The sequence below is a fragment of the Corythoichthys intestinalis genome, chromosome 3 (genome assembly GCF_030265065.1).
Source record: "Corythoichthys intestinalis isolate RoL2023-P3 chromosome 3, ASM3026506v1, whole genome shotgun sequence".
Lineage (NCBI taxonomy): Eukaryota > Metazoa > Chordata > Actinopteri > Syngnathiformes > Syngnathidae > Corythoichthys > Corythoichthys intestinalis.
The window spans coordinates 20049004-20121092 of record NC_080397.1 but is presented as its reverse complement, the minus strand read 5'-3'; positions in this window follow the sequence as shown (position 1 = coordinate 20121092).

The window sequence follows — 72089 nt, the reverse complement described above, 5'->3', positions numbered from 1 at the left end:
CCCCACCGTGATATGCTGTCAACCTGTTAAATGCCTAATGTGTCCCTTGTGGTCTTGAAGCTAGGATTCAGTGCTGCAGCCTGGGTTTTACTCCCGGTCAAGAAGTTAGTATATTTATTCAATATCTGACCATGTTGGGTGACAGATTAGATTTCCTCAACATTGATCTTGCTGCTTGACATCTGTTGTTATCAAGCAACACCTAAGTTACAATTCTAGTTTCATTCCTCACAGTCCGCAAGTGAAATGAATTTTCTCAGTGGATAATGGATATCAAAACATTTTTCTGAAAACACTTTAAAAATATTTTGCAAAGCACTTTGAAATCAAATAAAATCCAACTCTCATTCTGATCTGTTGAAAGTTTTTCTTCAGATAGGCAAGTGGGAAACTTCTGAAAATAATTATTAATGATCAGATGTCAAGTATCATGTTGAAAATTCATTAATTGAAGTATCCAACGTGCCAATGGTGGTCTAGTGGCTAGGGTATAGAACTCTCACAGCCGCGAACTGGGTTCGACTACTGGTCAGGAACTTAGTAACAAGGTGAGAAAACAGTGGTAGTCCATCTGATTACCTCTTTGATAGTCTCTGGGCTTGTCATTGTGTTTACCACTCTATTTTAAATTAAAAACTAAGGATTTATCAATATAATTGTGAGCTGTTGCAAAATACTAAACATTTTTGTGCTCGGTGTTCTTCATTACATACATGGTATTTACATGTATGTAATTGTGGAACAAATCTGACACCTTATAGCCCTTGTTGGAGGTGAAGTCACCATGTTTGCATTTGTGTGGGTGCACCCGTACGTGGGTGTGTATAGGGATGTGTGTGTGTGTGTATGTATAGTTTTATAGGATGTCCTGCACTACTTATGTGCAGAAAGTGTAGCGTATGTAATACTGTATGTGTCATGCTCAAACTCATAATGTTTAGTCCTTTATATCTGCCCAAGTGACTCCTTGTCTGTGTGTGTGTTGCCCATTCATTACTGACTGATGCTGTGGGCTTCAGCAGTGATCCCTATGGCAAAGACTCTCCATTAGTCTCTGTCACAGAATGTCTGAAGCTGCACATCTCTGCAGCCGAGAGTGGGCTGACACTTCATCATGTGTGCATAGTCTCCAAAGGAGGCCAATTAAATGCCACAGGGCTTATCCTATGATCCTCTGACCACACCATTTAGCAGAGGGATGATATAGGATATGAGACTGTGTACGGAGGGAAAATTACTATGTACTGTATATAATTAGGAGAAAGTCATGCATGAAAATTTGTGCAAATAGTAGATTACATTTGATCAGAGAAGCTTGCATAAAGGTCAAATATAACAGACACAATGCTCTGCACTATTCATGATGTTGGTGTGATGCTATGAAATGTGACGTGAAAGAGTTAAGATGTGATTGCTTGGGCTAATGTAGTTTCGAGATTGTTGTATTTTTTCCATTGAATGTCTAGCAATTCCGAAATGTTATTTAGACTCTAAAACAACTTGGCTTATGCATTAGTTTATCCATTGCTCACTACTACAGTTATTTGACATTTTGTTTAACGTTATGAGCCATCACTGATAGTGAGACACTCACGAAAATGTATTGCACTGGAGCCCAGTGTAACAACCAAACACAGTTTAACTTGTGTTTCGGTTTGAAGACTGCGGTGGAGCTGGAAGCTATCCCAGATTCACATCTATGGACAATTTCAACCTAACATGCATGTTTTTGAAATGTGAAACCCAAGTACATGGAAAAACCCTACACAAACACGCGGACAACATGAAAACTCCAAACAGTTGTGATTCAAGCGCAGAACCACAATGAGGCAGACATGCTAACCATTATTTCACGGTCCTTTCTGCACTATCATTGTTTCGTAAAAAATGTTAAATAAAATAAAAATACATTTTTTCAATACAACTTGTTCAGTAAAAAAAGGTATACATCGATAATTATGTTACCTATTAGAGGGCCACAAGTCTCAGAAAAATGGCATAAAATTGTGAATAATTGATGGCTTTTTCTCTTCAAAGCACTGGAAGAAACCTGCCTTTCTCTCTTTCCCATTTTTCACTCCTAACCTTTTTCTTTTCTTACCTTATCTTGTGCATTTGCCACTTAACAGCGGAGAAAACCAGGCCAGAGTGGTTCGCTGCCCACTGGCCGTCTGACTGCCCTGAACCCTGTCACCTCTCTGTGCTTGTTTTCTCTTTTTGGGGTTATCGGGTGAATATTCACTTTGAATTTAAAGAAGTAATTTGCATGTTGTCCACAGAGAGCCACTCAGGAAATATTGAGGATAGTTTCTAACAATAATGTTAGCACAGCGAGTTGAGAGCATTGGAAGTTGAGCAATCTTACAGTCATAAATGGAATATATTCTGCTGAGGTGCCCTTTGGCGAGTTTGAATGTCTTGAAATATACGCGTCGGGATAGCAAAGTGGCCTATGACCGTAAATGGTTGGCAGCTGGAGTAAATGTAGGTTGGTTGACAATCAGACAGGCCGAATGCACTTTGAGGCATAGATGACAAGAGTGATGATCAGGAGTTGTGCAGCTACACACATACTGTATTTCCAACCTGAATCTGAAATGTTGATAAAAAGAGAACTAAAAAAAACAAGGAGGAAAATAATAATTATGAAGTAAAATAAGAATAAAAGAGTATTCAACAAATAACTGTAATTACATTTTATTTTTCAAAAACAAATGTTTAAGAACTGTAATTACAGCAAAAATATTTTTGGGTTTCATTTTGTGTTGATTTTTTTTTTTTTTTTCCTAATTTGTTTTTATGACAGCTGTGAGGCCTACTATAGCTTCAAACAGTGTTTTGGGTAATCTAGTGCACGTGCTCTGTAACACTTATAGAAATTATGCCAACTGTCAGCACCTATTAGGGTTCAATTACACGCATGTTATGTGGTTTATTTAATATTTGTTGCCACAACAGCCAAGCGCCGTGACAAGATCCGTGCCGTGCATGGATCACTGTATGCTTTTCCGTAGGGATGTCTCCATGTGGATTCTCCATTTTTAAAGGGAATTGGGGCAGTCAGATTCAATAACTGCTTCAGCATGTCTACCGAATTTCCAATACTCATTTGACTTTCCAGCAATGCATTAATCTAGATTTGTCCTCAGCATGAAAATAGTACCCTTGTTAGTGCTTTGCAGCACTCCAACGTGATTAAGTCACACCAGCAAAGTAGCAGCTGTGGCTAAGATGTGCCTTGTTAACCATGACGTGCCTTCAGTTAAAGAGGCAATGGAAATCATCAATCTGCTATGGCACTCTTAAGTGTGGAATAGCCACACTTAAATATTTATTTTTACCTCAAATCACACACAATCATAATATTCTATTTCGTCATGCATGCACACCTGGTTAGGTTCTGTTACCTACTCTAGACATTATGGAAACAGGGTAGTAATGAATAATGAAGAATTGGAGGAGATAAAAGATACAGTTCAATAAAACTAATACTATTAGGGAAAAACTAACACACCTTTGCGGAAAACTAGCAAATTGAAATTCTCGTGAAATTCAGCAACACGAAAAATGACTGCCAAAAGTCACGTGACTTTGCCATCAATGCCCTTCTATAAAGGCAAATGGCGCTGTTCACTATTCAAAGGCCACGAGGACGAGATCACGTTAAAACTAGAAGTGCACTTTAGGCGTTTCTTTCTGTTACATGCGACACTTGGGCAGGGTTAAGGTTAGGTAAAGCCATGTCTCCGTGCAAATAACGGCTCCATCTTACATATAGCAGGCATACGACTGGAGTGCACCTCTGCCTGAAGGTCGCAGGACAATGACACCAAATACACATTAAAAGTGGTAATGGAATGGCTAAATCAGGCTAGAATTAAGATTTTAGAATGACCTTCATTTTAGATGTCCTAATTTAAACCCCATTGAGAACATGTGGACAATGGTGAGGAACCAAGTCCATGTCAGAAAGCCAACAAATTTACTGTAACTGATCCAATTCCGTCATGAGGATAAATTGGTCAAAGATTCAACCTGGAGCTTGCTGGTGGGGATCAAAAGTGCTAGATTGAAGTTAAAATGGTCAAAAGTCATGTAACCAAACATTAGCATTGTCGTATGCTTATTGGGCCAAGCAGATTTGGTCACTTTTTCTGTTAATCCAAAATAAAATGGTAAAATTACCAAACTTCATGAAAGTTTTCGTGACAAAGAAGGATAGGCGGAGTTCGACTTTTGAGGCGCGGGGGGGTCACAACATGTCAATGACCCCAAAAAGAAGTGTCAGCCATAATATTAACTTACAAGAATATTGATAATAATAAATTGAAAATGAACGTTTTTTTTGTTTGTTTCCCATCATTCTTGAGGGGAATTCTAAATCAGGGTGCTTAGGACAGCTAAACTTTTCACCAAGATCGTCATCCATTGAATATGGTACGCCCGCCGGTGCCATGCCAATGTAATTACCCCCGTCAAAAATTGTATCCCCTGGGCGGAGCCACTGCGCTGCACTGATTTGCTTGATTTCCGTGTTTTGGTGATGTAGTTATCTACTAGGTTTTAAAACATTTTTTTCTGTCGTATAACATAAAATATTACGTACTGAACCTAAAAAAGGCAATGTTTTACTGTTTTACTCGTAGGATGACCTATAACTGTTATTACTGTAATTCAACTCCAGTATGGAGTTTCTCCAGTTTAATAAACCTCGATGTCCATAAATTTCTGGCTTCAATTAATTGTTTAAGTCGACATCACTCATAACTAATGTGTGTGTGTGTGTGTGGGGGGGGGTACGCTCCCGCGGCCAGGGGATACAATTTTTGACGGGGGGGGGGTAACTACATTTGGAAGACACCAGTGGTGGCTTTGTTGTACAATTAGCGTTTTTAGTGGGGCAATTTGAAACTCTGCTTACCATTTTGGCGGTGCTATCTGGCATTTTATGGTCCACATTTTCAATCCTTGGTTCTTGCCCAAGAGTTGTTGTCGCTATTGAAAGCTTAGGTTTGAAAAAAATTCATATGTCCATCTTGCCTCTTCGGTCCTCAAGTGATTTTGGCTAAGCAAAGCAAATGACCACTTAAGAAGCGAGTCACATGATCTGTTGAAAAATAATTTTGACCCATTATATAAATATCTTTTTTTTTTGTACATTTCAATTATTTTTGTTGTTTGTTTTATTGCTTTACAACTTTTATAGACAATATTTTACCGGAAAACTCTTAATTTTAAAATCATATATAGGAAAGTCAATTACATGCAATGACACTTTAAGACCACCAGGGGCCCCCCCTTAAATTTCACGTATGCAACGAAATATCTGTTCCAATCCCTCTATTAGAGAAATTCTGAGTTATAGAAATCACTGGAAGCTGGAGAGTCATTACATTTTGTTCTTTACGAGTGTATTTTAGATTTTTGATCACAACTGTATATGTTTCTGTTTGCTGAAAGTTATTCAATTTTGTTCAATTATTCTTCAAGAGGCAGTTTGGCGGGAAACACAAATGAGTACAGTTTTACAGTAAACAAAAGCAAGACACGACTTACCTCTCTAAAGTGATTTGATTACAAATTACATGCCAAACAGAAAAGAGGCAGGGGCTGCATAAACAGTGTGTCTGAAAAAGAGCTTTGGCTAAAATAAATAATTGGGAATGATAAAGTAAGCAGCAATTTTTTTACCATCATGTGACTTCATGTATTAATATGCATTGTACTGAGCTTCCATTTGCATGTGACATACAGTTGAACTCTCAGTGGAGGAAGTGGTGGGTCTTTGATAATTCCATAGTGTATGCTGTGACCCTGAGGCCCAGTTTGAATTACAGTCACAGCGCAGGGAAGTAAAGATAATATTAATGAGATGGGAATGGGGTTAAAATTGCAGCTTTTTAACCTTGGGGTGACTTCATGTCACGAGGATGGATGATGTCATGACAAAGTGTGATTTACTGGAACATTAGGCCATTCCAAATAGTGTTGTAGATTGCACAATAGATTTTTTTTCATTATGCAAGTTGGCTTTTATTATTATTAACAGGTGAGTGTAAGGATGACATGCATTTATGTGGCAGTGTTTTGGCAGGGCATTATGTATTTAAAAAATATATACAGTATATGGCGGAAAACACAGACAAGACTGAAAAAGCCGTTTCTGCTCTTGCACCCCTCTTTAAAAGAAATTGCTGTCTTTTAGGCCAAAACAACTGTTGTGTTTAATAGTACAATATGTCTATATGCTGCCATAGCAGATTCATGGCGCATTAAGCCCCCAAACTATTTTCAATTTGTCCCTTTTACCCTGGAAACCCCCATTTACAGACGTCGCTTTTGTTTCAACCCAGCCATAAAACGAAGGTAATTAATTATATTTATCATTCAAAATTTCTGTCATTTGTAGCTTAGAATCATTAATTGATGTCTACGATTTCGTTTAAAAAAAAATAACGACTTTAAAAATTATTCACTCGTGTATTTTAAACTTAAACAAATTACGTCACAATGAAAAAAATGGCGTCTGTAAAAAAGTCACAAATATCTACCTCATAACTATCATTTAATTGTTTTATTTTTTTTTTTTTGTTACTGTCACATTTCCCCCGATATTTTAGATGATAAATAATCGATCCAAACAAAGAAAAAGAAAAAAACAACATTTAAAAGGGTAAATACATGAGCTCTGCATCGCGACCCTTGTTATATTGTCATGTTTCACCCATAAAATACCCCAAAAATCCAGCTGCGGCCATTCACAGCTGTGTCTTGACACTCGGTGATACATGCTACATGGAGTTTTTGGATCAAAACAAGATAAGTACGCGATAATATCTCGTTAAAGTCATGGCGTCTGTAATTCTGCTCTCACCTCCATATAGGGTTTTGCTGTTTAATTTTTTTTTTTTTTTTTTGTTAAATGACCTCCTGTTTAAAATTTTTCTTCCCCCAGAAAATGGAGATTTTAAGCTTTCCAATGATGTATCACACATGCACACAGGACAATTTTGAAATTTGGCAAATTGGGGGTCTCAGAGCGGAACTATAAGTCACCTGAGTGTTTTCCGCCATATATTCCTGGTAATTTCTAGTCCTTCTCTTTTATTATATTGTTCAACATTGTGATTATACACTGATGAGGTCCCTCTGTGCTGTAGACTTTTTAATACTTTATATACACTATAAGCTTATGTACCAAATGTTCCGTCGACTAAATCAAGGACAATTACTGGTTATTTGTTTACTTCTTTTGTTCTAGTTAATCACTAACGGTTATAACTAATACATTTTGAGAGAAGTATTCATGTTCATGAAGTGAAAATGCAATCTGTACTCTTTTAATCTAATTTTTTTTCTTTTATCCAAGATGGTAGTGATCATGAACAACCGGAGGGCCAAGGGGTCACATTTGTTAGTTAATGACATTGTGACTCTTTTATTTTATTTTTTTATGCGTTCGGTGTTACTATGACTAGCTGTAAATGCAGTCATTGTAACACTTTCTTGTGTGTGTGGTGTAGATATACTGTAATTGTGTCACACATAAGTGTTGGGTGTACTCAGCAATTGTGCTAGAGGAGGGGAAGTGTATTTAACTTCAGTGGACCTAAAGATATAGTCACTCATCCAACCCCTCTACTGGACTTTCGGTGTTGATAAATGAGCTCAAGATCAGTTCAAATAGCCTTGTGTGACTGCAGCACAAGCTCATTATAAAAAGTTGCGTGTGATCAATGGCTGCATGCTGTCTCAACAAGAGACAGAATTTCCCTGCAGATAAAGTAGCTCATGCGAAGTCCGTGCTGCATTAAAGAATTCCTACATACATACAGAAAAGGATGCAGCGGATATTGCATGCTATTTGAATAAATCATATGAATTATGCACTCAAACTTGCTCCTAATGACAAATATGATCTTGTGCACCTTCTTTGATTGGTTTCTACAGTATTTGAAATGAAGTTGCCCTTTCATTGTACAACTTAACTTGTCAAAAAGTTTTATTTGAACCGACAGGAAGAACCGTATTGAGTTGTGATGCTTTTTCTTGCCGCTCCCTTACCATGACACAATGAATTTCAATTAGAAATCCTCACTGTGAGTCTGTGAAGTCGGCGGAAAGTAAAAAAGTCCGTGGAGGATTTGGCATTTAAAAAATGTCAATTTCCCTAAAGAAAAACTAACAAGACATCTCTGTTTTGAAGAGAGCAACTCAATATATTCAGCTTCGCTGTGAATCTCCAAGCTCTGAGGCCAAGCTAAACTCACACGAAAATGTCATCTTCTCAAATTAGTTTTAAATTCAAGTTTATTATGAATATAGGGAACCAATCAGCATCCTTAAAAGACGCATGGACACGCCAACGCCAGACAGCATGTATTTCAGTATGCATAGTAGCAATTTATTGGAACAGGATAAAATGGAAAGTTTTTCATAGAGGGAAGTTGTTTTCTCAGTGAAAAAAATATTGATCCATTCTCAAATTTTGCCTTTTTTTTTTTTTTTGCCTTGTTTCTCCGCTATGTTCAAGATTATCATAACATGAGCAATAAATCACAAAAAACTAACCCGTGTAAACATAAAAAGCAGATTTTGCTGATTTTATTTATTAGGTGAAAAAAACACTACATGTAGTCCCCGGATTACAACGTACCCGATTTATATGATTTTGACTTTACGATGCCGGAGTCTCGTCCGCCATTTTGTGTCCAGTGATTTATCTGTAAAGCCTCTTTCAGACTTATATCCCGTTAACTTCCCGTGTAATGTGAAACGGGATTTACCCGTGTCATTGCTTTTACACATTAGGAGATATACCGGGAACTACTCGTGTTGGACACTTCCATTGTCAGTGCCAGGAGGGCTGGATTTTATAACCTGAACATTACACCATTTTTGGTCGGCATTGGCAACAGAATAAAACACACATTTCCAAAGATGGACGATGGACTTTCTCTTCCTTGGCTTTAAGATCCAGTAGCAATTTAATTTAGTTTTGTTTTTAGCTTAAATTGGCTATTTTTCCAGTTTGTCATGTTGGTAATTGTGATGTAATGTTTGTTTACAGATTTTCGTTTACTGTGAAGAAAGTGGATGTGACGATCGGCCCACCATGATATTTACATCATCAGCCTTTGAGTTGTGACCCGGGAATTAATCAGCTGCCTTCAACATGCCGCGTCCAGGTTAAATCCGTACTGTATCCACCTCCATGTCAGTCGACCCTGGAAATTGCTTTCAGACATAAGGGCTACCCGTTTAAATTCCGGGACTTAACCCAAGTTCAGAGTATCTCTGAAAGGGGCTTAAATGTAATACCTCTCAGCTTTGATGAATATGAGTTATAATACATGTTTTTGGATATTTATTTTGAGATTTAGGGGGTATTTAGGGGTATATGAAGGCTTAATTCCGCCTTATGTGAACATTTGGGTTACGTTGCAAGCTTGGGAACGGAACTCGTTCGTAACCCAGGGACTACCTGTATTAACCAATCTGGCCTTACGTGTAAAAATGACTGCCATTTAAACAGACAAGTTGGGCATTCCACAGCAGCAACAGCTGAAATCAAGCATTTTCATTAACTGCCAATAATTCTTGCACATCTGTCGAATGTCTTCCTTCCCAAATTATTTTATTTCTGCTTCAGTGTGGGGATTTTGAGCCTTTACTGGCCTTTAAAAAGGTAATTACACATACTGTATGTACTTTGCATATGTCAAACAAAAACCTTTGTATTGCTTTATGACAGAGATTCGGAAGTTTATGTGTATTTATAGTTTAGAAGAAGAGGACTTCAGTTTGAATTCCTGAACTTATGACCGAACATTGTCCATCAGGATTTTGAGATAAAGATCTGAACCATTGGTTCCACGAAACACGACACATTGTCCAATCCTGTAGTAACCCCAGACTTCTTTTTTTTTTTTTTTTTTTAAATGCTATGGTGCATTTAAGTGAGCTGTAAGTCAACATACATTTACAGTATGTCTGGGAACTGGGTGGCATTTTTGCAGAGTGGAATACTGACCTTTATTGACGTGAAAGAGGCCTCCATTTTTATAGATGTTGTCCTTGGTTTCTTTGAGACCAGCAGGATGAGTCGTGGGTTTTTTGGGTTCATTTTTGTAGGGCAACCCCTCCAGGAAAGGTTCACTACTCTTTTATTTTATAACAATCCATGGATAATTGCTCCCTCTATGGTTCACTGGAATTCTAAAGCTTTACAAAACAAATTTTAACAGTTCCAAAAGAATAGATATAAACATTTTGGGACTGGACAGGTCCAGTGTTAATCAGGGTGGTAAGTGAAAGTAATACACTTTATCAAAAAAAAAAAAAAAAAGACGAGTAATTGTTGCCTCTGGATTTAACAAAATGATGAATTAGATTTTCACATGGAAAGGTACATCAAGGCAAGTTGGGGTGGGTTTTGTATAGAATAATATTTAGAATAAGAAAAAATATGTTGCTGAGTGGTTAGCATGTCCACCTTACAGTTCTGAGGTCAAGGGTTCAATCCTGGGCTGTTGCCTTCCTGTGCGAAGTTTGCATGTTCTCCACATGCCTGCATGAATTTACTCCAGTTTCCTCCCACATCCCAAAAACATGCATGGTAAACTAATTGAACACTAAAACTTTTCCTTGGTATGACGGCGTGAGGAAATTGTTGTTTGTCTCCTTGTGCCCTACCATTGTCTGGTAACCCATTCGGGGTGTACCCCACCTACTGTTCATAATTCCACACCAGCCTCGTGGGGAAAGGCGCCTCAGAAGATGAATGAATGAATTAGAAAAAATATATCTACAAATATATGTTTTGAACAACTTTCCTAACTTGGCAGCGGCGTCACATTCAGTGTAGCAAGGTTTGATACTTGGCATACATTGGCTTCAGAAACAAAAAGTAAAAATGAAATGAATGAATAAATGTTTTTTCTTCCTTGTTTAAAATTATTTATTGATTTACCAACTGCTTGTTCGGCCGTGAACATGGATTCACGTCACTGATGCTACCTACTAGCTACCGAAAGCAAAGTGAACTATGTCCTCTTAACAAGAATGTAATTTTACTGCTTTATATAGAGATTATTCTTGAAAATCTTTTGACCTTACATCAACAACATTGCCTCATCACTAGAAGAAGAATCAATGGATAAAAATGTGGACGCGACATTTGTAAATCCGTTTTGCCGAACTTTAAATATCAAGCTACCCATAGTACACATCGCTGCTGAAAAAAAAAAAAATCTGTTGGATTTGCATAAAAAAGTATGGACATTGGTTGCAAACAACAAAATGATGTTTAGCCAACATGAACATTGCACATAACAAATTCATGTTCCACCATAATCAATATTTCCTTTATATGATTTTATCATGTAGATATCTGTAATTTGTTCATATTTAGCAAACAATTAAATTGTTTTAATAGCACAATTATTTCATTGAAGTATACATATAATTAATAAACATATTAAATTTCAGTTCAATTTTATGTTCATAAAAGCATATTCTGCCAATACTTTCTGGAAGAACTGCAGTAATTATTACAATTAATCAAACACAGGATGCAGAACACAAATTAAAGGCTCAATCTTTTAATTTTGATTCAATGACTAATATACTGTATTTTCGGTCCATAAGTGGCAGTTTTTTCATCCTTTGGCTGGGGGTGTGATTTATAATCTGGAGCGATTTATGTGTGGAATTATTAACACATTATTATATCATTTCACATGTTATTTTGGTGTTTTGGAGTGACACTGATGGTTTGGTAAACTTGTTAGCATGTTCTTTATGCTATAGTTATCCGAATAACTCTTAATAGCTATTTTAAGTTAACATGCCGGCCACGTTCACATTTTGCTAGTCATGCATCATGTAACATTATCATACTGTACACTCATTCAGCATGTTGTTCTCTATTGTATTTGTATTTTAAATTGCCTTTCAAGATGACATATATCTGTTCTATGTGTTGGATTTTATCAAGTGTATTTCCCAAAAATGCGACTTATACTCCGGTGCGACTTATATGGGTTTTTTTTTCCTCTTCATTGCGCATTGGGCTGGTGCGACTTATATTCAGGTGTGACTTATAGTCCGAAAAATACGGTATGCATTTTTGACAGTGCAAAAAGTAGACTCAATAAAATCTAGAATTATTTAGCACTGACAATCAAATGTCTTAAGGTGCCATTTTTTGAGGACCAGAGGTAAGCTGTAAGCTGTATATCAAACCAAACAGCACGGCAACCTCCACTCCGACCCTTGGTAGGTGGACCACCACTGCCTAGCCTTTAAGGACCACAGGGATGTCCTCTTCCTCACCACTGGCACTTCCTATTTTGAGGAAAATTCCTAACGTTGTGCCCTCAATTGCCTCTTGGATTGCAGCATAGTCTTCATTCTACAGAACACAGACAATTTCATTAAAGTTATATAGTTTTATATATACATATATATATATATATATATATATATATATATATATATATATATATATATATATATATATATATATATATATATATATATATATATATATATATATATATATACAGTGGGGAGAACAAGTATTTGATACATTGCCAATGGGTTTTCCCATTGTGAGTGTATCAAATATTTCTCTCTCTCTCTCTCTCTCTCTCTCTCTCTCTCTCTCTATCTATCTATCTATCTATCTATCTATCTATCTATCTATCTATCTATCTATCTATCTATATATATATATATATATATATATATATATATATATATATATATATATATATATATTAGGGCTGTCAAACGATTAAAATTTTTAATCGAGTTAATTACAGCTTAAAAATTAATTAATCGTAACTAATCGCAATTCAAACCATCTATAAAATATGCCATATTTTTCTGTAAATTATTGTTGGAATGGAAAGATAAGACTTGTAGTTCTTAAAAGATAAATGTTAGTACAAGTTATAGAAGTTTTATATTAAAACCCCTCTTAAAGTTTTCGTTTCAATAAAATTTGTAAAATTTTCAATCAAAAAATTAACTAGTAGCCCGCCATTGTTGATGTCAATAATAACTTACACAATGCTCATGGGTGCTGAAGCCTATAAAGTCAGTCGCACCCAAGCGCCAGCAGAGGGCAGCAAAACTCCATAAAACGCAATTAACAAGAGGGCATTTCACTGTACTGTCATTTAAATCTGTCTGAGCGGGGCATGTGCGTTAATTGCATCAAATATTTTAACGTGATTAATTTAAAAAAATAATTACCGCCCGTTAACGCGATAATTTTGACAGCCCTAATATGTACATATATATATACTGTATATCAAGAGTCAGCTGAATGGCATAGCTGAATAACAGCTATGCCCTACCAGTAATCAGATACCCTGCTGGCATCGTATCCTGGCCACTGGTAGAGATGCAGGCTACCGACATCAAGACAAGGAAGCTCTTTACAATGCACGGAGGGTTTCACCCTAAGTCCAGCATCCTGAGGCTCTACACAAAGCGGAAAAAGGGAGGCCGAGGACTCGTGAGCATCAGAGCCATGATCCAGGAGGAAACTACATCCCTCCAAGAGTACATCATGAAAATGTGATGACCTGCTTGGTGAATGCCTCAGGCAACAGAATCCCAATAAGGAGGAGGACCCTAAGGAGCTATCAAGGATGGACAAGCCCCTGCATGGTGTGTACCACCGAAAAATTGAGGAGGTAGCTGACATGGGAAAAACATACCAGTGGCTGGTAAAGGCCGGACTGAAAGACAACACAGAGGCACTGATCATGGCAGCACAAGAACAGGCCCTTAACACAAGAGCAATAGAGGCTGGGGTCTATCACACCAGACAGGACCCCAGGTGCAGGCTATGCAAAGAGGCCCCTGAGACAGTCCAGCACATCACAGCAGGGTGTAAGATGCTAGCAGGCAAGGCATACATGGAACGACATAACCAGGTAGCAGGCATAGTGTACAGGAACATCTGTGCCGAGTACGGACTAGAGCCCCAGAGTCAAGGTGGGCGACACCTCCGAAGGTGGTCGAGAACAACCGAGCCAAGATCCTGTGGGACTTCCAGATCCAGACAGACAAACTGGTGATGGCCAAACAGCCTGACATAGTGGTGGTGGATAAACATCAGAAGACAGCAGTAGTGATAGATCTAGCAATCCCGAGCGATAGCAACATCAGGAAAAAAGAACATGAAAAGCTGGAGAAATATCAAGGGTTGAAGGAAGAGTTGGAGAAAATGTGAGGAGTGAAGGCAAGAGTGGTGCCAGTAGTGATCGGGACACTAGGGGCAGTAACCCCCAAGCTGGGTGCCATGCTCCAACAGATACCAGGAACAACGTCCGACGTCTCCATTCAGAAGAGCGCAATCCTAGGGACAGCTAAGATCCTGCGCAGGACCCTCAAGCTCCCAGGCCTCTGGTAGAGGACCCGAGCTTGAAAGGAGAGACCGTTCCGCCCGGGTGGGCAAGATGACGATTTATATACTATATATATTAGGGCTGTCAAAATTACCGCGTTAACGGGCGTTAATTAATTTTTTAAATTAATCACGTTAAAATATTTGACGCAATTAATGCAGATGCCCCGCTCAGACAAATTTAAATGACAGTCCAGTGAAACGCTTACTTGTTAATTGTGTTTTATGGAGTTTTGCCACCCTCTGCTGGCGCTTGGGTGCAACTGATTTTATAGGCTTCAGCACCCATGAGCATTGTGTAAGTAATTATTAACATCAACAATGGCAGGCTACTAATTTATTTTTTGATTGAAAATTTTACAAATTTTATTAAAACGAAAACATAAGAGGGGTTTTAATATAACATTTCTATAACTTGTACAATATTTTTCTTTTAAGAACTACAGGTCTTTCTATCCATGGATCGCTTTAACAGAATGTTAATAATGTTAATGCCATCTTGTTGATTTATTGTTATAATAAACGAGTACAGTCCTTATGTACCGTATGTTGAATGTATATATCCATCTTGTGTCTTTCCATTCCAACAATAATTTACAGAAAAATATGGCATATTTTATAGATGGTTTGAATTGTGATTAATTGCGATTAATTACGATTAATTAATTGGTTGTATGTCTCCTTGTGCCCTGCGACTGGCTGGCAACCAGTTCAGGGTGTCCCCTGCCTACTGCTCATAGGTGGCTGGGATAGGCTCCAGCACCTCCGCGACCCTCGTGAGGAAAAAGCGGCATGGAAAATGAATGAATGAATGAATAATTTTTAAGCTGTAATTAACTCGATTAAAAATTTTAATCGTTTGACAGCCCTAATATATATATATATATATATATATATGCAAAAAATGTTTTAGCATCGATACTAGATCTGGCAATAGAATAAATGACACGAAAACACCAATTCTCAAGAGATGTTTGCCACTTCCAAACGTTAATTTGGAAAAGGAAATCATATTTACCTTAGGCAGTTGACTAGTGCCTCCAGGCACTTTCAGTACAGGTGGTAAAATGGCCGATCCAAAATTATCCTCGGGCGGAAATGTGCTCTGGAGACGGCCCTCTCCCAAAGGGGCACGGACAAAACATAACAACTTCATTTGTTATCTACATGATTTTGACATGTTGATCTAACACTCGGAAAAATGATGTGCCATCTTCAAGATTGTCATATGTTTTGATGGAGAGCCTAAACTATTCATGTCATTTTGACCAGTTTAATATTTATGAACTGAACAACTCCATTTCTCCTTTTTTCAATGTGAAGTGCACACTAAATTTGCAAAGACAAATGAAAATTCACAAATATTATATCATTATAGAACATTTCTTACATTGCTCTGTTTCTGGAGAATAAAAATGGTAACCTTAAGTACTTTTTTATTGCTTCTGTTTATTAATAAATTAATAAATATATTTTATTATTAAATAAAATGATTCCAAGGTACCTTGCCATACATTGTCGTTTGCTGAAACGACAACCCTATAACTAGGCTTGGTGGCATGAACTGATGAACCCAGCTTGGATGAGAGACAAAACATTTTTTTAAGACAACAAAATACTCCAATTGTGATTATTTCAATAAACTCAATGAAACAACCTGGATGATTTCAAGGGAAAGTTTAAAATTTTCTATGACTTGACAAAAAAAGAAAGGGTGAAAATGTGTGAAATGCAAATAAAATATTGACGTCTGGAGAGCAGGGAAAGGTTTAATATGATATAAATCCAGTTGTTAATTGGTATATATTAATGTGATAAAAATGACAAAAAGATGTATCATCCTTCCTTCCTTTCTTCATTAGTCTCACCACGTAGGCTCACATATACAATATATTGACAAGAAGGCTCAGCTTCCCAGCCAAACGATTCAGCCCAAGCCTGACTGCAAAGTTAACAAGCAAAATCATTTCATGAATCCACAGTCGAATGGGCCACCTCAACTGTTGTGTATGGCCACTCAGAGACCGAAGAAGCACTGCGGCACAGCAATTTCAACGTTATTGCAGTGATGTTCATTGGTGGATTGTATTGCTGGCAATGAACCTTTTCCCACGCAATTTGTTGAAGATGCTCACCTACAATTGTAAGGAGTGATTTCACTTTAAGCTCATTCCTAAAGAGCTTTGAATATGTCACAACTGGCTGACCACATGCCTCATGTGGCATTTTTTAACTTAAATTGTACTTATCTTTTTCACAGATGTAAAAAAAAAAAAAAAATACTGGCAAGTCTCACAAAAAGAGCACTTTAGTTAGTTTCAGAACAGTCTGGATGGGAGAATACGCTTTGGTGAAAAGTATGCAAGTCCATATGTATGAAACATGCTTGTGCACGAACAGGGGAATATGGCACAATTTGAAGTCCATTAAGTATGCTTGGGGGAGTTTGGTGTGCAAGAACTTGACTAATATGATTTTCTTTCCGTGCCCAGTGAGAACAAGCCTGACATGCTGCTGTGCAGGACTGCAAGGAGGTGTTTTAGAGTGTGAGATGTTAATTTTGCATTGCAAGTGAGCAAACACATTTGAAAGATTGCGGTTTGTGCTACGGTGCGTGATCACAGCTAACTTAGTTTGCTGCCAATTAAAACAGCTCCTCCCATTCATTTTAGATGTGTCGCGTTCATGTGTCACAAAGAGACATTTACGAAGCTTTAAAGGGCAACTGAAGAGCTTTTCGGAATTCGCTCTTGAGTGTTTTACTCAGTTGAATTGTATTAAATGCATCATTCACTGTCTCAAAAAGTCACATAAAAAAAAAAAATTATAATAATTGACCGCGTAGTTTTTGAGTTATGGCCATAGCAACACCATAGCAACGAGGGACGCGCCGCCCTGCCGACCGCTACCTGATGACGTAACTTCCAGGGAGCCTCGCCACCACTCTGAACACGGAAATATAGCACCACGCTATCCTCGCCATATATTGCATACCTTTTCTGGGTTTTAATCGCGAGATTCGTCATGCCATCTCGATGTGTAGCGTTGAATTGCTCACAGGAAGACTCGAGACTCTATGAGTGGTCCCCAAAAACTTCTCCTGCAAAGGTTTGGACCGTTTTTGTGAGCATGCATACAGGTCCCCAATCGGCTCATTGTTTTCATCATTTCAGCGATGACAGCTTTGAAAACGTACGACAATGCAACGTTGGTTTTACAAAAACGTAAGTAGAGACCTTTACTGGCTTTTATGATTCTAAAATGTGATTCACTTCTGTTGACAAACGAGGGGACTCCTACTGCCTGTTTGTTGAAGCGCGACAATTTTTTTTTTTTTTTTTTGAAGAAGGAACAATAGCATCAAATAGATGCCGATTTGACTGGGTCATTATTATTTGATCACCAAGAAATTATTATTAAAAATTATTAGATTAAAATTAGGATTCATCCAATATTTTCATGCTGCTGTGATTTTTTTTTTCCCCAGGAAGCCAAACATAAAAAATTAAGCGGTGGAAACCCTCAACACGATGAAAAAAGCGTTGCAAGTCAGTCGCCACCCAGTTTCCCAAAATCAACAGAGAGTGGGTCGAGTCATATGATGACCCAAGTGATGCGGTGTCCAGCGATGACGACTGAAGGTACACTATGAGGCCTGCCAGATGCTGAATTTCTTCCGTCTGCGACATCAGATGACGATGACTTAGGAGAAATAAATGTAGCAAATTTTGATAACATAAAATCATAAACTAGTCATATATACAGTACACATTTTTAAAAGAGAAATCTAGTTACCTTCATATTTTAATAATGATATATCTTTGTATAGAGAACACTTAATGCTACAGAAAAGAGTAAATACATACAGTGGAGAGAACAAGTATTTGATACACTGCCGATTTTGCTGCTTTTCCCACTTGCAAGCCATGTAGAGGTCTGTAATTTGTATCATAACTTCTCTTCAACTGTGAGGGACGAAATCTAATACAAAAATCCAGAAAATCAAATTGTATAATTTTTAAATAATAAATTTGTATTTAATTGCATGAAATAAGTATTTGATACATTACCAACTAGTAAATATTTCGGCTCTTAGTTCTTCTTTAAGAGCCCCTCCTGTTCTCCACTCATTACCGGACGTAACTGCACCTGTTTGAACTTGTTACCTGTATAAAAGACACCTGTTCACATGCTCAAACAAACAAACTCCAACCGCTCCACAATGGCCAAGACCAAAGAGCTGTGTAAGGACATCAGGGATAAAATAATAGACCTGCACAAGGCTGGGATGGGCTACAGGAAAATAAGCAAGCAGCTTGGTGAGAAGGTAACAACTGTTGGAGCGATTATTAGAAAATGGAAGAAGTTCAAGTTGACGGTCAATCTGCCTCGTTCTGGGGCTCCATGCAAGATCTCACCTCGTGGGGCATCACTGATCATGAGGAAGGTGAGGGATCAGCACAGAACTACCCGGCAGGACCTGGTCAATGACCTGAAGAGAGCTGGAACGACAGTCTCGAAGAAAACCATCGGAAACACATTACGCCGTCATGGATTAAAATCCTACAGCGCACGCAAGGTCCCGCTGCTGAAGCCAGTGCATGTCCAGACACGTCTGAAGTTTGTCACTGACCATCTGGATGATCCAGAGGAGCAATGGGAGGAGGTCATGTGGTTGGATGAGACCAAAATTGAACTTTTTGGTGTAAACTCGGCTCGTCGTGTTTGGAGGAAAAAGAAGGATGAGTACAACCCCAAGAACACCATCCCAACCGTGAAACATGGAGGAGGAAACATCATTTTTTTGGGGCTGCTTCTCTGCCAAGGGTACAGGATGACTGCACCGTATTGAGGGGAGGATGGATGGGGCTATGTATCGCCAGATCTTGGCTGACAACCTCCTTCCTTCAGTGGGAGCCCTGAAGATGGGTCGTGGCTGGGTCTTCCAGCATGACAACGACCCAAAGCACACAGCCAAGGCAACTAAAGAGTGGCTCCGTGAGAAGCATCTTAAGGTCCTAGAGTGGCCTAGCCAGTCACCAGATCTGAACCCGATAGAAAATCTATGGAGGGAGCTGAAAGTCCGTCTTGCCCGGCAGCAGCCCCGAAACCTGAAGGCTCTGGAGAAGATCTGCATGGAGGAGTAGGCCAAAATCCCTGCTGAAGTGTGTGCAAACCTTGTCAAGGACTACAGGAAACGTTTGGTATCTGTAAAAGCAAACAAAGGTTTCTGAACCAAATATTAAGTTCGATTTTTGTGATGTATCAAATACTTATTTCATGCAGTTAAATGCAAATGTATTATTCAAAAATCATACAATGTGATTTTCTGTTTTTTTTGTATTAGATTCCGTCCCTCACAGTTGAAGAGAACCTATGATACAAATTACAGACCTCTACATGCTTTGCAAGTGGGAAAACCAGCAAAATCGGCAGTGTATGAAATACTTGTTCTCCCCACTGTATTTCCCACTGCCATTATCATTTTTCAATGTTGCGCTAGTCCGTTGCTATCCTAACTTTGTGTTGCTTACTAAATTTATGTTCTTTGATGTGTGCCATTGTGTGCTTGGTATAACTTAGCTTTCAATGTTGTGTTACTATCTGACAGCGAAAGCTGATGCTGATTCAACATAAATCTGGTATTTATTATTGTGGCCTATTGAATAGTGTTTCAGAATGTAATATAATTACAATATATTATATACCAATAGAATACATTAAACAGTCAACAAAATATGTCAATGTTGTTTACAATTTATGGTTTTATTTTTTTTAATGTAATTCATGCCCCTGTCAGTGCTTCAGCCTCCTCAAGTTTGGCTCTCACGTCTGACGACACAGGCATACTCTTGGAAGGGTAATTACTTGACGGTTTACAGCAACACCTGGAAAATAAAGTCGTTTTGTCATTTATTTTGAAAAATCAATAACATATCATTCATTTAGCCACATTTGGGCTAGCTTTACCATATTTAGATCGGTAGGAGCTGTCCCATGACCTAATATCCAGTTTTAGCTATGTGGAGAGCATAGAAAAATATACAACCATGTAATCGCATTCTCTCAAATAAAAAAAATCACGATGCTGGACTTAGGCTTACCACTCACTCTCCCGTTCGGGAAGTGTCGAGCTGTCAATTGGTGTCACGACGACATCTGCTGTGTCAAGCAAATCGTCGTCATCTGATGCCTCAGGTTCAAACATGTAGGGATTAATTGTAGTTCATCTTTCCTGGGAGCTTTTGCCATCGGTAGCGTCACGAAAGAGCGATCCTGAATGGTTACCTTTGGTGTAAATATCACTGACATCGTTGTTGCTGCTATGCTAGCTGTGGATAGTCTTCTCTGTTGCGTCAGGGAATGTACGTCACACTTCCGGGTTTGCGAAGGGACCATTAACGGAGTGCAAAAAAATACTAAAAAAAAAAAAAACGCAAATCATCCTTACAATTACGTGTTGATAATGTCATGGTTGTTTTGACGAACTCGTCCAAAGTTTATATTCATAAAATTACACCAAAATCCGGAAAGGTCTTCATTTGCCCTTTAAGTACATAAAAGGTAAACTGTACCTGCGTTTGGCTGCAAGGACAACGTAAGCGGGCACTTTATTCAGCTGGCGGTAAACTGCAATAAATTATTATCAGTCTTGTGTCTTAACGCATAACATTAACTTGAGCACATTTTTTTGAGAAAAATGCACTTCTAAGTTTTAACAAGCTATACTTTTTATTTTACTTGAGTAAATTTGTGAAGAACGCTACTTTTACTCTGCTGCTTTGGGCTACACTAAAGTATTTTAGTTCAGTTTAGTTAGTTTTCGATGATTTTTTTCCTCTTTGTTGTTCTTTTTAGATTTTACTTTATTTTCTCATCCTTCTCACATATAAAGCACTCAATAACTTGGCCCCTCCTTACCTAATGGACCTTTTCTGTCTCCACACCCCCTCCCGTCATCTCCACTCATCTAATGGAAACAACCTCGCACTCCCCCACAAATAACACGCCAAAGTTGTGGGACTGAGCCTTCTCCGTTGCTGCCCCGTCTCTTTGGAACTTACTCCCTAAACCCATTCACAGCTGTTCAGACCTTCCTTCATTCAAAAAAATCTTTACAATTCACCTTTTTAAACTGGCTTTTAAATTATAATTCTGTTTTGTCTATTTTTTGTTTTGCTCACATTGTTTGAAGCTTTTCTTTGTTTTAACTGTAAAGCATATTTGAGCATCCGTAAAAGCACTCTATAAATAAAATGTATTACTAAAATGTAGTCCAGTGGTCCCTCTACATACGAAGTTAATTCGTTCCAGGACCTTGTTTGTAAGTCGAAATGGTCGTATGTTAAGCAAGATGTTCCTATGCATTTTAATTCCATTAATTTAATTAATACAGCCCAAAAGCCTACACTAAATCCATAATAAATATTGCTGGTACTATAACAAATGGCAATTACACATTGCAAAACAAAAAAATATAAATGAAAATCAGAATAATAATATAACAATTATAATAATTACTGTAATAATCTAATGAATCAGGTTCTAATGTGGCGGACGTGTTTTGCATGCTGTACTTGAACGCACCTCGTGGCTGACATGACAGAGAGAAAAGTGTGATAGAGATTTTACTTTCTCTTTTAATGTTTTCTTGTTAGCGTCAACTGCGCTGGACAGTAGGCGCGTTGTGTTGCAGAAGTTCTGAAATAAATGATTAAAAATTTGACGAAGCTGCTGATTTCTTTGGCGATGTTACCACAATAATAATTGTCACCTTAACTTATAAAGAGTGGCAAACGGAGGTCACATGAGGACCGTCGAGATCGTAGACATTTTATGGCCATATCGTCGAGCCAGTTCACGGATGCGCACACCGCACTCATATTATTCTATCAGTTCCATCTTCATTTCAATGGTAAGTGTCACCTTTTTCCTTTTTTCACCACCTGCACTAAACTTCTTGGAATCCATGTTGATTTCTCTCACAAGATAATCTGCCATGAAACTGCGGCGCTGTCATAAATCGTCGTATTTTGAGAATGTCGTCGGATGAAGAAACAACTAGCAAGTCAAATTTTACAACATATGTCAAAAAGATTGTGTCGTAGCGATCGTATGTCGAGGTACCACTGTAGTATTTTTGCCAGAAAAGCTGACACTGGCTCTGCCAGCAACACCAATGAGACGTCCTAACAATAATCACATGACTCCTTTATATAAATCAGACATAACAATATAGTCCCCTGACCACACAGACGCTTGCAGTCGGAAGTGCATGTTCAACAATGAGGCACCTTTAAAAGCATCGTAAAAATTAAACTACGTATTTTTCATGAAGTCAACATTACGCAAAATCGTGGACTTCAACATCCCTTCCAGTTTTTATTTGGCACCGATAGAGCATGGAAAACTGGAGATATGATTGTTTTAATTTCATGGCAGGAAATATTTTTTTCTCCACTTGAAGGCACTCATGCACTTCGAACGGGTGACGTTTCATCAAAGTAGATTTTGTAGTCCGAATTTGATGATTGTTGTGTATATTTGTGGCCTAGTATGGTAAGTAATAGATAATAGTACTGTGCTGAGAAAACAAACAAAAAAAACATTGTTTAAAACAATATCATACAATTGGTAAGAAGTCACTCATAACCTTACTCATTACTTGAATATTCTTTTTCACTGAATGCTTTTTAACTTGTACTTGAATAATTTTTTGGGGATGATTTTTTTTTTCTCTGTAGTACAGTGGTACCTCGACATACGATTGTTTCGACACACAATCTTTTCGACATCTGGCGTAAAATTTGACTTGCCATTTGTTCCTACATCCGACGACATGCTCGAAATACAACAACATGACAGCACCGCGGATGGACGCACGGCAAATTTTCTTGTGAGAGAAATCAAAACAGGTTTCAAAAAGGTTTATACAAATGGTCAAACATGGAAAAATTGACACTTACCATTGCAATGACGATGCAAATTATAGAAAAATATGAGCATAGGGTGCGCATCCGTGAACTGGCTCAACAATACATCTCCATGGTCCTCATCAACCACCGTTCTCCAGTCTTTATAAGTTAAGATGACAAGTATTATTGTGGTAAAATCGCCAAAGAAATCGCCAGCTTCTTTAGGTTTTTATCATTTATTTCAGAACTAATCCAACACAAAACGCCTCCTGACCGCCAAAGTTGACAGTGTTCTCAAGAAAACATTGAAAGCGAAAGTAAGCTCTCAACCGCTCCGCTCCCTCTATGTCACGTCAGCCACGCGGTGCGTTAAGGTACCGAAAAAAAAATGTCCGCCACATTACAAACCGATTCGTTAAACTATTACAGGAATTATTATTATTATTATATTATTATTACAACTTTTATTTCTAATGTATTTGTTATTGTTATGTGTAATTTCCATTTGTAATAGTACCAGCATTATTTATTAAGGATTTAGTTTAGGTTTTTGGGCTGTGGAACGAATTAATGGGATTATAATGTATTCTTAGGGGAAAATCCTGCTCGACATACAACCATTTCAACTTACAAACAAGGTCCTGGAACGAATTAACTTCGTATGTAGAGGTACCATTGTATTATAAGTAAAGTGACTCTTATTTGAGTAACGCTTTTAGCTACTCTACCCACCTCCGATAAGCATGTCTGTGGACTTTTTCTGGAGCTGGTGGTAAATTCTTGCATTACAAGTACCGTAATTTTCGCACTTTAAGGCACACCTGACTATAGGCCGCCACCCACAAAATTCGACATGAAAACAGCATTTGTTCATACAGTAGATAAGCCACACTGGATAAGCTGCAACTGTCCTCTCTGTATTATGTGATATTTACACCAAAAGATATTAACCGGTAACACTATTTGACAGCGGCATCATACAACCGTCATAACACCAAATGAACCACCATGAAGCTTTCAACCAATTAGCTGCAAAGCTTCATTATTTCAAGAAGCTTCATTGGCCATCACTGCACCCATTGGGGAGACAGTCAACCTCTGCTGCCACCTGCTGTCAACACCGTTGTTGTCCAACATGCCTCCTAGCATTCATTGTTGCGCTACAGATGCAAATAACAAACTCATGTTCTGTGCAAATTATTTCTTTAGTTACTGTTCCAGTTGTTTCATCAATTACTAGTTAGGGTATTTGACATGACATTGTCATGAGCATTAATGAACGCTTATAACAGATGTCATTTAGTGTTATCCGGCAAATTATCTTACTTTTGAATGGATGTAAAAGATCCAAGATGGACATAAATGGAGTTAGTGACATAATTTGCCGGATGACGCTTAATGATATCTGTCATGAGCATTCAGTAATGCCCATGATAGTGTCATGTCATCATTATGACGGTCTTATGAGTCTTATGATAACGCTGTCAAATAAAGTTTTACCTAATAATGAAAGTAATAGATTAAATGAACCGTTTTTTTTTTTTTTTACAAGTTAGACATTTTGATGCCCATTGTTAACATCCTTTGTTGAACTCGGTGTCATTAGACTGTCATAATGATGGCATGACACCTGTCATGAATACGAATGAGGCTTATGACGGATGTCATTGAGTGTCATTTTAGTAAATTATGTCACTTTTGATGCAATACTGAGATTTTTTTCAAAAAAACTTTTAAATGTCTTAAGGTTGGGATTAGAGTTTAGGAACTGTGTTAGGGCTAGGACACTTAATGACATCTGTCATAAGCATGCATTAATGTTCATGACAGTGCCATGTCACAATTATGACGGTCTTATGACACCGAGTTCAAATAAAGTCTTACCCACACTTCTTTAACAAAAACTGCCCAGAAGTGTGGAAGGCATTTTTCCACTTAAGTGTGACACTCATGTCCATGAGTCAGTTAATGAAAAAGCCTGAACATCCACAATCTGCCATGGACATCCAGAGAGCAATCTAACACAATAAAATGTCCAACCGTGTGTCATCAATCATCTTTTTGAAAATGCGTTCAACTTCGTAACTGCCCTCTGGACACTTGCACTGAGTCATCGTCCTGTCACCAGTATTATTATTGCAACAAAAATGTGGTTAACTGTCACCAAGAAAAGAAGCAGGCAAAAGAAGTTCCACCATATCAGCACTTTCAAGTCATCAGCACTTCCATAAAAAAAAAAATAAATAAATAAATAATTCCAGTCGGGAGAATTACCAGAGCTGACTGGTCCCCTACCCTTCCAAAAAAATAGAAATAAATCATGACTGTCCGGAGATACAATAAACTTGATATAGCAGGGAGCCAAAGTCTGACCGCAGACGGTAGCAGTAATTACATTTGGCAATAGCCAATGCTAATAACTGCAAAAATATGTGATGGCCAATTTCATTGTTGCAACCGAGTGTGAAGGCGATTGGCATCCCAGAACCGAGGCTGAACTGAAATCCTTCATCATCATTCATCATGTGGCTCCATCCACAGTGATGGAATATGCTAACGTATGGACACACAAGAATGACAATCAATAATCCTGCACACATCAGAAATTCTTGGAATTTACTTTCTTGCTTTATGCTCATCACGTGCTCTCCCTAGTCCATGACAAAAATATGGTTGTTTATATGGGGGAAAAAAAGATAATATTATGACAAATAAATATATAGTTTAATGAGAAAACATTGTTACATAATGATGAAGTTGTAAGTGTGAAGAAATATATCTTGATTTTATGAGATTATGGTAGGATTTCTATACAAAAAAAGCGGTAAAACATGACATAATGTAATTTTATTACAGAAACGAGGTGAATTAATATATCAATATGATTTTAATATCGTGAGACTTAATTTACGATTTAAAGGGTCAAAGAAAAGAGTGTCGTGAACAAACCTCCTTTTGAATAATATAAAAAAAATTTAACTATCGTAGTAATTCAACATATAATCGCATCGACATACGATCCATTCGACATCCGACGAAAAATTTGACTTGACATTTGTGTGACGACGAAATATGCCAATTTATGACAGTGTCACAGTTTGTTTTCCCGCGAAAGGTAACCTTTAATATTGAAATAAAGAAGGAAATGATAGGAAAATATAAGCGTGGTATGCACGTCAGTAAACCAGCTCGACAATATCGACAATACAGCCGGTATATGTCAACGATCTCAAGGACGATTCTCATTATTGTTGTTACATCGACAAGAAAGTCGCCAGCTTCGTCAGGTTTTTAATAATTTATTTCAGAACTTGCGCAACACAACACGGCTACTCTCCACCGTAGCCGACGCCAACAATAACAGAACATGAAAAGAGAAATTAAAAACTTCTTACTCTTCCGCACCTCTCTCAGGCTACACTATGAAGGATAATTCTTTTGCCTTGTAATTTGGACAATATTTTATACCTGTCCGCACTACGTTAACGGTGCATTTATAAACGCCACGCTCCACCAAGGGACGCCTGCATTTGCGCAGGCTAAGAAGCAGCCTTGTGTGTGATGTCGACGTCCGTGTAGGTCACCTCTGAACCGGAAGCTTATAATTTTTCAGCGTTGTTTGATGTCTTCTCCGGACATATTCAAGTGTAAAGCTTACAAGCGCTTTCAGTTGTAAAAAGAGGAGCAGGAAAGCCGCATCTGTACCTTCCGCCTCATTGTTTGCGATGCTATAATGCCACACAAAGAAATAGCGATGGCACGCGGTGCATTTAGGAACAACATGCAAAACACAACCGCCACATTAGATCCGAATTCATTACCTTATTAGTATTATATTATTTTGATTCCAATTTGTATTAATAATTTATTCGTTTTGATATGCGTAATTGCTATTTGTAATTGTACCTGCAGTATTTATCATGAGTATAACACAGGTTGTTGGACTTCTTAAAGCATTAATCGAATTATAATGTATTCTTATGGGAAAATCCCACTCAACAAATGATCATTTCGATTTACAAACGAGGTCCTGGAATGAATTAAATCCGTATGTAGAGGTACTACTGCATATTTAAAGCAACACTAGGTAACTTTTCAGTTTTGGTTGATTTTAGCGACGCATGTGGACAAAAGCGGTAGTGTTTTGCCTTAAGGAAGACTGTGTTTCCTATGAGGATCAGCGCACAGTGTCGTGTAATCCTGATCTCATGGTCCCCTGCAAATGGATTGAAAGACATTTCTGTTTTCAGCAGCTCTGTGAAGGATAGTAATAGTAATAGTGATGGGGTAATGAATCCAGTTGTGGCTAAACAATAGCATATGAAAATGTTTAAAATAAGGAACATTTGATTTTGAACCGTATTCCCCGCAGTGGTTGTGTTGGAGCAATTTTTTACACACCACGTATTAACTATTTTTCCGTACATGACATAAATTAATCATTGTTCTGATAAAAACGACTGACCAAAACAACTTCTTCATCTAGTTTTAGTTGACTTCTTCTTCTTTTCCTTTCGTCTTTTCCCTTCAGGGGTCACCACAGCGAATCAGTTGTTTACATCTAACCCTGTCCTCTTCAACCTATGAGGGGCATAATTCAGGATTGCCTTTCACACACACTAGTCAAACATTCTCACACACACTACTGCAACGTTTTCTGTGCAGCATTCATGTGAAATCCTCGCTCATATACATGTGAGACGCTCGTACGTATACACGTCAAACATTTAATTGCACGCATATATGTGAAATTCTCGAACGTGTACATGTGAGATGCTCGCACGCATACAAGTGAAACATTTTTTGTGCGCTCACACATGTGAAACTCTCTGTAACACTATATTTTGGGTGCCAGAGACAGTGCTAGATGTCCAATCTATTTTGACTGGGAGAGGCTGGCAACGAACGATCGGATGTCTAACACGGTCATTACCAATCACAGAGTTAAAGCTGGCATTATTTTTAGGTTCCTAAATGTCTCCCATTCAGAAACAGGTTCGACTGTCAAGACGTTGCAAAAATGAAACCTGGATGGCTCAGGGCGTGTCATTGAAATTAAAGTCATCTCCTCTGAATTTGGAGGTCTACATTTTGTTCTGTTCTATAACAAAATACTTGACAAACTCCAATTCCATAGATATTATTTATGGGACAATAGAGAGCTTATTCACAAAAACAGATCATTATTTAATCCACACTGGTTTGAGCGCAATATTCTTTTGGTTGGTTACTTGTTTAAAATGTGTAAAAGAAATAATGTTTGTTTTGCTTCTGGGATGAGAATTCAGGAAACAGCATGGAGCCACTAACTCACGCCCCCTCCCCCCAAAAGTAGTTAGGTTACTAAATGTGAATGTATATATAAAAATGCATCTTTAACTTGAGCTACTACACCGAGAATGGTTTGATCGTGAATATCAGTTTGCATAGGTTTGATGAAAAAGGTCAATTTTGAAGAAGTCCATTGGAATTGTTCTGATCATGAAAAAAAATGAAATGACATCCGTTGACCCCCCCCCCCCCCGGGTTTCCAATAGCCAAATGAACATGCCTTGGAGGCTGAAGTGCAAGATGTGTGTTCATTCCCAGATGCAAGACAGTGTTACAATGTATGAAGGAAATGTCACACTAAGGTTTATTGGCCACATATTAAATGTTCATAATATATTTATATATATACATTTATATATATTATGTATGTGTGTATACATACATTATTTCTATATATTGATGAAATATGTTGCCGTACAGCTTGCTGATTGCAGCTGTGCTCCGAAACTTCTTGCCTTCGACAGTCGCTGGAAGTGGTGGTAGGTTAATGCAGTACCTGCCTTGACAATGACAGATGCCAAATCTCAATGACGCATTCTGAGCTATTCAGGTTTCATTTTTGCAACATCTTGACAGTTGAACCTGTTTCTGAATGGGAGACATTTAGGAACCAAAAATGATGCCAGCTATAACTCCATGGCTGGTACAGTGTTAGATGTCTGATCGTTCATTGCCAGCCTCTCCCAGTCAAAATGGATGTGACATCTAACACAGTCTTTGGCACCCAAAATAAAGTGTTACAGAATATTTTACGTGCGTGTGAGCATCTCACATTTCTATGTGCGAGGATTTCACATGTATGCGTGTGCAAAAAATGTTTCACATGTATGCGTGTGAGTGTTTCACATGTATACGTGTGAGAATTTCACATGTATGTGTGCGCAAAAAATGTTTCACATGTATGTGTGCGCAAAAATGTTTCACGAGTATGCGTGCGAGCGTCTTACGTGTATACGTGCGAGGATTTCGCATGTATGCATGCGCAAAAAATGTTTCACATATTTGCGTGCAAGCGTCTAACATGTATACGTGCGTGATTTTCACATGTATGCGTGCGCAACAAATGTTTCACATGTACGCGTGCAAGCGTCTCACATGTACACGTGCGAGCGTCTCACATGTATACGTGCTAGGATTTCACATGTATGAGTAGGCAGAAAACGTTTCATTAGTATGTGACTTTTTGACTAGTGTGTATGAAAGGTAATCCTGAATTATGTCCCTAACGCCCCCCATATCATCCTCTGCTCTCACACCAACTACCGTCATGTCCTCTTTAACTACATCCATAAAATTTACTCAAAAGGTTTTCATCTGTAAAATTCAAAAGATGTACTACAAAAATAAATAAATAAAAATACGGAAAGGACATTGCCCTCTTTGTGGTGATAAAACACACTTAGCAGGAAAACATTATTTTCAATTAAACCGACCTGGACGCCACGAACGGTACGTATAGTAAAAAAAAATTCAAAAGCGTTTGAGACGTCACTCGCCACGCAATGCTAATGATAACGCTAGTGTGAACGCTATGCTAATGCTATTAGTTCTATTTTTAATGTGATGATCACTCAGCACATTTTAAACGATAAAGCAACATGGCATATTCCCTCTAGCCAAGAAAAGAAAACACATTTTCTTGTTTAAAAACAGGCAGGTTTGGAGCCTGGAGAGGACACCAGTGAGTGAGAGAGAGCGTGGGGGTGCGTGGGGATATGTGTGTGTTTGAGGTTGCGGGCGGGAACGCAATAGGTCACTTGAGTAACATGACCAAACGCTGCTACGACGCAGGCTAACTACACACGATAAAAAATGACACACATTGTGAACATATGACGGGAATCATAGCCTATTTTCTTCGGGTTCTCGTCTCGTCAAACGTAAACTGGCATTCATCTTGTTATGTTTTAATCTCCCAAGACGCGTTTTTAGCTCATCATCATCATCATCACATCATTGTCATGAAAAAATTGTTTGTCGTCATAAGCATTCAGTAATGCCTATGATAGTACCATGTCATAATTATGACGGTCTTATGACAGTCTTGCGACACCACTGTCAAGTAGAGTGTTACCTATTAACCCAAATAAATGAACAAATAAGCTGCATTGGACTATAAGCCGCAAGATTTTAAATGAAGGAAAAAAGTAGCGGCTAATAGTCCGAAAATTACGGTCTGTAATAAACGTTTTCAGATTTTGAGACAGCTGTAAAACAATGTGAAAAAAAGGTTTTATATATATACTTTAATTGGAATATTATGAGAATTAATCAGTAAATTTATTTCAAATAAATACAATGGCAGTGAAAAAAAGGTTTACAATTGAGATACCATTATTGTAATACTAAAAGAACTAATAGGTAATTTTATTTAAGATGAATTCATCAATAAAGAACGAATCAACAAAAATAAGAGCACAGTGCAAAAAGTAAATGTAGAGAAAAAGTCACCCTGTAAGAATAAAGTTCTAATTTTAAGAAAGAAAACATTTGTCTATTATGAGAATAAATACTTTTACAACACTCCTTTTACTCTGATTATGCATTTCAATATGAGAATGGAGTTTTAATTTTGTGCTCTTCCCATGTTATTCTGGTCTCAAATGTGCCTTTCCTAGGCCAGGTACAATGATGTTTGTGTTGTGAGCATGCAAAGCTTGTCACCATGGATACAGCAGCATCCTGTGAGCCGTGAGGGGCCTCTTTGCTTTCTAAAAAGGAGCAATTATCTAGTGACATCAAACACAGGCGACAGCATTAAAAAGCAAATAGTTGCAAGGGGATGAACTGGCCTAACTATTTATGATGGCTAGAGAGAACAATATGTGGAGATTTCAGGTGGGCAAAAGGTGCACTGTAAGCATATCCTTTAAAAATGTATTCCGGCTTCCTATCATAAGCATAAAGTCTTAATTTTAAGTGGAGTAAAGGTTCAAGCTGTTATTTTTAAGGACAAAAAGGCATGACTTGACAACTTCAAAACAGACAGCAATTTGCCAGATTGTGAACAATTGCTCAGAAGACAGCCAGTTGCCACTACCAGCTATTTGTACTGTAGTTTACATACAGTATTTATGGATCTTGAAAACCCATGCGTAAATTGTGTGCATTTGCGTAAATATTTTAGAGACAAATCTCTCCCCTTGGCTGACTGCCAGTGTTAGCTCAGGCAAACTGTATGCAGCATTGTCGCCGTGAGATCTAGGCATCAACCGTGAGAGTGTACCTAGTGACGCTTCACATTAGAAATGTCACGCTTGGTGTTGAGTTGGCAGTGTCAGCTTCTTTTCCAAACATGTGGAGAGGTTTTTGAAAGTTAATCATTCAGTAAATAGAGAAACTGTCTCAAATCCTAGACTGCGGGTGTACACATTCACGTTAGCCTGTGGTGACTCACTGGATGTTACCCACAAACAAGGAGCCCTATATGCCACGATGAGTTTTTGGCGTGGTGATTGAGCTCGAGTGGAGAGCTAGTATACTTTTTTATGAGCTTGTTGTGTGTTCCATCGTTGCATCATTTATGCTCAATAAAGACATTTTTTATTGCTTGGTGTCATGCAGGACACATACATACAATACATTTTTGGACTTTCACCTACTCACTCGGCTCTTGATTACTATTAATGGAATAACGTACAGACATTTTACGTTGGCTTGTTATGGATGGAAAACGAAACTTATTCTTGGGAAGCATGTACTTCCAACTAACTTAGCATGAGCACCAGCACCAAACGGGCATGCTCCTTCTATTTGTGGAAAGGGGTATTAGGGAGAGAAGCTTGGGTATCTAGGAGTAGAGCCACTGCTCCTCTACATCAGGAGGGGCCAGATGAGGTGGCTCAAGCATTTGATTAGGGACGGCTACCTGAAGAGGTGTTCTGTGCACATCCCACTGGGAGGAGGCCTTGGGGTCTTCCCAGAACAAGCTCCGGGCAGATTATGTCTTCTGGTTGGCCGGGGAACACTGATGTTATCCTCCAAGAAGAGCTAGGTGAAGAGGCTGGGGAGAGCGAAATCTGGGCCTCCCTGCTGTAGCTGATGCCCCCCGACCCAACGTTGGATAAGTGGGAGAAAATGGATGGATGGATGGATGGATGGATGGATGGATGGATGGATGGATGGATGGATGGATGGATGGATGGATGGATGGATGGATGGATGGATGGATGGATGGATGGATGGATGGATGGATGGATGGATGGATGGATGGAAGGAAGGAAGGATGGATGGATGGATGGATGGATGGGTTCTCAGAAATAATTGACAAAGAGGGTCAAAATCCATGTTTTCTGGGAAAAAAACTCACCCTTTTTAGTGATACTCTCAAAACTCAGCATTATCCTATGTAAAGGGGGTATTCCAAATCTGCTAAAACCTTACAGCAGGGGTGTCCAAACTTTTTGCAAAGGGGGCCAGATTTAGTGTGGTAAAATGGTGGGGGGCCAACCTTGGCTGACGTCCTTTACGTAGAACAATATATTTTCAATAATTTTAGCAAGCCATTCTTTGTGTCACATTTGCTTTATTATTTTTTCAAAATGCATAATTTCAACAATCTTGCAACTAGCCTTTGTCTTTCTCTTTCGACTCTCGGGCTCTTGCGAACTACTGCTGCTGTGAAATTAAACTAGCTTCAAGTTGCTTCAATTTCTCGCTGCGTATCTTCCCTGTAATCTTGTCGTACATGTCAGCGTAGAGCTGGCCGGTAAACCGAAAATTTACCGTCACCGAAATTCTTTACGATGACCGACGTAATTTTGACCATGTCGGTAAATTCGGTAAATTAATAAAACAAGAAAATAGTCTTTTCATCCCTCTTTGACTGTGTTGTTCGCCTATGTTCATTCCCCTTTAAGAAAGCAGTGAATGTACTCACGTTGGGAGTCACGTGATCATCAGGAAGCCAATCAAACAGAAGCCCGGTAAGCTAACGCTAGCAGCTAATGCTACAAGCAAAACGTGATGGAATGTGGCTTAAGGGAGGTTCGCCAAACTGTCACCCGACATTTAATAGACTCTTGGTGGCATCCAGACGGGCTTTCACCCGCTGTCCTCCCTTGTTCTCACGATTTCCGGAGATGGTGTTTTCATTGCTTTCTACTGGTAGCCAGGCCACAGGCTAACGCTAGCGCCTAACGCTAGCGGCCGCTAGCGGCTAACGCTAGCGCCTAACGCTACAAATGAACGTGATGGAGTCGGATAGCGGCTCAAACCTTGTCGAAACGGCTGAACTTAATGAGTGGATTGGGCACGGACTGCATCTAGCAATTGCTATGTCGCGTTATTTTGTATCTGACTGTGTGTGATTTCTCTGATAGCTTTTGTGATGGTAAAGCATTCAGCATTAAGCACAATCCAACGGTGAAACTTATAATATGACTGAGAAATGGCCCCAACTATTTTTCTGTATGTGCTTAATTCTGTGTCATTATTGCAATCATAAAATCTTAAGTGTTTCATTTGCAGAAGATCAATGTAGCTTTAATGTGTGTCTGTCTGTCTGTTTGGGGGTTCATGTATGCCTGCATTTATTAAAAAATGCACTGGGGGGGGGGGGGGGGGATTGTTAAATATATCAAATTGAATGCTGGTAACTAAATCAACAACAAACTGTTAACCTGTATTTCATGCATTGATTCAGATTTTCAAATTATATAACAGTCCGCTTGGGCGACTTTATCGTCATTTATCGTTATCGAGGTAAATCTGCTCCATTTATCGTGATACGTGTTTAAGGCCATATCGCCCACCCCTATGTCAGCGTGTCTTGTTTGGTAATATCGCCTCACACTAAACTCTTTAAAAACAGCGACTGTCTCTTTGCAAATGAGGCAGACTGTACAGAGGCGTAGCAAGGGTGCCAGGGGGCCCCAGGCAACAAGCAACATGGGGCCCTTTGAGCGTATGCAAGTAAGGGGGACAGTTGGACTTGGAGCAATAGCATATTTAATAAAAGTATAATAACGCCTCAGTCTCATAGAGTGCTTTTTTAGGACACTCAAAGTGCCCGGTTTCTACTACATTAGGACATAAAACTACAGTAACATAGTACACTCACCGCTGTCTTGCTTCCTTTTCTCCACTACTGCTTTTTTTTTTTTTTTTTTTCATTTCCAGACAGATAACTTCTCTTCATTTTGCCAATTAAAAAAAGGCCCGATCACCGCCCACTCTCACTCTGAGTCACGTGACACACATACATATTTGCGCAGTAAAATGAACACGAAGGTGGGGGGGGGGTTAAAGTGCGCGCTGCGTTTGGTCATCTTGGCCATAAAAGTGGCGAAAACTAAGCACTTTACACACATACATAACAACATAATTTTAAGATGCTAAACTAACACCTTCCCTCTTAAAGCAAATGTTCAATGCGAAATATCAGCTCCAATCATCCAAGACTCCTTTTTAACACTATTGATTCTGTTTTAAACCCACAACCCACTGTCTTAACTGATGTGTCAGCTGCCAAATGTGAAGAGTTTCTCAATTTATTTCAAAACAAGGTCTCTTCAGTTAGGCAAAATGTCTGCAACTCTGGTTTCTCATCCGATAACATACGTCCTTCAGAACTGCACAATGTCTTGAGCAATTTGATCATATTTCATTGTCATCCCCAACCGAAATAGTTAGTAGCATGAAACCCACTAACTGTCCATTAGACGTAATACCAGCTAGGCTTCTGAAGGAAGTCTTTAGTTGCCTTGGATCAAGTCTGCTGTCTCTCATAAACACCTCTCTCAGTTCCGGTTCTGTCCCAGCTGCCTTCAAACAGGCTGTAGTCAGACCCCTTCTTAAAAAACCCCATCTCGACTCCTCTGTGCTGTCCAACTTTAGACCTGTCTCCCACTTGTCTTTCCTTTCCAAAGTTTTAGAAAAAGTTGTTTTTATTCAATTGCAAACCTTCTTAGAGACAAATTCCACCCTTGACAAGTTCCAATCAGGTTTTAGGTCCAGACATAGCACTGAGTCAGCATTGTTAAAAGTACATAACGACATTGCTCTTTCTGTGGATAATGGAAACCCGGCTATCCTTGTTTTACTGGACCTCACAGCAGCATTCGATACAGTTGACCATTCAGTCCTTGTATCTCGTTTACAACATTTCATAGGTATCCATGGTAACGCTTTAAAATGGTTTAAATCCTATTTACAACATAGAACATTCTCGGTAATGATTGGGGAATTTTCCTCCTCACAAACTTCTCTGTCTTGCGGGGTACCGCAAGGCTCTATTTTAGGGCCTGTTCTTTTTGCGCTTTATCTCCTACCTTTAGGATCAATTATAAAAAAAACATAATATCGCTTTTCATTTTTATGCTGATGACCTGCAGCTTTATCTGCCCCTGAGACCTAACAAAAAAACTGCTCTTGCTAAATTGATAGGGTGCATATCTGATGTGAAGCAGTGGCTTGCACAAAACTTTTTACACCTTAACGAGAGCAAGACTGAATTTATTACTTTTGGCACACCTTCCATGATGAAAGCCCTTGAGCCCAACTCTGGCGCTCCGGCTGACATTTTTAAGACACACGTTAAAAATCTCGGAGTGATATTCGATAGCAGGCTTAACTTTGAAAAACAGATTAGTTCCGTTGTAAGAGCAAGTTTTTTCCAACTTCGTCTCTTAGCCAAAGTGAAGCCTTTTCTTAGTCGTCATGACCTTGAAAAAGCAATTCACGCTTTTATAAGTTCAAGGCTGGACTACTGCAATGCACTTTATGTTGGCCTACCCAAGTCCTCGATCTCTCGGCTGCAACTTGTTCAAAATGCTGCTGCTCGTTTTTTAACAGGTACACCTAGACGTGAGCATATTACCCCCATGCTATCATCACTCCACTGGCTTCCAGTCCATTTTAGAATTGATTTCAAACTTTTACTGTTTGTTTTTAATTCTATTAATGGCCAGGCTCCATCTTATCTATCGGAAATTTTAACTTTTCGTAACTCTGGCAGGACTCTTCGCTCGACCGGCCAGCTTCTTTTAGATGTTCCAAGGTCAAAACTTAAACAGTGGGGAGACCGATCCTTTGCGGTTGCTGCCCCCAGGCTGTGGAACAGCCTTCCCCCCGAAATCCGCACCACCACGGATGTAGGTCTTTTTAAGTCTCGGCTAAAAACACACCTTTTTAGACTCGCCTTTTACAAAGATTAGGATAGCCTGGTTTTATTAGCTTAAGGGCTTTTTTAATGTTTTTAATGTTTTTTCGATTTTATCGGTTTTATTGTTTTACTTGCTGGAATGTTATTGCGATGCGCTCTTTGTTTTATTTTATTTTTTAAAATGTCATTGTATAATATTTTCCTGCCTTTTATTTATCTTGAGCCATGTTTTGTTGTAAAGCACTTTGAGGGCCTTTCGGGTTTTGTAAAGGGCTATATAAATAAATTTTGATTGATTGATTGATTGATTGATTGAATATAATGTAAAAAACGCTCTCCTCGACGCAGCGAGAACGAGTGGGATCAACCAGCCGACATAACAAGAAAAACACAAAACGGTCGCCCCGATAACGGCTCTAACTTATCATAAGAACTTTATGGCATGAAGAAGAAATACTTACATTCGTTCATGGACGCACAGATTTATCCTCTAACAGGTGGGGTGGCCGTCCTCTGCTCGAAATGCGCACCTTACGCTTACGCCTATTCTCGTTCTCAGAATATGCAGCGGTTGTGACGTAAGACAATAACAGGACTGGTTGCTATGGGAACGTACGCAGCGGCATACCGCATACCCAAGGAACTTTGCTAAAAGGAGTATTAAAATTGCTAATAAAATCGTTTAGGATTATTTTACTGTAGATGCATATATGTTATATTTTTCTTATAGAGTATTCAACGAGGAATACGATAGAACCATTAATAGACTTTCTTGGAAAAATCAGCATTTCTTTAAGTAGTCACATGAATAATGAGGTGGCCTGTGAAAACCAACAAAAAATATTACAGCAAGGACTTTTCATAAAGTTTTTGGTGAATCACTCTTTGCATATACATGCAGTGTTAAAACTGATTGGACATGCTTAAACATGTATGCTAATTGGGACTGAAAACAGAATTTTAACATAATCTGCTAAATGATTCCATGGTATTGAATCACTCCCAATACTTGTAGCTACAACAGTGCAGTGAAGCTGAGGGTGCTAAATCTTTGTGTGCCAAATCTGTTGGCCCTCTGGGGGCCCCTGCTGGCTGGGGGCCCTAGGCAATTGCCTGCGTATGCCTAATGGGACGTTATGCCTCTGGGCAGACACAGTTGTTGCGTATTTTAGTGAAGAAATGGTCCAATTTCCACCTATCCTTGAAGCTTCGGCTGTCGCAGTCAACTTTTTTTTTGTTGATGTTGATTGTCGCCATTTTATAAAAATTGGAAGTCAAGGGTCAACGGAGTAATGTTGCTTACAGTACTGCTGCCTTTTGGTGGGTAAATGAGGAGCAGCATTTAGTGTGTAAGCTACTTCATATGCTGGTAGCAGTACTGCTGACAAATTTATTAAGCCTGTGTGCTGGCCAGACGTTATTGATCTTATGACGGGGGGGTGAAATTTGACCACGGGCCACATTTGACCCCCGGGCCGCACTTTGGACATGCCTGCCTTACAGGAAGCTGTTACAAGAGTCACAAGCCTCAGAGCAAATTCAACTTTTGTCTCATACTACATAAATAATGAGAATAGTGAGGGGGAAAAATGTAATATGATAATGTTCTGTGAGCCGAAATTAGTACTTTTAGAAGGAAAAGTAGGCGGGGTAATAAATGTAATTTTTCTTCATAAAAACAAGCCATTTTTTAACTTTTTCTGGTCAAACTAACCCTTTACTTCTCTCATTTTCTGGAATATAAAGTGTATTATTTGCAGAAATGTAAAGTTGTTGCTGTTGTTATTGTTTTTTTAATGAAGTAAAGTCTTTCTTTAACAACGTAGTTGATGACTTATCAACTTGGCCCTCAAAACCTCTGAGACAACAACAGTTCACCTGAAGGAGCCAGAGGCAGTGGGGATGATGACTCTTCTGCAGCTCATGTGTAGATGATAACCTCATGCGTGAGGTTCTTATGAGCTTTAAAACACACACACACACACACACACACTCAGCATCATAACTTTCAAGTGACACTCGAGACCTCACGCGCTTTGATCGTCTTGACATTTTCACGGGAGCCGCGGCTCCGTTGATTGCGATGCTGCTCTCGGAAGAGCGAGTCTTCCATTTTCACTTCACTGCGGCGCAAAAAAAAAAAAAAACACTCTGAAACTTGCTGTTGTCCATTGAGACATAATTTCATTTTAGCCAAGAGATGTTGATCCTTGGCAAAGTTCAACGATGGAAATGACTCACTGTTTGGCTCTTTGAAGACTTCACTCCTTGATCGAATTAGTTTGAAATTAGAATAAGTCACGTCACTATTGATGAGCACATACTCATGACACTTTTGGAGCTCTAGGCAGAAAAAGAAAAGCATACAAATAAATCAAGTTTTCACCATGACGTTACAATTACTCCCGGAAAGAAAAAGCTCAAGCATTCTCCTAGTAATAAAACCCTTGCATGTCATTTTAAAAAGGTTGCCCGATTGAAAAAACACAAGTGGTCTGAATAACAATTTTAGCTTTCTTCTTTAATGCTGTTTGTATGTGTCTAAAAGATTATGTTCATTCATTCATTCATTCATTCCGCTTGTCCCCATGAGGGTCGTGGGGTTATTCCTGTTTACTACCGGTTCATAACCAACTCTATAGAAAATAAGCTCGGAAAACATTTATTTTATATTTTATTTTTACTTTTTGTTTCCGAACCCAAGATATAGCAAGTTCCAAACCTTGCTACACTGAAGTTACGCCCCATCCTTGTTAAGAAAGTTGTTTGAAGTATAGATTTTATTTTAATTTTTTTGTTATTCATTTGTTCATCTTCCAAAAGCTGATCCTCACGAGGTTCGCGGGAGTGCTGGAGCCAATCCCAGCTAACTATGGGCAGTAGGCGGGGTACACCCTGAATTGTTTGCCAGCTAATCGCAGTGCACAAGGAGGCAAACAACCATTTGCGTTCACATCCATACCTAGGGACAGTTTGAAGTAGTCAATCAAGCTACCATTGGAGGTAACCGAATTACCCGGAACAAAAAACCGACGCAGGGATGGGGAAAGTAAGCAAACTCCACACAGGAAGGTGAGAGTCTGGGATTGAACCGTTGATTTTAAAACTGTAGGAAGGGGAAATGGAACGCTGGCATGTTGATTAAAAAACAAACATGGTGGAAATATTTTCTGCTCCTCCGAGTAACTTATTCTTTGCTACTCTATCAACCAGTAGTCCCATTTATGTTGAAATTAGCAGCACTGTTGTCTCACATACTATATGTATTTTTTGTTATTGTTGTACCTCTCAAATTAAATGACTGCTCATGTGTTGAGTGCCTGGTCATCTAATCCTCTATCGTGTTCTACAGGTGTAACACCATTCACAATTGGATTTGAGCACGGTACTGAAAGGTTAATATTTAGGCAGTGTACTTTCGTATGACTAATATAGGCTTGTTTTAACCTCCAATTTGGTGGAGCTTCATATTTCTCAAGGACAGCTTAGAACAGGGGTTCTCACAATTTTTTGCTTTTCAAGGAGAAAACCACCCACAACTACGTGTTTTTTTGTTTATTTGTTTTTTCGCGTATGGGGCTTGGAGAGCTGAGGCCTTTTTTATTCAATAAAATTCAACTTTATTTATATAGCGCCGACTAAAGGCTTAATTATGCTTCAGCGGCAGACCTGCGCCGTCAAGGCAGACACGTATTACGACGCTCCGCCGTAGCCTTTCGTGTTCCTTCCCAATTTTCTGACTTCGCGTCGCTTCAACGCATGTGACATGTGGAAATTAACTGTGATTGCTCCGCTCAGACTGTTGTTTCAAGTTTCAACTTCAAGTATAAAAAGAATAAAGCACAGGTTTGGTGTGAAAAGTGTTGTTTTGATGTTTGATTTTCAACTAGACAGTTCACACACTTGATACGTCCTCACTGATTGAAAGTGCCTCGGTGCTTTATGATAACGTGTTTACCATCAAGGCTTTCAACACAGTTTGGGAACTTCCATAGCCACCAGAAATCTACTATGGCTTCCCACTGGCTGGTTGTAGGACACGGCAAAAAAAATCTTGCTGGAGGGCTGTCCATAATTCTTTCAAGATCTCGGACAAAACGCTGAACAATGTGCTCGACGCCAGTTTGAAGCTAGTCGCCACAGCTTGCTGGCTTCCACCCAAGGCTAGAATTCGTAATGTGATGGTATCAACAGACCACCTCCAAAATAGTCTTCTGCATCGCCTGTGCCTCAACATTTGTATGATCAACATTTGTTCTTCAATAAGCTGATTTGATAAGCTGAAGATCCAGATTCAAGCGTTTTATCTCCGTTAACATTTTAGCATAGCGGTGTAACCGGAAGGAAAAATAGAAGTCGTCAAGTCACCCAAAACCCTACAAATACAACACCACACCCCTCTAGTGGCTTGGCGGTGTATTACAGAGCAACGCCGCAGAACTATCAAATGCTCATTGACGACGTAGTTACTCCGCCGTCACCGCAACGCAGAAGCATAACTCAGGCTTAACACCTACCAATGTTTTCACGAATTACTCTAAAAACTAATTCGATTACTGATCATGCCTGAAAAAAGTAATCTGGTTACTTTACGGCACGGGTGTCCAAACTGGTCCTCAAGGGCCGCTGTGGGTCCTGGATTTTGTTCCTACCAATTGAGCACAGACAGTTTTCTGCCAAAGCAAGCAGCACCTAACTGCAATCAACTGATTACACTTGTAAGACACCAGATTGGTGAAAAGGTGTCATCTTGTCTTGTTGGAAAGAAATCCAGGACCCACTGTGGCCCAACGTGGAATAGTTTGCACACCACTGCTTTACGGATTACTTTATCAAAGTAACTAAGTTACTTTTAAAGGGGATGTAGCGCCCTGGGAAAATTTTGATATTCCATCATTTATCCATAAACGCATGCCTTTTGTATTCATATCATGCCACTTCGTGTAATTACACACAAGAAAATGAGAGAAATTTGGCTCGATTGTCAAGCTAAAACGACCGGCGCCCGAGATCTGGCAGATTGTGTGCATGACGTCACGACAAGTGAAGAGAGTCCCACCGGCCACTAGGGGGGCAGGGCCTGTCTGCATCAATAGAATTCCTTCTAGTGTGGGGAGAATTAGGGGTGTTTTGAGCTGTTTATGCTGATGCATTGTGTTCGTCCTGCACATATTCCAGGTTCCCTCATGAAGAAACACCGCTCGTTGTCAATAAAAGAGAATTCAGAATTGACAGTGAGGGCTGTTTCTTCAACAAGAAAAAGGCTCAGTGCTTTAATACTGAATGGCGGCGATGATGGCAGACAATTTCGTTTCTAGTTTCAGCAATGAATACGACATAGAAGGACGTAACGAATGTTCATCTAATGGTGACGAGGAGAGTTACAAAGCTTTAATCGGTGTTTTAGGTTCCCAATTTGAGCCCAAACGAACGCCAATGCAGCGTAATTAAACGGTCATTGAGGGGAGCAATGACACTGATGAAACATCGGCAGCAGATCGTGTGGGAAACACCAATGATTTGTTTTGCATTTCTTTTTGTGAAGCTGATACACCGTGACTGCAAAATAAAGGAATGCATAGAATAATTATCATTTATTGCGCTATCATAGCTTTTCGCTCTGCCAACAGACACAAATATGAACGGGATCAGAGGATTTGTTCTATATATTTTACCAACGATAATTTATACATGTGTCGAGTCCTGAATCCAATGCGTGACATTTTTTTTTTATGATTATTATAAAAGAGTACTCACTCTGGCCATTTCGAGCTTGCCTGCTCCCTCCTGTGCTTAGCTTTAGCCTCCTTTAGCAGTCATCGTCTCTCTCTTGATATCTCGGGACATTTAGGTGGCTGTGCCTGTATGTCGGCACCGCATCTCCTTTGAGCAGCAATCTTTTAGCAAAACCCGATTTCTCTTGTCCATAGTTCGAGAAGCTTTCAGTTGGAAAATGCGCACCACAGAAAAGCGTGCCGGAGGCTGTGTCTAGAAAATTAGCCCTCTTTGCACGGACGAACTTTACCCATTTTCTGTGTAGTCCAGCTTTTTTTTTCGCGTTCAGGAACTCATGGATACTATATTCCGATAAATAACTATTTGTACACCACATAGCACAGCAGTTTTGAACCATTGTTGTGATGTTTTGGTCAAACAAACCCCAACGCTACTCTCTCGTCGTTAAAAAACAATGGCACCTAGCTCCGCCTCGACTTTCAATCACTTGTCGTGACGTCGCCGCCCCATTCGGCTGTTTCCGGAACACTTTCGGTAATGTTCGTCATTTTCGATCTATTTTCGATAATTGCTCATTAATGTGATTGATTTTTCTGTTAACTTTATCAATATTTGTTATCTTGGCGCATAACGGTTCTATTGATGTCTCACACCCCCTTTGCCGCAACATCCCCTTTAAAAGTAATTTTATCAGTTGCTTTATATACCAAAGTTTCCATCTTTGCTGCCTCAACATAAGAATGACAACACAAAAATGTCATCTTATGTAATTGACTCTCCGATAATTTAATACAAAGGGAAAGATCAGAATTTTTCACATAAGGCTTAATCTTCGAGTTAGCGTGGGTTTAATTAGTCGATGGAGCTGATTTCAAACTACATTGACTCGCGCTAGCTTAGCCACTCCAGAAACCCCTAAAACTAGTTTCAGAAAGAAAAAACCAAACTGTATGGAATTTGTTGAAATCAACTCCAATGACTAATTAAACCCCGCTAACTCGGAGATTAAGCCTAATGCCAAAAATTCTGAATTTTGGGTCAGGGTTTAGGGGATAGGGTTAACAGCATATCAGTGTCAATATAAAACAATGCAATTTGACTGCACAATCATCAACACACAAATGAATTGCACAGTGCAATAAACACAATGGTCGGGGCAGACACGGATGCGCAAGCACAACCCGGAAGTACGCCGTACACACATGTGGTCGACTTGGCCACAAAATGTGGTGGTAACTAAGCACTTTACACTCAGTCGGACTTACAACACAACCTAAAGATGCTAAACGAACAATGTGCAACACGAATATGATGTAAACAATGGTCGGCGACTTCACGAGGACTAGCGAGCGCGACAACTACCCGCCGTTGCAACAGCAAAGCTACGAAATGGCCCCGCATGTACCAGCTCCAACCTATCGCTGGAACCCTCCAGAATGAAAGAAAAATACTCACGCTCATTCATGGACGCACACACATTACCATTCCCTCACACATCTCAACAAGTGGCTGCACTCGGCTCGAGAACAAAACAGGAAGACCTATGAGCGTTAACTATGGAAACGAGCACGTAGCGGGAACCTTTCAAACATTTTCTATTCAAAATGCTCTTCATACATGACTACAATATAATTATGAGGTGATAAGAAAAGAGTGACTTGAATGTGCCAATATTGAAGGGCCTTCTTCACATAAAAATTAAGGGCTCATGGACGTACACTCTGGTGTAAAATGAAATGTAAATGAATTTTCACATCAGCGCGAGCAATGTGTTTTGGAATTTGTTAGATTGGTCTGCGCTAAACTGGATGTGCCAGTGCAGAACTGGTGTGTCCTTGCAGACACGCCCAAAGTGCAAGTGAAAACTTTGGGGTTGTCCCAGCTGAGAGCCAATGTATAATCTGGAGCGTGGACCAGTCGCCAATCAGATACATTCAGACACACTGAGCCGAAGCATTTCAGTATGTGTTGTCACATCAGTGCACTTCAATAGTTGACGAGTATACTCGGGCTGTTTGTCTGACATGTTTGTCTAACAAACAAAGCGGCGGCTTGTGTCTAAAATTGTGCTGCAGAGGAAAGTAAACAGCAACAAAAAGGAAATAAGGCACCTGTGGAAGACAATGATGGTCGCTGCGAGTGCACAGAGGCAAAGCATTCTAATTTCCCTTTTTGAGGTTTGTTACTCATAACACTGTCAGTGTTGGCCAAGAACACATTCTTTCCAGGAGTCTGCATTAAGACTGAGTTTGTCTTTTTTTGTGTATAGTTAAAAGCAGGGGTGAAAGTGGCTAGAATTTCTTGCCGGAACTCCCTGACTCCATCTTTTTTTTTTTTTTTTTTAATGGGGGAGTGGTGGGGGGGAATGCCAAACCTCCTAAAACCACTGAAATGCAAAAAATCAAGGGTTCAATCCCAGGCTCCGGCCTTCCTGTGTGGAGTTTGCATGTTCTCCCTGTGCCTGCATGGGTTTTCTCCAGATACTCCGGTTTCCCCCACATCACAAAAACATGCATGGTATGCTGATCGAACGCTCTAAATTGTCCCTAAGTATGACTGTGTGCACGAATGGTTGTTCGTCTCCTTGTGCCCTGCGATTGGCTGGCAACTGATTCAGGGTGTACCCCGCATATTGCCCATAGTTAGCTGGGATTGGCTCCAGCGCCCCCGTGGCCCTTGTGAGGATTAGCGACTCAGAAAATGAATAAATGAAAGGTTTAACACATGCTACTGCATTACACTGGAACAAGGCATAAATGAGAAACTGATTTCCATTCATAATTGTATTTTTTCACTGATTTACAAAATTCCATCTAAAACTCCATCAAATTTTTATTTTCCCCTCATTTCTTCAAATCTAAAAGCAAAACCTCGATTTTAACTATCCAATAACATAGGATGCACTTTTAAATGGAAGATAATGTAAACATTGACTTTTTTAAATAATAGAGATATAAGTAACATACATTAACAAAAAAAATAAGTACAAATAACACATTATGCACAGTGAAATGGAATATATTTTGAAGACACTTTTTTTTTATTATTATTATAAGGAAATAAATAGTAGCCTTACATAAATAAACAAAAAAAAGTAAAAAATGCACATTAACATGGAAGATTCAAATAAATTAAAGCTAATCAATTATTTCCTTTCTCTTAATCCTTTAACACCTAAGCCTATTTTGGGCGAATTTGCATGCCTTTGATGTAGCCTTTATATTTCAAAGAAAAAAAATGTTCACATTGGCTAGGTTGGGTCCCTTTTTTCAGGACACCTTGAACTTCATGTCCAAAATGTTGTTTTCTTCACTGACCGATTATAATCAACATTTCGGACCCAAAAAGACAAAAAAAAATCCCAAAATCTTTTTTCAAAATTTGTAATGTTGATGTCCCATTGACAACCAAACATGCTCGACCAACCGTTTTGAAGCTTGATAATATTTATTCAACTTGTTAGTGTAAACATTCAACAGAAAAAAAATAAGATTGAATAGTTTTATGTTTGACAATTCAACACAGACAGCAAGTATGGTCATAGGCGTTTTTGGCCTTTACACATACTATAGTCAAAACAGATTATATACAGTGCAAAATAGTGAGAAAAAAATAAATATAGATCATCCAACACAAAAGGGTTTGGAGGATATTTCTGTGAGGTTAGGTATTGTACCCATCACCTTATCAAAAGTATATATACGTACATGCAATCAAGCTTCTCGAACACACATCTATATACAAATTGAAAAGATTCAGAGTGAAAAGAAAAGATTCAGAGTGAAGAAAAAAAAATTAAATATGACATTGAAAAAAATATATTTTCAAAAATATTGACAAGTAGTTCAGTTCAATGTTTTCAGGCATGCGACTCAATAAAGGTTTTTTTGTTTTTTGGGGGTTTTTTTGCGACTCAAAGTTTCCTCTTGAACAGGTCACGGAGCTATGTCTCACACAACGCCTAAATTGTCCCTAAGTGTCCCTAAGTACAGCCTACTCTCCCGCCGTTTGCTCGCCGCTGTCACTTCTACTCGCCGAGACACCAACTCATCTGAGGAAAACAACGACAAATATGGTGCATCCTCTTCCTTGAGTTAATGAAATAATGCATTACCTTGCGCTAAATATAGTTTTCGATTCATTCCGCACGTTTCGAAGTCGCTCGCTCAATCCAACAGGCCGTCGCTCGCTTCGCATACCTCCCTTTCCTTAGTTGGCGTCTCGCTCGGCAATTTGTTAAAAAATGTTCACATTAGGTTCGTCCTTCTTAACCTCACAACAGCTGTTGGGATATGTGGTCTTTCGTGCTGCTTTCGGTTTTGAAAAAGGACAATAAATGATGGAAATATGGAGATAAACACACGGTCCATGCAGCGTATTAATGCATATTTGGGAGTTCAATAAAACTAGAAAACTCAAATGACAATATCTCCCGTTTTACTTGGTCGACTGACTTCAAATAACATCAACTTCCGCACTTTCAAATGAGAGCAACCAGCGGCATTTGGGCGACGTAATTACAGCGTGACAAGGCTTCAAAGATGATATGCATAAACGTGTCGCCGCCGACACGTTCGGTATTAAAGGTTTAAAGATCTGATCGATTTTCCGTTGCATTGCTCCTTTAATTCAACAAGCTGTTTTTTTCCCTCTATTTGTTGTTCCTAAAAACAGAGAGGGCTCTGGCTGTAAACTGCCCCTCTCATGCTCCTCTTCAGCTCATCTCAGTCCCCTGTTTTGCACCCAACTCTCTTGAGGGGAAAGAACCAATCAGAGATCATCACTTGTCAGTATGTCAGCCAATTGAACGGACAGCAGAGTCCATGTTTTATTTTTTATTTTTTGCTACCTGTGACACGACTTGTCAGAGGCAAAGAGAGAGACACTGGAACGAACTACGTCGAAGAAATAAATGAATAATAAATATCAGTGGAAATGGATGACGCTACATAAGCGCTTTATTAGGCTTGTTGTTAACACTTGTGTATGTAAATCTGACGTTAGTAAATTCTCATTGGAGATGCGTGTGTGGCAGCGCTGCAGTTTTTTTTTTTCTTTTTTTTTTAACAGTGTTTGGACAGTTGCCGTCATATTTGCGGGATCAAAGCGACTCCGGGCGGTTCCGCCTAATAAACTCATAGCGGAACTCGGTTCCGGCTCGTTCCGGTCCACTTTCACCCCTGGTTAAAAGTAGAGACGTGCAAAATTTCAGATTCTTAGATTATTCGCGATTCCGCCGTGGAAGATTCGAGAACGATTCACAAACATCCAAATTCCGATTATTGAATTATACCAGGTAAAGCGGAAATAGAACACATTCAGCGCGGTCTTCAGGACGCAATGAGGAACGGACCGAGAGTAAATATCATGTTCAACTCATGCTGCTGGATAAAAAAAAAACAAAAAAACAATAATACCTGACTGCGGCCGTCAGCCGCTACAAACAGCGCCCAGTTGGTAGTTGCTACAAACATACGGCAACATACGGCTATGGTAGCATATTTTTAGAACTAGATGTGAAATGACAGACGACGGCCGTGTTAGATCATATACCAAGAACTAGATGCGAAATGACAGACTTTCCCGCGCTAGTAAACAGGCGCCATCTTAAAGCAGTAGACTTCTCTAGAAGGCTCTGTTGTAGCGAACCTAATTACTTTTTATCCCCCCCCCCAAAAAAAAAAATCGGCAAAATCTTGACTTGAACTATTTTTAAATGATGAAACAGTTTTAAAACTTTCACGTCGAAAGTAGACAGAAGGGAAATTTTGGAATAACGGGAGCAATTTTAAAAAATTTAACGGTTGATTCACAACATTAAATTAATTGAATGTAGTTTAAAGCTGCCGATATAGAATGGGCACTTGAGTATTTCATTTCCGGTTTTAACAGTTAACTTGATACTGAAATAGTAGTTTGTTTAGCCTGAGAGGATTTTTGAACAATTTTGGAACTAGTGTACAAAAAAAATAAAAGCAGGAGGGTGTGGGGAGGGGGTTTGTGGTGCATCAATAATCGATTTATAATCGAATCAGAGCCTCTGAATCGTAATTGTAATCGAATTGTGAGGTGCCCAAAGATCCCCACCTCTAGTCAAAAGGGTGTTTATGCACTGATTACACAAACAACAAAACTGCAAAGAATGATTTACAGAAGCAAAGTGAGTCATTCATCTTAAAAAATTGATTAAATTTAATGATTTTTTTAGAGGGGAAGCAATATGTGACTTAATCCTACAAAAGAAAAAGAAAAATTGTGAGAGGAATATTGATTTGTTTCTCTGTATGATAAGATCCTCCAATCGGTTGGCAGAGTCCAATTAAAGTGTTTTGATTAGTTAAAAGAATGCATGAAACTGAATTCAGATGTTGACCAAAAACATTTTTAAACCCCTAAAAACTGAATACCAAAGACAACAAAATACTGAAATGTGGCAGATGTCGGTGCAAATAAAAAAGAGAAAGAAATTATGGACGGTTTGAAGACGTCACCATGCAGGTGGCACATACAAGGAGGGCGAGGAAGGCAAGCAGTTTTGTAAGTGGAAAAAAAAGAGGGTTGAAGGCATACAAAACACAAGGGAGGATACACAAAACCTGTGTGGGGCAGACAGTTGCTATGGGAGATGTACTGAAGGTCCAGGTTACAAATGTACTTTCTCCTAAGTGATCCCAGTGTGTATGTAGGCCAATAAGCACTGGGATGATGGTCAAAATAAGAAACAAGATGACCCTTGGCTATAAGAGAAGAAAAAACATCTACATTTCCTAGGCACAAGTACTCTTTATTGGGTACACATAAATTAAGTGAACCAGAATCAAATTGAGCTCAATCAACATTTGGTGAATAAACATGCCTTAAGAGTTACTGTAAGTAAAATTTGATGTTCAAACCATCATCATATGTAAGCAGCATGTTGCACGGAATCTTGATTGACGATGATGTTGTGTCTACCATGCACGTTTTGAGGAAAGCAGAGTACCCTGAGTAAACCCACACAGGCAGGGAAAGAATATTCAAACTTCACTCAGAAAGGACGGAACATGGATTTGAAGTCTTGGTCTCAGAACTGTGAGCTATACAGTATGTACTCCCGTTCTGTTTTTCCCCAACTCATGAACAAGACCATCAGATACTTAAACTCCTCCGCTTGGGGAAGGGCCCAATTCTGGACATAGAGAGGGCATTCCACCTTTTTCCAGTTGAGGACCATGATGGCTTCAGATATGAAGGTGCTGATTCTCATCCCAACCGCTTCACACCCGTCTGCGAACCGCTCCAGTGGGAGTTGAAGATAATGGATAGTTGAAGCCAACAGAATCACATCATCCGCTAAAATCAGAGATGCGATACTGAGGCGTGAAATGCAGACCCCCTCAATGCCTCGGCAGGGACTACATATTTTGTCCAAAAAAGTTATGAACTGAATTTGTGATAAACAGCAGCCTTGGTCACGTCCAACCCTCATTGGAAAGGAATCCGACTCACTGCGGACCACTGTTGGGTAGGGCAGACTTTTTCATTTTCATCTTAGTCTTTTGGCCGAAAATACTTTTTAGTCTTAGTCATATTTTAGTCATTTCAAAATTGGTTAGTCTTTGTCTAGTTTTACTCGACAAATACACAAGATGTTTTTGTCTGCAAAAATTCAAAGGTTTTGTTTTTAAAAAAAGGTTTTCCAACAATTCCGACAGCATACATTTTGAATATCTTATGCAAACAATTATAATCAACACCAAATTCATACCAGCACTAAATCAGGAACAGGGCTGTCTTACTACCATTATTAGAAACGAGATGGAAACTGCTACCAAGTTATGTTCAAAACACCAAACACAGCACTTCTTCCTATGACAATGCACACTCAGCAGGAAACCGTACATTATTTTCAATTAATTATACACACCAGGATGTCACAGACTGTAAACAGGAAGCTCAGCATGCTAAAGCCTTTACAGGCTAAAGCAACATTGCATATTCTCGCTTGCCAAGATAAAAAGGCAAACCTTACCAAGGCGAACCTTGCCAAGTGTCAAAACAAGCGGGCCTGGAGCCTGGAGAGCACACCGGTGAGTGTATGGGTGAGGGTGTGGGTGGGGGGTGCAGCACATCACATGAGTGACACAAACAACAATGCAGCACATACAATAAGAAAATGTTTCACGTCGTGAACTTGATGGAAACAACGACGCATTTTCATCTCGTCCTCTTGGCAGACGAAAACTGGCATTCGTCTCATGTTTTCGTCTCTCAAGAGACGTTTTTAGCTAGTCATCATCATGAAAAAAGGGTATGTCAATGAAATATTTTGTTACTGTCATCCTTGACGAAACGTACTGTGGACCAAACTCTGACCATGGTCATAACGGGAATGAACAGCCACTATCAGCGGTTCCGGTACCCCATACACGAGGAAAAAAACCCTACTCCCAACAAAGCGCATGTGTAGATTGGTTGGGCAAAACTCTAAGCCCCTCGAGAATCATGCCGAGGGTATAGGGCTGTTCTTCTGTTCCACAGCCAAGACAAAAACCACATTGCTCCTCCTGATCCTGAGATTCAACCTCCCAATCATCCTCCCTACTACCTTTGAATAGACTTTACAACTGAGGCTAAGGATGTGATCCCATTATAGTTGAAACGCGCACGCCGGTCCTCCTTCTTACAAGAGACGTCACCACACCGGTCACAACATCAAGAGCCTTTAGAATTTCCAGGCGGATCTCATGCCACGGAGGAGCTTTTTAACCACCTCGGTGACTTCAACCCCAAAGATGGAAGATACAGTGGTGCGTAGGGATGGGAATCGAGAACCGGTTCCTATAGAGAACTGGTTCCGTATGTTTCAATTCCATGGAATTGTTTGGCAGTTTATCTAACTATTCTCTTATAGATTTCAAACAGTATAATTTACATCATGCAATTTACACATGTTACACACATTCAATTCAGCAAGTAGGACTACATGATTACTCAAAGAGGGACCACTCACCAAGTATAATCTGAGTAGTTGTCACCGAGTGATTATGCATTTATTTTCACAGGCCAAGTCATTATTCATGAGACTACTTAAAGAAAAAGTGATTTTTCCAAAAAAGTCTATTAATGGGTCTATCGTATTCCTCGCCGAATACTCTATAAGAAAAATATAATATATGCATCTAAAATAATCCTAAACAATTTTATTGGCAATTTTTATTACTCCTGTTAGAAAGGTTCCTTGAGTATGCATACCAACCAGTCAGTTACTTCCCGTTATTGTCCTACGTCACAAGCGCTGCGTATTCTGGGACCGAGAATAGGCGTAAGGTGCGCATTTTTAGCAAAGTGTGGCCACCTGTTAATCTGTGTGCGTCCATGAACGAATGTAAATATTTCCTCTTCATGTCATAACGTTCTTATGATAAGTTAGAACCGTTATCAACGCGACCGTTTCGTGTTTTTACTGCGTGTCGGCTGGTTGCTCCCACTCGTCCTCACTGCTTCTCCCGCTTGCCCTCACTGCGTCGAGGAGAGCGTTGTTTACATTATATTCGCATTGCACATTAGTGTTAAGAGGGAATGTGTTAGTTTAGCATCTTAAGATAATGTTGTACATCAATATGAGTGTAAAGGGCTTAGTTTTTACCAATTTTATGGCCAAGATGACCGCACATGCACGCAGCGTGCTTCCGGGTTGTGCGCGGGCACTCGAACCCCGCCCCACCTTTGTGTTCATTATACTGTCCGAGTCATCTATGTGTGTTATTTACTGCTTTTCAGTCAATTTACATTTTTTTTATTGGATCAGCACTAATTTGATGTAATTTTTTTTCTTTTAATTACCACACATATACCCACACATTCCAGTCTTCTTAAACACACATACAAATACATCAACATCTTTCCATGGATGCTCTCAACTGCTCATTGAGTGATTCTCATATCAAGTGCCATTGCCTGTATATAGTTGTGCCTGTTGCCAAGTTGGATTAAAAGTGCCAAAGACCAACTCCACTCTCTGCTCCTTGTGTTCCAACCAACACCCCGAGGCGAATGAACCATAAAGCATAGTCCAAATTAGAATCGATAAAGAATCGAATCGTTAAGCAATATCGACAATGGAATCGGAATCGTAAAAATTTTATCAAGTCCAATCCCTAGTGGTGCCATATAATATGCGCAACCTGACTTTTTCGAAACATAAGCTGTCATTTTGTCACTAATAAATATATTTCATATCAAGCAACAGTTGGCAGATCATGAACAACCCTTTATTAGAGGGTTCAATCTGTATACTGCCACTACCAGTTGGTGTTTAGTGTCCAACTATCCATTAGACAAAAAGAATTATGCATATTGTGTTGAAGACAAACTTTGCAGGAATATATTCTATATCCTCTGACTATTGTTTGGCTTACTGAGAAGCACATAACTTTGCAGGAATATACTCTATATACTCTGACTATTCTTATAGAGGCTTACAGAGAAGCTGAGACTGTCTCTAGATATCTGTATGTCTGCATTATACTTCCTCCTGGTGGGGTAGGCAAGAGCAGAATGGCAATTTAATTCATTTTAATAGGGTAAGATAAGTTGCAATACAGTGTTGGATGAGATCAAATATTTACCTTGTATCTCAAAGCTGAATTATTGACAAAAACCAAATCATGTAACAAGATAATTTCATAAAAGAACTAATTCACACGTATTGAAATAGTACTGTATGTTATACAGTGCTAGGAAAAGGTTTAGGCACATCCGATAATTTTCAGGATTTTCCTTTATACGTAATTAGGTGCATGGATCAGCAATTTCAGTTAAATATATAAAACAAAAGAAAAACAGTAATATTTGAGTGGTGAACTTTTTTTTGTAGTGGTTACATTTATATTACATAAATATTATATGCATATTATACCCTGCGACCCTTATGAAGATAAGCGGATCAGAAAATGAATGAATATATATTATATTGTTAATTTAGCAACTCATTTAAAAATGGAGACAATGAATTGACATTACACATCCATTGTTATGCAGCCTAAGCCTCCGACACGCGAGCAAAATTGTTAGAGGTGTGACCTTGTCAACCGCTGCCTTCACGTATGCTGCACTCTTCCCCTATGCGCCGCTCTCACATGCACATACGAATTGGATCCTCAGCAAAGGAGGCTGGCAAATATTTTTTTTTTTTCTTTTCTGCCATTCTAAATTATATTTAAAAAAAAGAATTAAGGATAAGCTTTAAAATGAGGAAAACTGAGTATTTATGTGGTGAACAGAAAGTCATGACCTTTCTCAAATGTCACTGTAAAGATGTAAACTCGACTCTAACTTTCTCAAATGGCCATCGGTATTGGGATGCCAAGAGTCTAAAGCAGGGCACATTCAGATTACATGTGAATTTAAAAGGGCTATAGTGTCAAGATGGTCCATTTTCAACCAGCACTATTACTTTTTTTTTCCTCAGAAAAATCAATTGCTATTCATGCTCGATAATGCCCGTCAAACAAGCAGCCGCAACAACAAGCATCCATCCGTACAACAGCCTTCATTCATCTCACTAAAATCTATTTTAGAGCCCAGAGCATGGAAAATAAAGAGTTTCATATCTCAAGATCATGATCATACTGTAGCTGGCGGAACATTGAGAACGTCTGTTGCGGAGGTTTATTTGTATTCGCAACAGGCCTCAGATCCAGAATAGGCGTACATTCCTGATCCCCACTTTACTGCTTGAGTTGCCTTTTTTGCTAATTATACAAACACGTCTCATACAATTAAGAGAAATTTTTCAGTCAAATTACAAGTTTCTCACGCAAATTTTGGGCATGTGTGGCGCAAAATGTTTATGAATCTTCATCTGATTAATCATTAATGCGAAAGATATATCTTCTATACAGGCGAAAATGTAATTGTTACATGCTAAAGTAGCAATGATTTCTGGGAAGGACTTATTACTCTTCGAGTGGGTGGCTGCTCTGTGCTAATCCCAAAATTCCTTGATGTTTAATCCACAGTTTGTTGCAGCATGTGAGATCCCACATACGACTTATAAGAATGTAAAGCGCAATCTACTCCCGCACAGAAACTTTATCCAGTGTGTCCTCTGCACAAAAGCAATATCCAACACTTTCATGCTTTGCTCCCTCCAGTGAATGTATCATCCCCTGCTGAGTTCTGAATACACAGCACACTTGATCTGCAAAATATTGCAGCCTTGAGTACTGCAAACCACAAATCAAATTATTAGATGCAATACGTGGATCACAAATGTTTGTTGTTTGTAAGTACTGGTAGTCCTGGGGTTACGTCGTACTCGACTTACGTGATTTCGACTTTACGACGCAAGAGTCCCATATGTTTTTTTCTCCTTTAATAATATTGACTTTTGTTTTGTGATGGATGTTTTTATCTTGGCGTAGAGCAGGTAGTACTCATGGCATGCAAGTAAGAACGCATGTACACACGAAGAAGAACGTATTTGCGCACACGAAGGAGTGCACACGAACGCGCACAGACATAGAAAAGTGCATTTGCTCCCATGAAGAAGTCGCACAGCCAAGTGAGAGAGCGAGAAGGGAAGGATTACAGCTACAAGCCTGTGCACACATTTGTTGCTTGTGAAGCATCCACAGAAGCAACAGCTGTATATAACACTTTTTGTACTGTTTATTGTGTGTTTTCAATTGTGGTTGAATACTTGGAGCAAGTTTATGTGCTTGTTTTTGATGATGTGACTCTAACTGATACATACTAATCGTTTGTGTTGATTGTTATTGCTGCATCAGCAGCTAGTTATAAACTCAAATTTGAATTGCTGTTATTGAAGTTTAAACTGATTTGATTTCATTATTTTAGTTTCATTCTGCAAGTGTTGATGTCATGCACAGCTGGATAAAGTCCGCAAACCATACGGACTTTTGACATAATCATTTCGGAACTTTGCTCGCTGTCTAGCTTGGACTTAGCTTCAACATCTTGGCGAGGACAGTACAATGATGTATAATACATGTTTTTTTATGATTATTTTGAGATTTAGGGGTACTTAGTGGGTTAATTCCGACTTAAGCGGAAAGTAGAAAGAGAGTTGCGACACTCTCTGATCTTGCCGGGAGTGTTCACGTGGTTCATGCAGGCGTGAAGAGTTTCAAGCCCAAACAGCGCTGTAATGGTTTTCTATGGAACTGACAGCAGTAAATGCGACATTTATAGGGAAAATGGATAAAATCATGTATTTAAGTACTTGTTTGATTATGTCATTGCATTATAATATATTTGTAAATGCTAGTTTTACATATGGAATGTTAAGGTGAGAACTGAAAACAGTGTAAACTGTTATGCATAAGGGAATTTTCCCATGTTGTGGAGGAAATCTTTTATGTTTGTGTTAGCTTTGGAACGGGAAATCAACCTTTACATTGAAATGCAAGATTTAGGTTTTTCTTTGTCACAAGAAGAATACTGCTTTTCCAGAGGATGTCTAGATTTCCTTGATTCGCTTACATGCAGTAATATATTAAAGATAATGTATAACCATAAGAACTCATTACCCTTTGATAAAGAAAATCATATTTTTTAATGATCGATTGGCGAAATTGGTGTCATGGTTCATCGTTTATACCTAACATTCTATAGATCAGTGGGCTGTGATGTTGTGCAGCATTTGGATGCACCAGTCGGTTTGAAAAGGGCAATCGTATGTATGGTTTCCCCAAGGATCAAGAGCAGCAGAAAAAAGCAATGGTCAGCCATCAAAACATAAAATTGAGAGGCTTTTTGGATTTTTGCTGTTTAAAAGGGACTCAGTGGCCACGGCCAGCAGTCACAGCCATCAGCAGGCACCATCAGCAGGCACCAGCAGCTGTCCCCAGCACAAACAGCAGGATGATGTTCATCATGAAAATGTAACATCTGACCTAAAAAATATATTGATACATTAAATTATTTTTTCATAATTTTGTGGCTATTATTTGTTGACATCACTTTTCAATCCATACACATCTCTAATATTTAATAACGTCAAACATTTTGCTGTAAAGAATACAGGTTGTCATGCATTAACTTGCAGAGCCAGCTTAAAAAGTAGGAGAAAATCGCTCGTCAACCAAGTTAAAAAAGTATACAGTACATATAATTACGCCATGCACATACAAATAAAGCGCCTCTGATAAAATACACAGTTGAAAGTTCAAAAGAGGTCGTTTTTTTAATCAACTATACCTCCGATTTAACTTGACAGCCAGCCTTTTAAATGAATGGGGTCCGCCCTTGTCGAAGCGCTGTTTGGAACTATTCGAGGGTCCATAACCCAGAAGTAAAATTGTATAATGGATCCCTATAGGAGTGTTGCAACTCTCTTTCTACATGGCTCTGGCCAGCGTAGGGACGGAACTCGCTCGTAACCCGGGGAATACCTTTAGTCTGGATTGCTTGCTTGGCAGAGGTGGGTAGAGTAGCCAAAAATTTAACTCAAGTAAGAATAGTGTTACTTCAAAATATTACTCAAGTAAAATTAGTCATACAAAAAATGTACTCAAGTACAAGTAAAAAAGTATCCAGTGGAAAGAATATTCAAGTAATGAGAGATATGAGACATTGTGAGTAACCGCTTATTTTTTGTTAGATTTTTTATTTTTTTTAATTTTTTAATTTTTTTTAACAATGGTATTTTTTCTTCTCAGCACAAACTTATCTACCGTATTGGGCCGAATATAACACCGTGTTTTTTTTTGCATTGAAATAAGTCTGAAAAAGAGGGGGTCGTCTTATATTCGCGTTCTAGAATTATACCCATTCACGACGCTAGATGGCGCCAGATATCATTGACGCAATGTTCTGTCATGACAGATCTCAGCTACTCTCAAGTTTAACCAGTTTTGCATTATTTTATTGCAATGTTTGCAATGCAATTCAGATTTGTTTCAAGACTACAGTTACAGTTCGACTTTACTTTGATGGTTAATGCAGTTATTGCAATGTTCTTGTTTTATCACAATAGATTGGTTTATTTACATTTCAAAAACCAGAAGCCATTCATTTACGAATGTGATTGCACTCTAGTTTACATATTTAAATGTTCAGATATTAAGATTTGAATGAGGCAAAATAACATTTTTCTTGCAAATATATTGTTATAATCATTTGTTTCGGATGTACTGTAATTATTTTCTGTATAAAAAATAATTTGGTGTTCAAAAAGTCTTTTTTCAAACTTGAGTCTTATATTCGGGCCAATACAGTATATGAACTGTTGTTATAATGATACTATACAATAACCCATTACAAAACCACATTAAACCAAAGAAATAAAAAAAACACATTAAATTAAAGAGAGAAAAATAAACTGTAATGAAGCATTATTCGTCCAAACAGCATGAGTGCCCTGCCCTCTAGGGGAGAAAATAGTTCTTAGTTTGAATAGTGAATACTGTAGTTCCTTCAAAATTACTATTATGAAATTAAAAGGATCATATCTCTGTTTTCTTCGTGGTCAATCGGTGCCAAATAAAAACTGAAATCAGTAGCGCTACTCTTGGCAATAGCATTGCTAGCCAAAAAAATAATAAATCTAATGTTTAGAATAAAGAGGAAAAATATAACGACTTTTGTGTAGCCCAAAGTAGCGGAGAAAGAGTAGCGTTTTTTCTTCACAAATCTACTCAAGTAAAAGTATGGCTTAGTAAAACTACTCTTAGAAATATATTTTTCTCAGAAATGTACTCAAGTAAATGTAATGGAGTGCATGTAACACGTTACTACCCACTTTTGTTGTTTGGCTAGTATTTATGATTTACTTGGTTGTTTTGATGTTGTCAATTAGATTTGTAAGTTTGGTTGATGGGTGATTTTTTTTGTTCTGTAGTTTTATAGGTGTATTTTATTGGTTTGTAAGTTCATTAACTGTTTGTTTGGTTAGTTGGTCACTTGATCAATACTTGCTCAGTTGGCTGGTCAAATTGAGAGTGTAACTGTTTTTTTGGTTCAGGTATTTGCTTGGCTGATTAGTTATTGTTTGATTATTTTGCTAATCTATTACTTTGTCAACTTTTTTTCTTTGCTAGTTGTTTGTTTGGTTAATTATTTAGTTTTTATGTTGCTGTTGTTTTCTGGTTAGTTTTGTTGATTGCCTTCAAGTGTTTGTTGTGAGATTTTTTGTTGCTCCTTACAATAGTTTTGAAGTAGAATATACTAGTATATACTCAGTCGTTTTGTCTTGTTTTGGTTTGTTTGTTGGTTTGTAATTTTCTTGTCTAGGTAGTTATTTGGTTGTCTTCTGAGTTGTTTGCTTGGCTAGTTTATGTTTCAATACTTTTTTGTTTAAACAAAAAAAAGTTGTTATTTATTATTATTATTATTATTATTTTATTTAGTTAGTTATTTAGTTATTTATTTTGTGATTGGTCAGGTTGGGTTTGATTGTGTTGTTTGGCAATTCAGTTTGCTGGTGAGTTTGCTGGGTGATTAGTCAGTTGGATGTTTATTCCACTGTGGTTTATTATTTCACCACAGGCCTTGTCAGATTGATTTCTTTTAAAGGTATTCAATTTTATTTTTGTTAAGATGACGTTTTTCCTTGCATTGCTTTGGTGTGTTGAAGACAACCTAAAATCACAATTGCTGCACATACCATTCATATACTGTACATGGGACAAGGAGTAACTAAACCCAAATCACTTCTACAGTATCAGTGATTTAGCACTGATCCTGTGGAATGTGTGTGCACGAGCTTTTTCCCTGATCTGCTTGAGAAATGGTCAGGGTCAACAATCGTAATTGTCAAACAGGTTCAGTATTTACTTTCAAGTCCTTATTGTGTCAACACCAAGTTGAGCATGTCTTCTGTGGTTTTGAAATGATAGCCAATTCTGAACCAATTTGAAGCCTGCGTTGTTGCGGCACACAAACAGATGAGAAACTAGTTGTGTTGGATGTACCTACTGCCTCTCACATGAGTGTCTTTGTGGGGTTTTTTTTGTTTCTTTTACATCCCATTTTCCCCATGTATGGAAATAGGCAATGCTGAGAGAAACAGCTTTGATTGTGTTGATGCTCTGTGCATATGGACCGTAGAGGAAACACACAGAGACACACATTGACAAGTGCTGTGTCTGCAGAGATTATGTGAAGCTGATATCCATCAAGGAATTCTGTGTACTTTAAAAAATAAGCATCAAGGGAGATGATCCACGCGTGATGCTTGTCTAACTACATTATCAGTCTGCTTTGACAAGGATGTGTATAGCAGGAGGAAGATCAGAAAGCTTCGAACTCCAGTGGGTCTTTGGAGACTTTCTGCCAGTGTTCTCTATATTTCAAATACGTCAGCCAGGCTCAGTATAGAACATTTTCCTGCTCACACGTGTGCTCAAGCATCCATTATTTAAAAGCTCCTGAGTTTATGTATTAAAGTGGGGCGTAAATAAAAACACGGGATTTCTTAAGATCTCACTCGGCTTAGTGTTCCAGGCAAGAGTGTCATCCTCTAGCTTTGAAGCTAAATCATATTTCTGAAAAAGGGCACAAGGGAGGATTGCAACAAGAGACTGGAAAAGGGTGTTGTCCTTTGAGGCCATCAAAGATTAACAGAGGGGAAAAGATGTTTGAAATGGAAACCAGCAGAGCGCCGAAGCATAAAGCAACAGAGATGATGACCTCGAGGTCTGAGGTCCATTCCAGAGCACCATGGATCAGACCGTCTTGAAAATATCAATGATTTCAACTTTTGACATTCAATTAACCATGGAGGGCCCCTTTACATCAGTTCTCTTAAATTAGATTGGCCCATTTATTCATTCATCTTCGTTACCTCACGAGGGTCCCGGCTACTTGAGCTTATCCCAGTTAACTATGGACACTTGGGCAGGAGGTTACGGGCGCAGCCATTGTGTGATGGACGTGACGCCAGTCAAGCAAAATGCGTACGGCACATAAACGTTGATACACTCGAAATGGGTAAAAAGTAGCTGAAAAAAGGCACACACGCTCTTTATAGTTAATGTACCTGCTCCATTTTATGTCTGAAACACAGGCAGAGCTTGTTTCAACTTTTGGGTCCGTTAAAACATATTTCCTCCATAGCCGCACATAGCACAGTGGTAGCCAATGCGTGACAAGTTGGCAAGACAATCATGAGATATTTGCAATTCATTGGCTTTGATTGGTTATAAGTTTTTCTCCACTATTGCACATCTAAAAATAAAATTCTGGGCTCTTTCACTTTATTATACAACATTCTTTCTGCTGGATAAACCTGATCGAGGTGATCACTTTAATACCTCTATCAGTTTCCTTATTTGACAACAACTAATGTTACACTGGTACCTTATGAAATATTGAAAAGAGAATACAGATTCTTTTTTAACAAAAGAAACTAGTCCCTTGTAATGTAACCGTAATGTAGGAAGTGTTTATCCTTTAATACCTCTAAGATTTTCCTTATTTGACATTTGATAACTACCAAGGTTTTACTCTATAAAGTACTAGAAAACTGGATAGAGATTCTGTTTAAAAAATTTTTTTTTAAAAGGTCATTAGTCCCTCATAATGGAAACTATACTCAGAACCATATGATGTGCCATCTATTTGCAATAATATGGCATGAAATACACAGTGTGGTGTATAACTGTATAAAACATTCATGCTGACTCCATTCTCACTTTGTAACTTTAATCCCGTCCACCATTGCCTCTTCATCAGCCTCTCTCTAGGTGTCTTTTTCTTATATGAAACATCTTCCTCTCATCTCCAGATTCTGATATACTGTACATACATTGCATATGTGTGTGCCTGTGCGTGCGAGAATATCCTAAAGGGGACAGTGCAGAATATGTGTCGCTGTTTCTGTGGTTTGTGTGTATATTCTATTCAGCGGATTAAGAGAGAACAGGCAGCCTGCCACTATGATGATGTCCTACTTCTGTTTGGGGGACAGTCGCATTGCAATGCATCTTCTGGAGCGACAAAACACACTCTCAAAGAAAAAAATAGTATAAATATGAAAATATAGGTTTTTATGGTTTTACAGTATTGCAATTTTATGATTAGTAGAAAAATTATTACATAGCCCGAAGTTGGATTTTAACCTACGTTAGTGCAAACAGAATTATAATAATGTAATACAGTATAATAATCATAAGTATGAAAGAATAAGGTGGTAAACAAAAAAGATAAAAGGGGGTAAATTACAAAATTTGAGTTGACACAGAGGTTAGGCTTAATATTAGGGTTACCATATTAAAATATGACAAAAAAGTTGTGTTTGACTCAAATACAGTACGAATAATATCGATTAAAAATGTATAAGAACGAAATTGTCAAATTAGAGGAAAACCTCTATTCGACTATGCACATTCAAAATGCCAGCAATAAAATGCACCTCTGTTCTTTGTCCATAAGATTCGCCTCCTCATACCATTATCCCACCGCGGGTCATTCGATTCACAACATTGACATCAGAAAACTGTTCACCTACGCTGCCCGCCAACTGCCTTGAACAGTGTTTACCAACGAGGCAGACAGAAGTGGATAGTTATAATAATAGCAGTAATAATTTACTCTATTACATTTACCTGACTTACGTTTGGTGAAAAACATAGTTCTTCTGTTAGAAGCTTTACAAAGCCATACATTTACTTCAGCAGATTTGTGAAGTAGAAACACTACTCTTACTCTGCTTTTTCTCTTTATGCTACATATTAGATTTGACTTTATTTTTTTTGCCAGAGATGCCTTTAGTGGCTCTACCAGTTTCACCAATATGTATATATAGATATCGATATATAATATAGATGTTGCAACAATAATTACAAGTGTTCAGTAGGCCAATCAAATGTAACAATACAGTGACATGTTGGAAGTTCTTTGATCACGCCAGCTTGTTCAATCACGTGGCGTCTTTACATTGCCGTCAAAAATAAACTATTTCATATGGAGCACTGCTGTCATCATTACTCGAAAGCGTAGATTTCAGCCCCTCTTCCAGTTTTTATCTTGGTACCAATAGACCATGAAAAACCGGAGATAAGATCATTTTAAATTCATGGTAGGAAATGTTTTCTCCACTAGAGGGCACTCATGCTCTTTATACGGGTTAAGTTTCATTTCTGTAGAGTTTTGCCTAATATGGTCATGTAATAGGTTATAGTACAGTATAATAAGAGTTCAGATACTGTAAATCACGTTGTGCTGAGAAAAACAATATATCATTATTTAAAAAAAAAAAAAAAATCTGATATTGTAATCAGTTACTCATGACTTGAGTATTCTTTTCACCGAATACTTTTTCACTTGTACTTGAGTAAATATTTTGGATGACTACTTTTATGTGAATAATATTATTTGGAAGAAACGGTACACTTACTTGAGTATAAATTTTTGGCTACTCTTCCTACCGCTGGTGCCAGACACTATCGAATGTGAACATTTACAATACAGTAGAACCAGGCCCAGCCCTGGGTGATTAGGGGCCCTCAGCGACGCATAGCTAGGAGCCGTTCTCCCCCCCCCCCCCCCCTCAAAATAATATGCCAAAACACTGTATAAGCTATTGTTTCTAACTATAAATGAATTGCAAATTATCCTTATACCACTTATTGCATTTTGGTCATACAGTAACACAAGCACATTCATATCATTCTCTTGAACAAATAGCAATAGCATTCTCAACACTGTTTGCCTTTTGGGCTTCATGATCACTTGAAAGCGTCATAGAGCAAATGAACCACCATGAAGCTTTGAATCAATTGGCTGCAAAGCTTTGTTGCTTCAACAAGCTTCACTTGGTCACCACTGCTCAATGTAATGCCTCACTTCCCTTGGGAGAGACAAACAACCTTTGCTGCGACCTGCTGTCAATACTTTTATTGTACAACATGCCTAATGCCTCCCAGCATGCATGGCAGCACTACAGATGTAAATAACATTTAGACTTCATGTTCATTGCTAATTATTTATTTAGTTAGTGTTCCAGTTGTTTCATTAATTGCTAGTTATGCTATTTAGTTTGTTGTTATGTGATTTTGAATGAGCTTTGATTTAATCACCTACCATTATTTGTGTTTTTTCATGAAGTGGATCTGTTGACAAATTGTAAACGTGACCTATTCCTCCCTGCTTCACATGTGCCACTGAATAGCAGGTGGCTTATAAAATCCACATTGGAAACAAATATTTTTTATATGTAGCCTATTTAAATGTAGAAAACGTTCTGGAATCGTAGCGTGAGGAATTCAAAGAAATTTGGCACCCCTGCTACTACATGGCGCCCTAGCCAACCACTTAGCTCGTCTATGCCAAGGGACCCTTAAGTAGAACAGTTAACGCGCAGGGGCATTACACCGCCCCCACTGCAGGAACATTAAGTCAAGTGACAATACAGTACCACAGAATAAGCTAGTAACGCCATTCCCATATTTATTTTACATTTACAGTACATAATTCGGTGACTGCATCTGTCATATTACTGCTGTTTATAATTCTATGTGGCTTGTTTCCCCTTCAACAATGAGAACAGTGTGCTTGCCAGTTTGTTTTGTCAGTTCATCAAACATGCTCTGAACAAATCATCCGTCATCCGTAGCCACTGCACCCATCCATCACTTTCTAATACTGATAATGTTGTCCTTTACAGGCTGATGTATGATAAGGTCGCTTCATTACGTACCACAACATCATTCATGAATGACCGAACAATGACAACACACAAGCCAATCTTTATGTGTGTTGTGTTGGACTGCCGAACAGAAAACACATCTTAACAAAAGCGCCGGCAATTACACCTTCCTGACTTGAGAGGCTGTCCAGCAAGAACAACATGTTACACACTCACAAAAGGCATTTAATAGGAGGGTGACTTAAAATCAATTCTGAATAAATTGTAAGAGACTTCTAATTCAATTGTTCACAAGATGCACACAGGACTAGCACTAGTTGAGTAAAATGCATGTAAAACTGCATAAAGTGGCAAAGTATTCAATCGATTCTCAGTTATCAAATGGAATTAATTTTGATATATTCAGATTTGTTTTCTCATTGAATAACCAAAAATCCAATAATAAATCAATATCAAATTGCTCCAAAAAAAGATTTATTTTTTGGTGCTTCTCTGATTTCATTTTTGATTAAACCGGCAATGCCTCAATTTAAGAGTTCACTTCTACCATGTGGCATGAGTGTTATTAATAAGTTACTGAGTTCGTAACTCAGTTTACAAGAACATGTAAAAAAAAACAAAAAAAACAATTGAATTAAAAATATAGATATTTAATTGTCATTGTCACAGGAACAACGAAATTTCGTCACCAGTCACTAATCAATGCCGTTTTCCAGCAACTTTATTGACAGTTCTGTGTTTCCAAAATCCACGTGACTTCAGAGCAATCTTTTTGACCCCCATACAACTTGGTTAGTGTGAAAAAACAATCACAATAAAAACCTTAAAACTTCTCTTTTGTCCAAATATCATTTTAAAAAAGAAATGTAAAGAATACTGTTGCACCGTTTTTTTAAGCCTGTTATGAATTTTATTCTTTAATGTATTACATAAATTTAGAACGATACCATTTGGTAGTTTGATGTCATTACATTCATTTTCATTTACTGTGTTCATGAAAAAGCGGCATGGAAAATGAATGAATGAATGAATATATATTGACTTTCCTACTTTGTTTTACTCTGCTGTGTGCAGCCAGGAGCATTGCAAAATATGTTTAATATGAATATGTTCTCACTTGCCTTAGCTGGATAAATAAATGTTAACCCTTGAGAGTCGAAGGACGCGCCGTCGCGTCCTCAGCGCACGTCGTCTTTGAAGCGCCCTCACGTTTTAATTACGTCACCCACATGCCGTTGGTTGGTCTCGTTTTAAAGTGCGGAAGTTGCGGTTTACTCTCGTTATTATTTGAAGTCAATCGACCAACTAAAAGGTGAGATATTGTCATTTAAGTTTTATAGTTTTATTGTCCTCTCAAAAAAAAAACATTAAAACGCTGCATGGATAATTTGTTTATGTCTATATTTCCATCGTTTCTTGTCCTTTTTCAAAACGGAAGCTCCATGGAAAAAACACAAATCAAACGAACCGTTTCGAAGTCACAGTGGAAGCACAAAATGCGTTTTTTTTTTTTTAAATAAATATAACTGTATATAACCTGTTTTGACTAGAGCATGTATAAAGGCCAAAACGCCTATGGCTATACCTGTTGTTTATGTTGAATTGTCAAATATAAGACTATTTATTCTAAATTTTTTTGGTTGAATGTTCATCCTAACATGTTGAATAAATATTACAAAGTTTCAAAACGGTTCGTTACGCATGTTTGGTTGTCAATTGGACATCAATATTATAAATTTTGACAAACGGAATTTTTGGTCTTTTTGGGCCCAAAATGATGATTTATAATTGGTCAGTGAAGGAAACAACAGTTTGGACATGAAGTTCAAGGTGTCACAAAAAAAGGGACCAAACCAGGCCATCGTAAACAATTCTTTCTTTGAAATATAAAGGCAACTTCAAAGGCATGCAAAATCAGACAAAATAGGCCCAGACCTTAAAGGGTTAAACAAATAACTAGATAAATAAAATCCATTGTTGTTTTATTGTCTAGTTTCATGTTGGTTTGATTGTCCTTGGATCATTCAAGCCTTTGTTTTATTTTTATTTTATTTATTTATTTTTATTCTGTGATTAAATGCGATCTTTTGTCTTCGTTTCAACGTTGTGTTGATTTAAATGTGATTTTTATGATCTTCATGTGATGTAAAGCACTTTGAATTGCCTTGTGTTGAATTGTGCTATATAAATAAATTTGCCTTGCCTTGCCTTGCCTTTGCATTTGAAATGGTAGAAAACTTGTTTCTTATGTACAATAGCAGAGTGCAAGAAACTCACATACAGGTATTGATTGTGCTACATTATTCATTGTTCCTGTGGGACGTCTGTTAGAGAAAGATCAATTAGTCCTTCCCCACCACTGTGACACAAATATCACACGGCTGTCAATCAAGATACTGGTACGTAATTTTTTTTTTTTTTTTTTTTTTTTGAGTGTATGTGGCGTAAATGACACAGTAAGCTGTTATTACATTGTGTTTTAACAAGCGCATTTAGATAAAAATGGTGATACGCATCACTGACGAACCAACAAATGCAGTTTATTTAAAGAGGACCTTGCACATACTATATTAGTTAATCCAAAAATTGAGCATGTCCATCAGGGGTGTTATGGGGGGGGGGCAGTTCCCGCCCACGGACACGCTTTGCCCACCCAAAGATAACTGGATGCAGTACTAACGGCAGTCTGGGCAATGTGTATGGTATCCCATTCATATAGTGTTGATGTGTGAGTGTAAGTTTTAACCTTTGCGTTGTTACCTCCTCTTAAAAAAAATTAAAAAAAATGTTTTTTTAAATGAAATGAAATAAAATGTTTTTTTCCTAGGAGGGAGGGTCAAAGTAGGGCTCAAACAATGACGGGGCAAAGAATGACTGCTAGGGGGCGCTACATAGTTTATTTGGAATTTGTCTTTACACGGTATCAAAGATTCCACCTGTCTTGACCTGCTTGCCGATTTTGGTGCATTTTGAAGCATTCTAAGGGGGTCAAATTGAGCTCAAAGGGGCTGCGAAACAAAGAATAACTATAATAATAATAATAATAATAATAATAATAATAATAAAACCGAGGAACCACAAGAGGTTACCTAAAAAAAAAAAAAAAAAAAACATTGTCACCTGCATGTCCATAGTGTTCAGTTATGGATGTGTTCTAAGTCAAATCAAATCAAATCAACTTTTATTTGTTTAGACCAAATCACAACAACAGTTATCTCAAGGAGAAAACAAAACATGTTTTAAGGTGCGGTAGCCCTACGCTGGATTTCGACCAACATGAGCATTGTAGCTTTTTTTTTTTTTTACCTGCGCCCCCCAGGTAAGACTAATGCCCACCCACACCTGGCATCCTGGTATCACCACTGATTCCCATCCATCATTGTCATTTCAGAGGTGGTGGCGCTTTTACAGATACGGTTGCCCACATTAAACCCAAAGTGAGAAACCCTTAGGAGTAGGGATGGGAATTGATACGATTTTTACGATTCCGATTCCATTATCGATATTGCTTAACGATTCGATTCTTTATCGATTCTCTTATCGATTCTAATTTCGGGAAAAAGAAGAACAAACATTTTGATTGGCATCAAGTTTGTTTAATCAGAAGTCACAACCTTACAAACTCACAACGAGGTCAAAAGAGGCCCCAAAGCCTCTGTGTTAACTATGGCAATAAGTGGCAAATGCACAAGAATGTGTAACATTTTACTGAAACATTTTTCTAATAGAAATAAAAAATATTGGTATATTTTGGCATATAGGTCGTTGTTCTGCCTTTGGCAATGTCCCCAAACTTTTTCCTGTGAGGGCCAAATAACTTTTCCCTTCTCTGATGAGAGGCCTTGGTAAGTTTGTAACAGAAAAAGTGTGACGATTGCAGGAGTGCGAAATGTAAAAAAATTATTGTTTTTCAGAAAGCCACAATCAAATAACCCTCTGTGGATTCTTCACGGAACAAAAGTAAATAAAATAAAAATAATAATATAATATAATGATAATAAATAATAATAGCAGTATTAATTAAATAGATAATAACCAAATAACCCTCTCTGAGTTATTCACTGAAAAAGGCCAGGAAATAAATAACACTACTGAGGGAGAAAAAAACAAAAAAAATTCAAAATGCTCTCAGGAATTGTTCAGGGGGCCGGACCAAATATGGAGCCGCGGGCCGTAGTTTGGGGACCCCTGTTTTTATTTACCAGTATATTGAAATGCATGCCTTTTAGTTTTTATGGCGCTTTCACGCTCAAGTGGTGGCGCCCTTGCACTTCCTCACACGAAGAAGAGCGCGAAGAAGAAGAAATGCCGCATCCAAGCCAGTGAGCGAGTTAGTGAGAAAGGGAAACACTGCCACGAGCCTACGTTCTTTGTTAATGTCTGTAAAATATCCACAGAGCCAGCGCCTGTATGTATCATCATCTGTGTTGTTGTTGTTTGTTTCCACTCGCGATCGGACACTTAAATCCAGTTGTGTAGTGGTTTAAACGATGTGCTAATGCTAGCAAACGCATGTTAACTGTTTGTTATGACTGTGTTAGCAGCTAATCATCGCTGATTTACGTTGATGCGAACTTGTTTGTTATTGGGGACGAAATTGATTCGTTTCATTTCTATTTTTAGTTTCAAGTGATGGTTGAATAAAGTCAGCAAATTATACCAACGTCTTCTGCATTGTCATTTGGGAGTTTAGCTAGCTGTATAGCCAGGACTGAGCCTTAGCGTCTCAGTGAGGACAGTGAAGTCTATTCCCTCCCGATGCAGTTATTTCCATCTCGCAATGACTGCAAGTCGCTTTGTTGTAATTTTTCCTCGTGAAGTGAAGACACACTTTCGAGCGTTCGAACCTACGTCATTGTTATGTTTACGGCGGCAACGCTCAGGCTAAACTATCGTAACCTTTCATTTTCACCCTTTTTCCTGGTGAAGTGTAGCCAAACTTTGGAGCGAGTGGTTCTTGGCGCCATGTTAGTTTGATGCGTCTGGACAACAAGACACATCACGACACAATATGCGTCTTTAGGGATCGTTAAAGGGATCGTTAAGGCTTTTTCATTGTGATGTTGAGGCCTCGAAACACTCGGAACCGGTTCCGAATTGGAATCGGATTTCGATTCCCATCCCTACTTAGGAGGCGGGGCTATGGTGGCATTTTCATGATTTGACATGGGGTACCACTTCATGATTCATCCATACAGTAGATGCCACCCTTTGATGAGGGTGTCCCATTTCTAATTGCGTTTTTGAGAACTATCCACTCTGGGGCTTAGTTATAAAAGTGATCGTTTTTGGGCTCCTGAAATGTTGCCAAGATGGGGGGGGGGAAACCTTTACAGGTGCATTGAAATGCATTTTTGTGTGGACAGAGCCTGAGTGAGGTGATGCTTACTTGTCAACGCCGGTCTACGGGTCATCAATATAGTGGGTTAATGTCATACTAGACAGCTACGTAGTCTAAAATAGCCACAGACTATTGTCAATCCATTAAGGCTAGTGGGTAGGCAAGCAGTAGGGTCACTGGCCCTGTGATTCCTCCACTCCTTTTTCATCAGTCTGGCTTATCTTATTGGAGAGAAAGGGGCACAGGATGTTTATTAATGTACTGATCATTTATTTTATTTATTGATTTTATTTTATTGATTTTAGTTTGTTATTTTATTTTAATTTATGTTTTTTTTTTTTTTTTTAATATTTAATAAGTGTATTTTGTGCTGCTACAATTTCAAAAAGATCTTAACCATTATTAGTCCCTCTGTGGGGAAATGTGTAACTACAAATACAGTGCCTTGCAAAAGTATTCGGCCCCCTTGAGTCTTGCAACCTTTCGCCACATTTCAGGCTTCAAACATAAAGATATGAAATTTAATTTTTTTGTCAAGAATCAACAACAAGTGGGACACAATCGTGAAGTGGAACAACATTTATTGGATAATTTAAACTTTTTTAACAAATAAAAAACTGAAAAGTGGGGCGTGCATTATTATTCGGCCCCCTTGCGTTAATACTTTGTAGTGCCACCTTTTGCTCCAATTACAGCTGCAAGTCGCTTGGGGTATGTTTCTATCAGTTCTGCACATCGAGAAACTGACATTCTTGCCCATTCTTCCTTGCAAAACAGCTCGAGCTCAGTGAGGTTGGATGGAGAGTGTTTGTGAACAGCAGTCTTCAGCTCTTTCCACAGATTCTCGATTGGATTTAGGTCTTGACTTTGACTTGGCCATTCTAACACCTGGATACGTTTATTTTTTAACCAGTTCATTGTAGATTTGGCTTTATGTTTTGGATCATTGTCCTGTTGGAAGATAAATCTCCGTCCCAGTCTCAGGTCTTGTGCAGATACCAACAGGTTTTCTTCCAGAATGTTCCTGTATTTGGCTGCATCCATCTTCCCGTCAATTTTAACCATCTTCCCTGTCCCTGCTGAAGAAAAGCAGGCCCAAACCATGATGCTGCCACCACCATGTTTGACAGTGGAGATGGTGTGTTCAGGGTGATGAGCTGTGTTGCTTTTACGCCAAACATATCGTTTTGCATTGTGGCCAAAAAGTTCAATTTTGGTTTCATCTGACCAGAGCACCTTCTTCCACATGTTTGGTGTGTCTCCCAGGTGGCTTGTGGCAAACTTTAAACGAGACTTTTTATGGATATCTTTGAGAAATGGCTTTCTTCTTGCCACTCTTCCATAAAGGCCAGATTTGTGCAGTGTACGACTGATTGTTGTCCTATGGACAGACTCTCCCACCTCAGCTGTAGATCTCTGCAGTTCATCCAGAGTGATCATGGGCCTCTTGGCTGCATCTCTGATCAGTTTTCTCCTTGTTTGAGAAGAAAGTTTGGAAGGACGGCCGGGTCTTGGTAGATTTGCAGTGGTCTGATGCTCCTTCCATTTCAATATGATGGCTTGCACAGTGCTCCTTGAGATGTTTAAAGCTTGGGAAATCTTTTTGTATCCAAATGCGGCTTTAAACTTCTCCACAACAGTATCTCGGACCTGCCTGGTGTGTTCCTTGGTTTTCATACTGCTCTCTGCACTTTAAACAGAACCCTGAGACTATCACAGAGCAGGTGCATTTATACGGAGACTTGATTACACACATTTGGATTCTATTTATCATCATCGGTCATTTAGGACAACATTGGATCATTCAGAGATCCTCACTGAACTTCTGGAGTGAGTTTGCTGCACTAAAAGTAAAGGGGCCGAATAATATTGCACGCCCCACTTTTCAGTTTTTTATTTGTTAAAAAAGTTTAAATTATCCAATAAATGTTGTTCCACTTCACGATTGTGTCCCACTTGTTGTTGATTCTTGACAAAAAAATTTAATTTCATATCTTTATGTTTGAAGCCTGAAATGTGGCGAAAGGTTGCAAGATTCAAGGGGGCCGAATACTTTTGCAAGGCACTGTATATATATTATAATATTTAAACATTGTGGAAATAATAGTTATAAACTGTAGCACATGCAAACTGACTTCATAGAAAACTAAACACTGTAGAGTCTAATCTACGCATTGATTCATTTCTGTCTTTAATAATCATTTTAATCACTCTATTTTTATGTGTATCACTCTATCTTTACGCAGACACATACACGACTCATGGCAGCGCCTGTCGACGTACCCATTTTTGTTAATGCTGTACAGGGTTTTGTGTGAATAAATATTATATATATATATATATATATATATATATATTAGGGCTGTCAAACGATTAAAAATTTTAATCGAGTTAATTACAGCTAAAAAATTAATTAATTGTAATTAATCGCAATTAATCGCAATTCAAACCATCTATAAAATATGCCATATTTTTCTGTAAATTATATATATTCTGTAAAATAAATTGTTGGAATGGAAAGATAAGACACAAGATGGATATATACATTGGGGAGAACAAGTATTTGATACACTGCCAACGGGAAAATCCATTCGCAGTGTATCAAATACTTGTTCTCTCCACTGTACATTCAACATACGGTA